We start from the raw sequence: 72,089 nt of genomic DNA, 5'->3' as shown, positions 1-72,089 counted from the left end.
TAACATATTTTTCGATATATGTTTTAAATATGTTAAAATATGACACTCTTTAACATAGTTGTAATTTAGATTTATATATGTCCATGTAATTAAGGTTTGACAAACGTTTCATTAAAATCGAAATTAAATAGAATTAATGAACAGAAAGTTACCTGTCATTGGAGTAACTAACTTTTCAGTGAATTGAATGGGAAACGTGACTTATTCAGCAAATAACTCAAACTATAATGAACTCGAAAATATCGATTTTTAAATTAGCTATCGATTGCTAACAAATGTTATAGAATTAGAATTTGGCACAGTTTATTACGAAGGGAAATATTCTGAATATATTTTGCGCGTACCTAGAAATAATAATTGGAGCATTTTTTTCTTATCTATCAACAAATGGCTTAGTTTAACTAACAAAATGCATTGTTGGCGAAATTCATCCGATACATTTTTAAGTAAGTTATTCATTAAGCTATGGTTATTCATTAAGTTATTCATTAAGCTATGGTTTGCTCCACACTAACTGCGAGTTTTTATTCAGCATTGTTTCTTGGGGTTTTTTTAAAGTCAATACTTTTCCACAAAACACTCAAAGATAAATTTGTTAATAAAATATATAATTATTATAATTTAAATAAACACATTTTCAATATATTTATTGTAACAAAATAAATAATTATTTTTATTTGAAAAATAATTAACTGTACTTAGCAATAAATTCAAATTTTGGAATAAGAATTTTGGACCCGATAAACAGAAATAAAAGACAAGTAATTTACTCAGAAACGATGTAAAACTATAAATTTTTTGTTATAATATTTGTTATATTTGATATTATTAATATTTAATATTTTGATATTAGATTTCAAACCCTATTTTGTGCCCAATGTGTGTATGTGCTCTCGGGGAACTTCCCTTTATTAGTTTGTCATGTTATAAAATTCTCTACTTGATTTATTTCCTGACGTTTGTTTTAGCATTTAGAGGTGAATATGAAAATCTACGATATTGAAAATTTATGCTGCAAAATCAATGGCTAATTGATAAAAAAAAGAAGTAGTATTTTTTTGCGAAATTAAAATCAGTTGAATAAAAAAATATTTCATAAGAAAAAACTTTTTCAAAACATTGTATTTTAAACATTGAGAAATAATCGTAGACTTACATTCTCTATTAAATAAAACGTCACTTTTAATTCTTTTCACTCTTTTAAAAAGTAAACATTTTAAAAATAGTAGCTTCTTAAATCTGGAATTGTGTAAGATGTTAATGCTAGTGTTAATTATTGCTTGACCTCTACAATCATAATTTATATAGTCAAATAAAATGTACAGACAGTAATTATTTTGACCACTTACCGATTAATTGGAGTGCTTAAATTATAACTGGAGCTTCATGTATGATGATAATTCAATCATTTTGCATACGATGCAGCAAAATTTATCTCGAATTGAAATTTTGACCATTTTTAAAAATAAAGACATCTAATCAAACCCCACTGTAAATAATTTCGGATCAGATCAAGCACTCGTACTGCTATTGCTTTTCTCAAACTTCCACACCACAACCAACAAGAGAGTAAGAGACGGATATATAACTTTCATACGCATACACGCTGGCCGTTTAATCGTCCGCCTGTATTCAGCTCATGCTCACTCTCCACCAGCTGTGTTAATTGTGCCTAAATAAGGAGACTCCGCAATTTTTCGTAAGCTTTCGTACACTCTCGTACGTAAAATTTAAGCAACATGCTTGAGTTTCTTTCATATGCTACGTATCTTAACGTTATGTTGGCGTGATGTACGCTACAAAAACATAGCTACAAACAAGCTGTTTATAGCTGTTAAATGTTGTTTCTGTTTAAACCTACTTTCGAACGAAAAGCAGGGCCATAGAATGTGAATTTGAAGAATTGTATAGATGAAATTTAAAAACCAACTTGATAATTTTACAACCCTTGGTTCATTTAATAAAAAAAAATTTTTGGTTTTTCTTTAATATTATGGCTTTCTAACTGCACTAGTTCCATAAGGAACTAGATATATTTTCGCTTTTTCAAAATTATAAATTATATTTCTTTTAACTATTCAATTTAGTTAAATAATGAACAGAAGTTCACTTGTATATTTTAAATATTAATAATAATAATATTTGTTATTAATATTTTAATAATACTGCATTCTTTATCGTTATTCATTAAAATCTATAATCTACAAAATTTTTTTGCTCACAGATTGTTTTACGTACAGCAAAGAAACTTGAATAGTATGACACAGCTTTAAAGAAATAATCTGCATGCATTGTAAATGTTTGTTTCGATTTTGTGGTCAAATTTGAACGTTACGTTAGTGCTTTTAACTTACGGATATTTGCAAAATCTCTTATTTTCACTTACGTAAGTTTGATATTTTTTCACGTGCGCATGCGCATTTCCCCAGAACTGACGCATGGGCACTAGAAGTGTGCATATACAGAATAACTTTAAATCTTACGTACGGGAGTGTACGAGAGCTAACGTAAATTTTCGAAATCCCCTTAATCTTCGAAATAGTACACTTACAGACTGAAACTCAAATATGTAATTCGGATAAAGTAACTTAAATAAAACAGGAGTTAAAAATAATGTAGAATGATAAAGTTAATTTGATATAGAATGCTTCATAACTATGAATTTAAAAATAAAAATATTAATTTCTTTTTTTCTTCTTTTGATGAAAAGAATTCAAAGTTATCGGAGATTGAAAAAAAATATAGAATTTCTTCCAGAAACTTGTTTCAGATTTGCAATTAACGAACGATCAACTCTACTGTTTCTAAGCTGAATTTAATGATCTCTTAGCTTAGAACTGACCAATATATTGGACTTGATATCAATAGTTTTCTGTAATATTAGTAAAAAATAGGGCCACAAAGCTTCGTTTAATGAGAGAGGCTATTTTTGGCTTGGCAAAAAGCTGTGGTTGGCTAACATTAAAAAAGAGCAACTTTAATGACTATGCAGAGGAAAATCAATTTGAATGACTGATTCAATATTAATGTATTTCTTTCTACTAGTGGCTCTTGATATTGAGTAAAGGATTAATGAACTGAATTATGGAGTGTGTTATTAAATTCGTATAACAAGTTATTAATTTCTTATGTCGCTATATTAGAGATTTAATCCGATAACTGCCTCATTTGTTGAAGTAAATAATTATTTAAATTTATCAACTGTATTACATTTGTAACAAAATATATTCAGTTATTTTATGGTTTTTATAACGTCATCCTTGCATTTAAATTTATTATTAAAATATGCAGAGCAACGTGCTAAACAGACAATCCAGATTTTCTTAAAACAAGTAAATAATCTTTAGCTTAGATAAAAAAGATCTTATACAAAGTTGATTACATGTACAATATAACATTATAGATTCATCTAATGTTTTTTTAATGCCTGTTGTTTGCTAAACTGAAACAACACGAAATTCCAAATAAGTAAAAGCACTTTTTAATTTCATTTAAAATTAGAATTCAAAGCAATATAAGGATTTTTTAACAAATACTATTCTAAGAAAGAGCGAGCAAATACATTTAATTTCTACGCACTGTACGAACAACAAACAACTCATAAAAAACTGATTGTTTCTGAATATCACTTGTATTGTAAAGGAATATTCCCTGCCCTTATCTTTGGTAAAAAATCAAAACTATTTTTATCAGTAACAGGGTATTTAAAGTTGGTGAAATTCAGTTTATATAGCAGAGGGAAAGCAATCTCATATTCAAATTTATTCTAAATCTTAGCAAATTGGGATTTTTGGTGAATGTTCAATTGTTTGCGATAAATAAACTTAGTTCTACGCTAAACGGCACAAAATATTTTTGATCCGCTTAAATAGTTCTAGAGAAAAGTCAAAATACCAACAACAAAAAATTACACGCTTAAAAACCCCCCAAATATTTGACCAGTTTCCTGACTAAACTATTGGGAATATATTTTCTAGATTCCAGCTTCTCCTTTCCCCATAATTTGAGGGTCAAGAATATAACCCTGTTTGTTCGTGAAAAAATTTTAGTTGTTTCGTAGAAAATATATTTTTGCATCTGATTTTGTAACTTAAATTACATTGAAGAAAAACATTTTGTTGCATTTACACAAATTCTTGATCTTTCCTAATTTGGTTGTGGAGATTTCAGATCTGAAATTATTGTTGCTCCTGAAGCTACAGATTTTATAATAACATTTTCAGTCTATTTTTTTTATCGAAATGTACGAGTTTAAAAACGTTATATTCAAGAGGGTATCTCGTAAATGTTGTTACAAACTTCATGTGGAGTTAAGACCATCATTAGGATTAAAATTGCATAAGAACCCATGTTCAAAAACAACATCATACGATGACAGGGGCGCTTTCTTCTTATGACCTGTTCAGAGTAGCTCCCCCAGCAATGTATGACAACATCACCGGACATGGACTCCTGATGATGCTCCCTAACTCTCCTAGAAGTTAGTCGTTCAACATTTAAGCGACGCCCTATTGTATATAATGTTTTCAAACTTGCATATTTCGACAAAAATAGACTAAATGTCAATTAAAAAACTGTAGTTAGAAGAGATTGGAAAAATATCACATTTGAAATCAGCAGTGCGAAATTATCTAAAATCTGTTTTTAAAAAAATCTCATACAACAGAAGGAAAAAAATTGTTCCCCAGTGTTGTCGAGGGCTCAAATTATTCACCATATTCAAGGAAGTTCCTTAAATTATTAAGATTACATCGCAGTACATGACAATCCATTCATAAGAGCAAAAGTTGTGACTGTGTTTGATTTTGTTTCATGTTTTCCGCTCTTCATTTTTACCGAAAACTTTAAATCGCTATATAAAAAAATGGATGGGTAATGTTTGCAACACTTGTTATCGATAGGTTTGTTTGTTTTCTTTTTACCGTTTTTTGTCATACGCTTTTACTAGAACTTACTTCAGTCACGACTTTTATTTCCAGGAACATTTTGAACAGCAATTTAGAATATAAAATATTATAAGTTTATCGCCGTATATATTTGAAATTCTACAGCAAACGAGTCAAAATTTGTTTCTTTATGTTTTCAATTACTCATTCCTAAACTATATGAACGACCTCCATTTGCAACATCTGCATTGTCCTCTTTGTTATATTTCTCTTTAACGTCTTCTTCCTCTCTCTCTCCCTCGCTCCTTCCTTTTTTTTTTTCAAGAATTAATTTTTGAAGGAAAAACAATTTTATTCACGCTTAGAAGGCAGTTCACAAAATATTGAATTTCTAAACTTGCAATTTGCTTATCAAAATCTGAGTTTTTGAAATATTTTAGATTAAAAAAATGCAAGGTTCTAATTTTGAAATAAAATTCTTTGAATCTCTTTTTATACAGTACCATCAAATAAAATAATTTCAAAAATATGTACTCAAATGGTTTGAATGCTTCTTATTTCTAAACTTATAAACATAGCTTCTAAAATTTAATATGCTCTGCAATAACTGGAAAAAATAAATAATACAATCATTGAAAATTAAAAGAAAACATGGCAACTCGTACACAGAAATTATAATAGTATGAAATAATAAACAGCTAAAATAAAAGACTGAACTAACAAAATAAATACAATATTAATCATACCATATTTATTAGTATGAATTATCGCATAGTTGTGATTAAGTTATTACGTGAAAATTTCAAAAATTGCAAATTCTGCAATAATTACGCAACATTTATTGCACAGTAAAATGCAAAAAAACACTTATACTTTGCTTTAACTTTTAAAGATATATAACATAAAATACTTTTTCTCTGAAATGCTCACTTCTTACTCCTATCAAAAATTGCTTCGAAATTATTTTGTTTCTCAGCAAAAAACAGGTCGTTACATAAAAACTTATATTTGTTCAATCAAAATATGCAAATATATTTTTAATTGAATACTGAATACTTAATTAAAAGTTGATAAAATGTATTAAAAACTCAAAGTAACGTCTGCCGTTTCACAGTAAAATGTAACATCGTTATATATATGTAGAGTATCTACCACTACAAAATTACAATTACAATTCACTAGTATATAAGACATGTTAATTCTATTCTATTATGAGGTACCTTTTCATAGATGAAGGTTGACATTGTCGATAGCTGTTATCCCCACATTGGTGACCCCGGCGAGACGTGAACACGCCTACCTTGGCAGAAACACCCACTTCGATGAATGGTCCACATTGAACGGTTGACTTGCTACTTGTGACTGCGACATTATCCACCTCCGCGCACTGTTGCTACTCAGTCTCGTCTCGATCACGCACAATGTCGACTTGCATACACTCGACTGCTAAAGGCAACACAGGAGTGATTACGACCGTGAACTTAATACAGTTCTCACATTCAGCACGCAAAAAGTACGGTTATCTTAATACAGCTCTCCCAGCTTCGCACAGAAACAGCAATGACTCAACTAGTGGTATCCATTTATCGAATTCTATCACAGTTATAATTCTGGTGGGGGAGTACTGTAGAGTATCTACCACTACAAAATTACAATTCACTAGTATATAAGACATGTTAACTCGATTCTATGATGAGGTACCTTATAGTACCTTATACATATATATATATATATATATATATATATTATATATATATATATATATATATATATATATATATATATATATATATATATATATATATATATATATATATATATATATATAAAATATAATATTATTTGCATTATTTGCATTATTTGCATTCCATTATATATATAAAATATAATGGAATGCAAATAATACATACACCAAATTAAAGCATCTAAAAACAATTTTTGAAATCTTTCTAATTGGACACTGTTTCACATGCCCCAGGAAATTAATTATGGAAATCAGACTTAGTAAAATATAAAATTTTCATCCTTTAAAGGACTAAAGAGGTGCACTAGAAAAATTGTGTTCTGAAAAAAAGTAAATGACGAAATAATTATAAAATTATACAGTTTTTACGCTAGTTATATTAAATCAGGGCCAATGTTCTTGCTTGCCCCCAAGATTTCCAAAGATATATTCTAACTTCCTTGCCGGCCAGGTGGCCGAGTGGCTAGTGTGTCTGATTGCGGAGCCGATGGTCGCGGGTTCGAATCCTGCTCAGGGCATGGATCTTTCCTTCTTTCTCTGTGTGTTCTATGTCCTCTGTGTGTGATTGTGTGAATGCGACCCGCCCTATAAACGGGTTTGCGGTTGTGTGACGTAGGCGACGCTGCTCCTCCGCCGTGACTTCGCCACAGGTGCCCACTGGGTAACGAGATGAGAGTAGCAGATCTGGCATTTCAGTGGCCAATGGGACAACCCCCAAGTGCCGGCCATTAAAAAAAAAGTATTCATACTCCCAGTTTTCGTCCCATTATTTAAAATATGTAAGAGAAATTTTTACAAATATTAATTTAAATATAAATAATTTCATATTAAAATTTTTAAAACATAATAGTGGGTATAACTTTACAAATAATTTTACAATATTTACAAATAAAAGCTGAAATGGCTGAAAAAGTTTTGAATTATACCACTTATTCCTGTTATTTACATTTTCTTAAGATTCCATCACTTAAAACATAAATTTTTATACTCACATTTTGCATTTAAAAGATTGAATTATTATTAAAATTTAAAAATCACGTATATTATCTGAAAATTAAAAGAAATAAATCAGAAAAAAAGTTATGGCCAACAAAAATCAAATCTCGAGAGCGGATTATTTATATTGCGACTTGTGTGCATAATGCTTAAAGTAAACCTAAATTTTCAGAAGCTATTTTCTCAGAGTAGGTTTGAACCCAGCATGATATAATTAATAAATATACAGAATAAAAACATGCAACAACACAATATTAAATCCTCTAAACATTGAATATCACATAATTTAAACATTGTCCTTAAGTTATGATATGCTCTTACAATTACTAAATTTATACAAACAGTACCATGATATTTGTGCTTTAAAAAGGTTAACATTTTTATATTCAAATTAATTTAACAGTTTTAACACGTTTTAAGCATCTATTACATATAGTTCCTTAAAAACATATTTATATTCGTTTATATATCAACGTGATGACAAATCAATGTCTTTCCAATGCTTAATTGCATCATATAGTTTAAATATATCTTCCTTGGATATGATGCATTTTTATTTTCTTATTTTTCACAAGCATAATGGCCATTTGCAGGTCTTAGCTGCGTCGACCATGCACTTCAGAAAAAAAGTTCTGCCTTACAAAAATCAAATCTCAAGAGCGAATTATTTATATAGCGACTTTAGTGCATAATTCAAAAACTAGACCTAAATTTTCAAAGGCTTTTTTTTTTACAATTAATGTAAACTAAGCTAGATATAATTAATAAATATACGGAATAAAAACACACAGCAGCACAACACAATATTGCAACCTCTAAACATTGCTACGGATAAGCTACTGAAAGACGCTTACAGTAAATGAATAAAAGAGTACGGAAAATTACTTAGGAATAAACAGTTATCCGAATTATATGCACTAATTTATACAGTAAAACAATTTTTCTTTGTGTCATTATTAAGTACTAGAAATACAAATTGTATCAATATTAATTACGAATACAATTGATACACCAAAATTTCGTGATGACTCAAAGTTGTCTTTTCACGGCAGCACTTGCCTGTAAGTGGGCTAAAGGAATTGAAGGCGAAAAATTAGGTTTTTAATTTACGGATAAGCTACTGAAAGACGATGACTGTAAATAAATGAAAGTTTACAAAAAATTAATTATGAATAAACAGTTATATACACTAATTTAGAGAGTAAAACTATTTTTATTTGTATCATTATTACGTACGATAAATACTAATAGTATCATTATTAATTACGAGAAATATAGTGATGGGCCTGAATTCTTGGCAAACTCAAAGTTGTTTTCTTCCTTCAGGTTAAAGGAATTGGAGGAGAAAATCAGGTTTTCAATTTACTGATAAGCTACTGAAAGACAATGACTGTAAATAAATGAAAGATTACAAAAAATTAATTATGAATAAACAGTTATATACACTAATTTATAGAGTAAAGCAATTTTTATTTGTATCATTATTACGCACGATAAATACTAATAGTATCACTATTAATTACGAGAAATATAGTGATGGGCCTGAATTCCGGCCAAGCTCAAAGTTGTTTTCTTCCGGCAGGTTAAAGAAATTGGAGGAGAAAAATCAGGGTTTAAATTTACTGATAAGCTACTGAAAGACAATGACTGCAAATAAACGAAAGATTACAAAAAATTAATTATGAATAAACAGTTATATATACTAATTTATAGAGTAAAACAATTTTTATTTGTATCATTATTATCTACGATAAATACTAATAGCATCATTATTAATTACGAGAAATATAGCGATGTCCCTGAATTCCGGCCAAACTCAAAGCTGCTTTCTTCCGGCAGGTTAAAGGAATTGGAGGAGAAAAATCAGGTTTTCAATTTACTGATAAGCTACTGAAAGACAATGACTGCAAATAAATGAAAGATTTCAAAAAATTAATTATGAATAAACAGTTATATATACTAATTTACAGAGTAAAACAATTTTTATTTGTATTATTATTATGTTCGATAAATATTAATAGTATCATTATTAATTACGAGAAATATAGGGATGAGCCTGAATTTCGGCCAAACTCAGAGTTGTTTTCTTCCGGCAGGTTAAAGGAATTGGAGGCGAAAAATTAGGTTTTCAATCTTCTTGTAACGTCAAGCGCCTAATGTCAGGCCTCCTGTAAATATGGGGTAATAGAAGAGTCTTTCCGCTGTCTGGAAAAACTTTTACTATTTTAATTAAGAAGTTCTCTGTTCGGAAATAAAAATTGAGAATACTTTAATTTATTCTTCCCAAAACAAAATTAAAAACGTAGAATTCAATCTATTTTTTTCACCACCTGAGTGAAAAGGCAGTGGAGAAAACAATTTCGGAAATACATCAGATGGAAGAATTCAGTAAAAAAAAAAAAAAGAAAGCTTTTAATATAAAAGGAAAGGCTTCACCTCAGGTTTCTTTCGATTGCTTGCAACAACAACAAAAAAGCGAAAAAATGAGTTTATTATTTCGAGATATATAACTCTTTATAACTTTAGGGACGACCTTAAAAATTCACTATAGGTTAATAAGATAAAATGCATATCTTTTACTCATGTATGCGAGTCAGTTAAATTTATAGCTTTTATTTTGTTTATAAAATAATTCTAAAAATTCCATCAGAAAATTTTGCATCATAAAAATGTACAATTTGTTATGCTGAAATTTACAAAACATATTTCATACATTTAAAAACAAAATTGCTATCTTATTTAATACTTTTTCAATAAATAAAAACCATTAATCTTTTTATATCACAACCTTGAATTTAAGTGCAGAATAAATTCTATTCTTAAAGATTCTCTTTACATCTGCCTAATACATTAGTACAGAATTCGAAAACAGTTATATGGCTGCTGATGTTTTGGATTCATTAAAACTCGTTATTATTTCTCATGCTTTCTTTTCCGCCAACGCGTTTGATTGCGTAAGGCTAAGTAAAAGAGCCTTGGCAATAAATTTAATCAATTAATAGCCAATACAGGAATTCCCTAACTTTCCTTGGCGAAAACTATGATAACGTACACATGACACTCACATTTTTGTTTACTGGGTACATGGAGTTCTCTTTGCAGCTACTCTCTCCACGCCATTTTCTTGATTTATTAATTTATATATATGCAGAAATGAATCTTTTTTCTTACTTTAGAGTTCCGTGTGACTCCAGTTTTCGAAAATAAAATATTTTTATTTTTTTATAGAATTTAATTCTTTATTAAGGAAGTTCCTATTGTTTAATATCTACATTACTCTTGCTTACATCACACTGGAATAATATACGAACATTTGGAAATACATCAATATAATTCTTCTTCAACAAATGGTATAAATTAACCAACATCTTCAACAAATAGTAACATCTTCTTCAATCAGCAAACTTTTCCTTGGTACAATTTATTTACATTTTAAACGTATCCCAGAAGTTCTAATATTGAGGATAATTAGAAGGCAATAATTGAATAAATAAAATTTAAATATCGTATAATTAATATGCAAAATTAAATTAGTATTTTTCCTTAAAATAGTTATGACAACCGACTTAAATGTAAAAAAATAGAAATTTACTTTCCGATAGAAAGAGCTTTGCTTAATTATAAATGCAAATTTATCTTTAAAATATAAAATATCCATGTTCTAAAGAAATTTTTTAACACAATCATTTTTTTATTAACTTAAATATTAATTTTTTTTTAACTAATCATTACAAAAAAAGTAATTTTTATAATACTGATGTCATTATTTTTAATTAGAATAATTAGCAATATGTTTCAAAAGTGCGAAAAGTTTCTTAATAAGACGTTTAGCTATTAATTGTAAATTAAAATGCTAGATCCATCTACATAACAAAAATTTTCAAATACTTTACTCCTTTATATCTAGTTATCGTAGTTAGAATTTAATATTTTAGAAATTTAAAGTGGACTTAGAGATTTAGAAAGATGTTGTTAAGTTACGTGATGAAATGCGATCTAACGTTTATTCAAATGTTTGTTTTAAAGGCTCTTTCTGTGTATCGGTTTTAAAAATGTCACCCTCAACTGTCTTTCAGTTGAACGGTGTATTTTATTTCTCTACTAAAGGTAATCATTCCAGAGAACGAGGTTACTACACAAAATTCGATAACCAGTTCAACTACGACATGTTCTCTTTAATATGCGGTCTACTATTAATTTTGCTACCTTTTATAACGTAACATACATTAAATGCTAAAAAGAAAAAGAAAATCATGCGCAGAATTCAAAAATACATATGGGTTTTCATTTTTTTAAGTACAAATCTAATAGTTTGTGAAAGATTCCTCTTAGAAATATATTAGACAAGTCTCATTTTCAAAAAAACAAAAAGGAAAAAAAAAGTTTCCAAATTTTAACGAACCTGAATTTTACAAGACAGTTATTTTTAAAATAATGGATGCTTTGCAGAATGTATGGGCCTTAGCTTGGCTCGTAGGGCGCTGGGTCCATGTTCAAGAGGTTGAGAGTTCAATCTCCCCTGGTTAAAGACTTCCCGTTTATAGAATGGTGACTGGTGCAAGCGAAATCTGTCGGAGTCACAAAGTCCTCCAAGTTCCCAAAACAAATCAATACCTCTGGGAATACTGGATCGGAGATTTATCATGCTCTGGTTCAGATCAAACTTAAGATCTGCGGATATATGGATGGTATGTGAATGTTTCCTCCCTTTAAACGTATGAATGTAGTCTCCGGATCATCCTCAGGGATGTTTCCCATACCGTCGCTAATAGCCCATTGTTGAGCTCTAGTACAACGTAAGTAAATAATACCATGTACCAAAATGTATTAAAAAAAGTATTTAAAAAGGGTACACTCTAAAAGATAAAAGAAAAACAGTAACAACTAAGCTAAAATTAATTCTTATGCTCGAAAATTGAAGAAAAAATGAATATTAAAGCATTAATACCAAATAATAAAAATGCAACGCACTGAAATTATATTGAATTTTTCGAAAAGGATTTGTGGTAAGATTTATGGCATCAAACCTTTAATCAAATAGATTTCAAAAAGATACTTCAGAAAAATTCAGAGTCTTAGATGGAAGTAAGTTGTAAAATTACTTATTTAGCAAGAGTAATTAACAAATAAATACGTTCATCGATTTTGTGAGAGAAAAGCACTTGAATATCATAAAATTCAAATTGCTTTCTCATGCGATCTAGGTTGAAATTGCGATTAAAAGAAGTAATAGTAGTACTTTACCTACGTCAAAATAGATATGCGCAATGGGTTATTGGCAAAAATATGAACAAGACACCCCTGAGGATGATTTGAAGACATGCCATCATAATTTTGATCCTCTGCAGAAGGATGGCTCCTCCGCTTTGGTAGCCCAACAACTTCCGTTATCAAGGAGTATACGGTAGAACTGTTTGACTTGTACCGATACCACCCACCCTCGGTTCCTTCTCAAACTGGTGTTTAACTTGCGGATCTACTAGGAATCGTCTTGCGATTAAAGGAATTGGAGAAATAGCAAGTTTGGTCGTATTATAATCCGATTATTGCTGCATACATGTATGCAGACTTGTGTGTTCAATACAAAGTACTGCTTATAAGTCCTTTTCAAGCTGAAGAAAAGATAGCACAGTTTAGAGAAGGACAGAACAAAAATACATTAAGGGTTGTAGAGTAATTTGAACCCGCTACTTTTAAGTTACAGTGCTATGTCGAAACGATGATAACACTCGGTCAGGAAGGCACTTGATTACTCACAAAGATTGCTCTTTTGGACGGATAAGATGTGATCCTTTCTCATCCATCAAACAAGCTTAACTAGTAACGTGGTTTGATCCATTACAGATTGCCTATTACGTAATCATCAGTAAAATTTGATATGTAGATTTTTGCTATTTATACAAAGTGGAGCATAATGCTTTCGAAAAATGTTTTTAAATGATGATCATATTATTAGGAAATTATTGGTGCTTGAAATTATTATTTGTTGAAGAAGAATTTGATTGATGTGTTTCCAATTGTGCACATATTATTCCAGTGTGATGCAAGCAAGAGTAATATAGATATTAAACAATAGGAACTTCTTTAGCACCGAATGAAATTCCATGAAAAAGTATTTTATTTTAGTGATAATGTGTTAGTCAGATGCCGAGGAAATCTCTAAAAATATTTCTTTTCTCAGACTTACGAAATAAAATGCTTTGGTGGAAAAGAAAGCGTGAGAAATGATAACGAATTTTAATGAATCCGAAACCTTAGCAACTATATAGCGGTATTCGAATTTTACGATAATGTGTAAGTCAGATGCCGAGTAAATCTCTAAAAATATTTTTTATTCCGCACTCAATTCCAGGTGGTAGTATGAAAAGATTACAGATTATATTAATAATTTTATTTATTGAAAAAGGATTAAATAAAAAAAAATTTTGTGTTTAAATGTTTGAAATATGTTATGCCTATATCAGTATGATACATATAATTGAATTATTTTTAGCAACAAGCACTTCGTTATTGCCCATTAAAATAGTTCTAGCAAATAACACATTAAGTGATATAATGTACTGCTTAAAAAATATTTCAAAAAGGAGTAAATTTAAATTCGTATTTTTCCTGTTACTTGCGATGAAATAGTAGCATTATTTCAGTTTCCTTTTTATATACGTATTTGGATTCAAATGTCTAGAGTTTAGTTGGAAGTTGAACAGCAAAAAATCTCCAAAAAAAGGGCAATACCTATTTCAAATGCACATATTCCACAATCGTTGGTCGTCTAGACGCTGTTTGTAATAAAAAAAAAGAAATAACAACTAAGGGAATTCAATCTGTGAAACAATTGTATGTACAGTAAGAATATTTCCCTGATAGGCTGGAAAATATTTATATCTTTTTTACAATTGCGCTGGCGGCTAGAATGGAGATTTTTATATATATTTTCTTTATTTATGAAAATAAACTCACCCTTTCCGTATACATCTTTCAAAACTTATAAAATTTTGTTTAATACCATGCCATGGATTCCGTTACTTTCTAGAAAATATCAATGAATTATATCGTATTTCATTGTTATTTAATGCTTGCTTGGATATTATTACCTGGTTTATGTGAATATTTTACGGAATCATATTTCTGACAAGCTATATAAAGTTCGCGAAATAAAAAAGATATCCCCTTACATAACCTTCATTCTGATAATCGAAATTTCACAAACTAAATGTTAAACTTGATGGTTCAAAAGGTGCTCTAAAATATACCAATTAGTTAGTCCTAACTATGAATTAAGTTACAGAATCTGCGACAATAACGTAATTTCTCTGATTTGCCTGAACAATTTCAGAAATATGGTAAAATGCACCCAAAAAAATCAAATTGACATTAAAGAACCTAAACTTCCGAATGGTCTCCTGACTGAACGATCAAAACCATATTTTACAGATTACGATTACCCTACCCTCTCACCCTATTTTGAAAGTCCGAAATTCAAATGTATCGAAAATAAAGGTATATTTTTTTCAGAGAAGGTGAGTTTTTGAGACTGAACGATTGTGTGTTTTTGAGACACTGCTACTTAATTAACAACTAGCACTAATAAATTAGCAAAATGGAAATCACTTTTTTTGAATCATTGAGATCGGCGATGTCGATCATTACAACAAATGGGAGATATTCTTTTTAGTTTTGCGCATTATAGAGATATGAATAAAGCATAAGTAGAAATCTCAACTAGTGTTTAACAAGAGAAATGTATTAGTCGTATTAATTGATGCTCTTTTTCTTAACGAAGAATGAATTTAAAAGTATTTGACGTATTCAAAAAATTTTTTAAAAATTTAGAAAATAAAATTATTTTTTCGTTTTTCGCTATGGAAGGTGTCGGAAGTGTTGCGCATTTAATGTTACCTAGTGAGCCCCATGTGACCAACGTCACGGAGGCGAGCAACATGACCCATGCCACACATACCCGTTCATAAAGTGGGCAGCATTCACACATCACACACAACAGAGTACAACACACAGAGAGAAACATACCTGCCCTGCGCAGGATTCGAACCCGCAACCCTTGGCTTCGTTGTCAGGTGCGCTAACCACTCTCCACCTGGCTGGAAGAATAAAAAGTATCAAAGTTCTTTTGGTTTAAATGTCAATTAATTTAAAATTTTAAAAAAATTTGCTGTAATAGCATTAGCAAAATCAAACACAATTTTTATTTAAAACTTATGCAGCTTAAGGTTTTTTTATAAATAAACCTATTTTAATGCATTAACATTTAGTACAGATGTATTTTATGTATCTATACTTGAATTATATTTAGCATAAACGTATTTTCGGTATAGATGCATCATTACGAAATGTTTTTGTAAGTATGAATAAGCCTATTTGTATGTATTTATATTTATTAGAAAAGTACCTCGGGTCTAGAAAAGTCACAAAAAATTTAATAAATACGATCTATTTTCATGCAATAAAATTTGTTTCAAATGCATTATAGGTATAAATAATTGTTTATTGTATAAATGTAGATAAAATTAAATTTGATGAATTCACATTCAATTCAAATATCTTTCACTTGTATATAGATCTTTCTTAAAATTTGTATAGGTATGGATAAATCTATTTTTGTACATCCCCATTTAGTACAAATATATATCAAGTATGGATCGAATTTTAAAAAAATTGTATCAGTATAACTAGATCTATTTTTTTTTCAAGTTTAATAAAAATTTACTTTTGTAATAGATATATCTTTGAAAGTTCTTTTTTCGTAATATGGAAAATGACTTCTGTGTGGCATGCGTAGGACATTAAAAAAAATCTAAACAAAAAATTTGTGACAACACAAATTTCAGAATTTATTAAGTATTCCCATGACATTTAAAAAAAATCTAAACAAAAAATTTATGATAACACAAATTTCAGAATTTATTAAGTATCCCCATTCCCCTGATTAATTTTTGATACTCTTACTAAAAAAATATCATTGAATCATTGTTTTTTTATCATCGAAGTGTACATAACATACTTAACCAACATGAAACTTAGATAGAAATCTTGGTGTTACACAATTATTTAATATTTATATTTACTAATCCTTTAATGGAACTAAATCTAATTGAATATAAAAACAGAATTCGAAGGCTTTATTTAAATTTTTCATACAGAAAATCCTTTGAAAACAAGGTAGAAATATTTGCCAAAATAAGATGAGGTAGAGAAAAAAAAATTCCTTTTGTTCAAAAAATAATGAAAAGAATTAAAATATATTATAAGCGCCATTTCTTTTCAAGAGGGTTTATTTGGTCATGAAATCGAGTTATTTATTTTTATGCTTCATAAACATAAGAATGGCAGGTTAAATCCAATTTTAAGTAGCACTTAATCTTAGCAAAAAAAATACCCCTCCTTAACTAAATTATGATGAGTAAAAAAACACTTTTATCTGAAGCGGCACTGATTAGCAATAAATTAAATTATAAAAAAATGTATTGCGAGAATTTACGAAAGACTCATTTAATGAATGAGGTTTTAATTAACTTGTAAAAAGACCTTTTCCATAAAGCTTATTCTCATCAGTTTAATAAGCTTTTACGTTCCTTATTATTTAATGCATATAAAATATTTTATGTAAAAAACTTATAAGAAACCTTTTACACAAGTAAAACAAATTTGATAAATAATTTGGTTAATAGTATTTTTACTAGCACTTTATATAGCTATAAACTTATAACATCCTCTCAGTGTTCAAAAAATAATTTTTTAAAATATCCTTCAAATTAAATACAGATAGATAATTTTTTCTTCTTGAAGAAAAAATCTGCATCTAATATTTTAAACAAAAACAAATTTATTTTCAAGTTCCACCATAAAAGCAATTTATTTTTTCTTAAAATACCTAGTTCTTCGACATTAGTTGTGATTATTCTTCATTTCTGTCAAAATTACTCAACAATACGAAGAAAAATACGGAAACTAGTATTTGGTACCTAAAAAAGATGTAGTTTGACAGCAAATTTTGCTATTTTGTTTGTTATTACCTATGCTTGAACGTGATTTGTTTTTGATCCGTAACAAAGCAATTAAGTTTGGTTTCGAGTTGTAGAGCTTTAAATGTTATTTTCAATACTTTGACATGATCTCGTTTGATACGTAGCTTAAGCAATCAAGTTTGGCAGCTATAAATATTAAGTTGAATGCTATTCCCTTTGCTTGCGCGTGATTTGTTTTTGATCACTAACAAAGCAATCAAGCTTGACTATGGTTTGCATTGCTTTAAATGTTTTTATCTACACTACGACACGAGATCTCATTTGATCCGTAGCCCAAACAATCAAGTTTAGCAGCTAGCTATAGTACCATTTTCAAAAAGTATTATTTTCAAGAAGTATTTTCTATGATTAAACATGATTTGTTTGATCCGTAGTCAATCAATTAAGTCTCGTCTGTTTACTGCTTTTGTTCTGAAGATTTTCTCGTATGTGTAATAAATGCATACATATTAAGATATTACAAATATATAAAATTATTATTTTTTAAGCTACCCATTATTTCATAAGTTAACGCGTACAGTTATATTTCATGAAGATTTTTTATTTATTTATTTGCTTTTTTTTCTGGTTAAGTTTACTTTTGCAGGAAATGTTTCTTCTTGTTCACAGAGGTATAAATCGAAAAAGTATTATTAAATTATACCTTTAGATAATTTCAAACTTAAAACCAAATTTATTCTGTTAAAGCTAAGTAAAATTAGTTTCAAATGAAAGCTGAAAAAAACTTAATAAATTAAAAAAATGAATATTTAACAAATTTATTCTGTTAAAACTAAATAAAATTACTTTCAAATGAAAGCTGAAAAAACTTAATAAATTAAAATAATGAATATTTAACATAATAAATGCAAAAGATCATTTTAAAAGTAAAGTTTGTAATTTCAGTTTATTTTGAAACGTATTTTTGAGCATCAGATACATTACAGTTTGTAGAATATGAGCAAATAGAGTTAACATATCAATTTTCGTAAAAGTAATAACAAGATAGTTTTTATCCTTTCTTTGTAGATGAAATTTATGTATTCCTAGCTTTAATGGATAATAACAATTTAATTCGATGCATAAGTTGATGGCAAAAAAGTAAGGTATTTACTTCTTAACAATGTTCTAATTAACAACATGCTAAATTAATTAACTAGCTTCTATTAACTTAAAAATCAAGAGAATATTTTTGCGATCCCAACCTTACCAAATATATCATAGTATCAAATCTTCTTTTACTTTGAATAATTTTGACAAGTGACAATTCTGATGAAAAAATATATTCTCTTCTATGCAGGTAAGAAAACTTCTTTAAGATACTCTAATAATTCTCGGATTTACTCAATAAATCTCAGGAGTTTTTATTAATTAACCAAAGTAATAAATTAAAGCTAAAGTTTCAATATCTTAGTTGTCAAATGCTTATACAACATAAATCTGTGACATTGTCTATTTTAGTCAGTTTAATTAGTTTGCATATCATTAATTACAGCAACATTACAAAACATAGTCCAGTGCATCAAGTCCTTCAAAATATGTTGAGTGTCAGCAAATAAAATTGATGCATAGACTTTGTCTCAAAATTATTTACACAAAGTCCATATATATTTAATTTAAACGAAATTATATAAAAAGTTGTTTCAAGGAATTAACATAAAGTCGATACATTAACTTTAACTTATAAAAAATTGTTTTCCATTTATCATTTACGTAAAAGATTTATTGATTCCTAGCTTTAATGGGGTAATAGCAGCTAAGTTTAATACATAACTTAAAGCTAAAATCTTGAGAAATACACTCCCTTATGCTATTGTACTTAAATCTATGCTAAACTAATTATCTTACTTTTATTTGCGTTAAAATTATAAGACTGTTCTTGGTCGTAACCATCTTAACAATGTTATAGTATCAAATCTTCTTTTGCAGATATATTTTCGACAAGTAAGTTTCCCTATACGAAAATATATTGTCTTCAACTATATTGGAAAATTATCAGAAAACATGTTCTGAACAATGCATGTTCTAATAAGTTATTTAACTCTCGCCCTTATTCAATCGATCTTGTAAGTTTCAAGACACTTATTACCCAACCAAAGTAATTAAGTTCAGCGAAAGTTTCAAACCTAGTTGTTGAGTACTCGGACAAAATAAATCTGTGACATTTTCTAACTTAGCAGACAAAATTAAATTTTGAATTACACATCCTTAATTATAGTATTATTAAAAAGCAATATTTACATCTCTTTGATAATGTAATTAATTTATTGTTTAAACAAGTTGATTTTGCCAGTATTTGTTTCATCATTGTGTAGAATTTTGCACTTAATTTTTACTAATAAGAAAAAATTTTGAAACCATATAATATCAATGAGATTCATGTTATAAACATCAAATAAACTACTTTATTAGAACAGAACTGCAAATTCAATTTTTTTTTTATTAAACCGATTTAAAAATGTCATAGTTCTGACTAATTACGACTTCGCGGTTAATTATTTTAAAATATAAAGTTTGCTATGGATTTATTTTTGTAAAATGTCAAGCTGTCGAATTTTGAAGAGGTTTTTTAGAGACTTCAACCTATTGTTGAAAAGAATTTTTCTCATAAACACAACCAATGAAAGTATTAAACACATCCCAGATTTAAAATCAAAATTGGATTGTGTATTAAAATAATCCCATAATTTAAATCATACAATCACTATCACAAATGCAAATTAATTATTCTTTTAAGAAAAAAATTCTCAAGATGAATGTAAGACTGAAATATCTAAATAACAAAAGTGAATAGATGTAAATAGTTTTATTAGTATTTATTAAGCCTTAATATTTTCAAAAATTTGATTTTTTTTTGTTATTGTCTTGAACGTTACTCGCAAATGCCAAATTGTAAAATGGAGATCGCAAAATACAACGAAATTACTCAATTAATTAACTTATATGAGTAATAGATAAATATTTCAACGTAAACCAGTAAAATTTTTAATTTAATAGTCTGTCAGATTTAATCGATAACAAAATAAAATTCTAACATTTAGAAGGAAACAAAAATTTAATATGGTTAATATAACAGTCTGTTACTGTGGTATTGTCTACCATATATGAAATATTTGGGTGATTCTCACCAAACATGACAATTCGGATCAAAAAATTTCTTCAAATTTAAAGTCTTCAAAATAATCTAAGAATTTTTTTGCATACCTCGTTAGCTGCACTTATTAATATCTTATAGACAGCAGTGTAGTTTATTGACATTTGCTCGAGAAAAAAAAAATAGAAATTCACCAAATCTTGAATGCTAGGAAATGACCTTAGAAGTTTAAAATAAAGTCATTTTAAGTTAATAGTAAGTAACTCAACTTGAGCCTTTATGTTAGATGGACCATAAATTGCTTAAATTAATTCTTTTTATCCACTGTAGAAAGAAACAAAAAAATATTTGTTGCTGATATGCACAGAATAAAATTGTGTATAATAATCAATCATTAAATAAATAAATAACTTTGATTACATCCAAACATATTACAATCATACATAAACTTAATATTAGGTTAATATTTGCTTTCCCTCTCTACAGTATTAGCAGTTAAAAAGAATTTCTGGTAACACTTCAATGTCCTGGCATTCATAAGCCAGGAAAATGACAGTCAGGATAATGACAAATTCGCCATTTTATAGCATATAACTTTACTTTAATTTAATATTTCAGCCGAAGAGGTTTATATTCTGCAGAAAACAACAGTATTTCTTAAAATAACTCAGATAAATCTATGTAGTTTATGTTATTAATGATTTCAAGAAGCCAGGAAAATGACAGCATAAAAACCTACTCACCTTAAAAAAAAATTGAAATAGATTTTGAGCCAGAAAATTGGAATCACCCAAATATTTCATATATGGTAGATATTCCAATAAAAATTGGCCAGAATTTTTATTGGAATATCTACCATATATGAAATATTTGGGTGATTCTCACCAAACATGACAATTCGGATCAAAAAATTTCTTCAAATTTAAAGTCTTCAAAATAATCTAAGAATTTTTTTGCATACCTCGTTAGCTGCACTTATTAATATCTTATAGACAGCAGTGTAGTTTATTGACATTTGCTCGAGAAAAAAAAAATAGAAATTCACCAAATCTTGAATGCTAGGAAATGACCTTAGAAGTTTAAAATAAAGTCATTTTAAGTTAATAGTAAGTAACTCAACTTGAGCCTTTATGTTAGATGGACCATAAATTGCTTAAATTAATTCTTTTTATCCACTGTAGAAAGAAACAAAAAAATATTTGTTGCTGATATGCACAGAATAAAATTGTGTATAATAATCAATCATTAAATAAATAAATAACTTTGATTACATCCAAACATATTACAATCATACATAAACTTAATATTAGGTTAATATTTGCTTTCCCTCTCTACAGTATTAGCAGTTAAAAAGAATTTCTGGTAACACTTCAATGTCCTGGCATTCATAAGCCAGGAAAATGACAGTCAGGATAATGACAAATTCGCCATTTTATAGCATATAACTTTACTTTAATTTAATATTTCAGCCGAAGAGGTTTATATTCTGCAGAAAACAACAGTATTTCTTAAAATAACTCAGATAAATCTATGTAGTTTATGTTATTAATGATTTCAAGAAGCCAGGAAAATGACAGCATAAAAACCTACTCACCTTAAAAAAAAATTGAAATAGATTTTGAGCCAGAAAATTGGTGTTTTATTCATGCAACAAGACATGTTCAGATAGGAGGGTATCTAATCAATCTATTAACATAAGATATTGATTCCTGGCGCTATCTATTTTGGTTATAAATCACTAAATAAAAGTAGCCAGGAAAATGACAGATTTTCATGGGACAAACAAATTATTGACAGAAAAAATTATTTTAAACGAAGTTTTAGTAAACAATACCCTCTGCGTATATTCTAGAAATGCTTACATAGGATAAGATAAAAAAATTAGATTTTGAAAAACGTATGGGAAGTTTTGAAGCTAGTTATTATTGGAAATATTGTTTGGGGCATGCCAGGAAAAGGACATTTTGATATTCAATTAAATTTTTTAAGTATACAAAACAGTCAATGCTAGTGCAAAGTCATTTTAAAAAGCTAACAGCAATGCTATTTATTAATTTTTTTTTAAAAAAGTTCTTTTAGTATTATAGTATTAGATCTTGGAGCAAGGGACAGTTTTGTGAGAATCACCCATTTATTTTATAACATAAAAATATTTTGCTATATTTATCCTAAGCGAATTAAAATACATGCATTAAGCAGTCTGCAATCAATGTCATTTATTTAATTATGTTACTTTGTTAAAATAATAATTTTTAACAAAGAAAAAAGGCTGTAATTTAATTACGACTTCTTCAATGCAATTTATGTAATCAATTATAATCTATTAGCTTTGTGTTTGAACTAAACTTTTTTTTTCAATTTGTTACTTCCTCAATATTGGGTTAAAATATTTCAAGCAATTGGTTATTATTTAAATAATTGCCTCTAAGAATATTTTTTTGTTTTTATTTAAATCATTAATATTTATGTAGATTATGCAATTTTTATTAGGTAAGTTAACAATATTCTTTTTTTATTCCACGTTTTTATTCCTGGCATGTCCATGTCTGTTAGCGGTCATCTTTTGATGTTGCCCTCATATTGTTACCAACTCAAGCCTAAAATTCTTTTCTCGTAGGAGTTGCTGTATTATCTTTTGTGTGTGATGATCCTCTCATCACTCGTTTGAGACTAACTATAATTTAGGTGTCACCATCTCTGCAAACTATTTAGCATCGACAGATCCACCTGTGACCTTCTGGTAACGCCTTCCTTTGTCGGTAAAAAACCGAAGCTTCTAGAATATTCCCTTTTGACTCGTGTTACAAATTCGGGAAATCCATTTTTTCTTTTTTTGGCCTTAATTTTACCCTCTTCTTGCCAAATTTGGCTAATTTAACTTCAGTCTGAAACACTGATTGGGAGCACAGTCATTCCCGAGCCAACCATTTTATCTTTTCCGCCTATGTAAGTCAAGATTAAAAAGGGATGTTCCGTATGCTGCACTTCTTTGTAATTTTTTCTCTCACGTTTTGTGTTGATAGTGCCTGGCAGCAAAGGCCAATTATGTAACCAATTATGCTTTGTTGCTCTCGCTTGTTACAATTTAAATTATACGCTATAGTTATCAATAAAAATCACATAAACAAACGGACGTGAGTACCATAATTGGAATTTCAAGCAACGAAAATTGTGAAAAATACTTAATTACTTTTAATTTAATATATTTAGGGATTTCTTTTAATTAATACTTATTTCATTTAATTTAGTGTTTAATTTCGTCACGATGTCCAACTTTATAATTTTTCTATTAAGAATAAATTTCTATTTTAAATTGAAATTTTATAAAAAAGGAATATATTTTTTATAGCAGAAATTTCACATTTTACTTTCATGACGGTTGTTACAATAATACAGTTTTTGAAACTCGTATTTGCATGAACAAATACAGTGTCCTAATTTATTTGAAACAGCATATTGTTCAAAAAAAATTTTTAAATTGCGGTTACATTAAAAGTAGGGGTTTAAATTATTCTATCATTTCTTTTTTTTACAAAGCAATTGCTAAAAATCAAGAATACCTTAGTTCTTTCAAGCAAACGGTGATTTACTTCATCCTCTTAAACACTTCCAAGTAAATTCGACGGGAATTATAGATTTAAGCTCGTGATCTCTTAACAACCATAATAAACTTGTCACCTATAAACTATCTATTCAAACTATTGAATGAACACTTAAAAAAAATTTCTGAAGCAATAGCCTTCTTTGAAAAATCTAAATATAATTGATTTCTTCCAGATCTCAGAGCAAAATCAATAGCACAGTATCAAACGTCATTCATAGAAGATGAAAGGAAAGATATCTGAAAAAGATAACTATTTGAAACAGAACTTCTAATTTTGGGGGATTATAGGATTCATCAGAAACTATTATTTTCTCCTTCAGACATAAAGGACCATCCTTCAGCGATGGCGTAATTTCCTTCCACATAAAAGGCCTTAGGAAAAGATTTATCATAGAATCAATTTATCTAAAGGTGAATAAGTTCTATTACAATAAGTCACGTAGATTGTTTCTTATTCGAAACAAAAAAATAATAAAATTTTTGATTATTTGTTCTGTTTATAAAGACTCCATTTATTTAGTATTACTATTCAGAAAGTTGTTCGGATAAAACATGAAACGAAAACTTGATTTTTATCTTTAAATCTCAAAGGAAATGAAAGTAAAATATTCGAAACAATTAAGAGTAATAAATTTTCACAACACTTCGAAAAAGTAATAAAATATTCATTTAATAATAAATCAATAAAATTTTATCCGTAAAGCGTTCTGTAAAATTAATTGAAGCAAGGAATTCCGACAACAGCCCGTGGTAGGCCAGGGAGGTTAAGACTTCACAATTTCATAACCAACAGCATGATGTTGTGGCAATGTGATTGGCATTGATGTGATTGGCCACCTTTGATTACCAGGCAAACTAGTACTCATCGATTTCAAACTGATGGACTTCAAGGCGCAACTGGGAATCGAACCTCAGTCCTGAACATTGACAATTCAGTGCCTTAACCATCGTGGAACCTTCAGTAAAAAGAGTTTTTAGGATGTTAATTTTAAACAACATTAGAGTATCATTTGTAGCTCTTCTTTTTTTTTTTGCGAAAAAGTTTGAGAACTAGTACAAATTTTGTAATTTTTAATGTTATTCATCATTTGATTGTACATAATTCATCACTTGATTGCCTTCAAACATTTAAAGCAAAATATGAATATAGTTCGTTCACCAGGAGTTGACACTTGGCTCCACCTTCTCGGACACAGAGTTCACTTCAACGCGGGAGTAAGAGGAACATCTCCGAGCATGAAAATGAGACAACCCTTGATGCTCGCCAAATGCAAACAGTGAATTCGTTTTGAGTCACTTACTTCTCTTTATCATCTGCTATTACACATTTCGTTACTCTAGCCAATTAAATATATTTTAAATTTAAAAACTGCTGTTTTCCCATCAAAATGTCTCAAAAATTACAAATGATTCTCTCAAAAGATAGAAATATCATAAAATTTATGAAATATTTAATGTTAAAAAAATGCACACAAAGATTGAAAAATATATATTTTTGTCTTACTATCGCCAAATAGAAACCTTGTTCAGGATTGTTCACATCCTTCTTCCAAAAATAGCGAAAGAGTTTCGTTGAATACCACGCAATGAAGGCGGAGATAAATGCCAACTCCTGGTAAACGAACTGTAGACACTTTCTTAGGATTGATGCTATTAAAAAATACTAATGTCTAGCATTTAACCTACAGTAATTAGAACTTCAAAACATACATAATTTGATATGTTAGTATATGAAAATTAATGTAGTGGTTGTTGTCATCATCTATCACAGTTTGATAAGAGATCTGGTTCCTGATTTTATATCACATTTCCCGATTGTATCTCAGTGGTTCGAAATCCATTCTAATGTCCTTTTCAATAGGTTTCAGAATCGAAAAAGTCTACGCATTGTAAAGAAGCGCTGTGTGAGTACCGACTGGCCATTACCACTGTCTGCTCTCCAATCTAAGTGAACACATGAGCGAGTATTATTTTCGTTTAATCCCAGACCAATTCATAAGTGTAGCTCAAATGACGTTAACAATCCAACCAAGTCAAGCAGAAAAATACTATAATTCTGTATTACACCACCCTCCTTACACCAGGTAGTGTAAAAGAACATTCTTGGTGCCATACTAAACTAGAAACTATCCTTAGCTCTTGGTGAAGTAATACCGAAAGCCCTGGATTGCACAGATAAACTAGCGTCACTCTTTTCCTTTCGACCTTTGAGCTGCTTTCGATATTGATTGGCTGTCGTCGATCACATGGGTAAACCGCCATTTTGTTGACAAGTGTGAACGGCCAAGTATCATTGCGCTCAATCGGTCCCTTTTCTTTTTACTTTTTTTGTTTCATACTTTTAAATTTATAATGAGTGGCGGATTAGCACATTTGGGTGTTCAAATTAGTCAAATTTAAGCTTTAAATTATATCATTTACCTGTTGGAGATCGCAATTAAAAACGATGGAAAGTATGGCTACATAGAATCGGTAAAGCTAAATAGAATCCAACCAAAAACCGCAGTTTGTGTCAAGTAAGTTTGAAATGAATTTATCTCCTCTTTTGTTTCAAATTTTAATGTTATTTTTTTTCTATTAGAGGTTTAACATATTCAAGCATTAAATATATTCACTGAAAAGAAATGAAAATAAATTAGAAATATTGTTTTTAACTTAAATAATTTTTTCGCTAGAAAGCTTTTAAAAGTAGATTTTTATTGCATTCAAATATTTGAGTGTTTTGTTACCAGAATTAAAAGAAAACTAGTGTAACACATTAAATATTTTTTTAAAAAATTTAAAATTCCTACGTTGTAATAACTTTTAGTTACTTTATTTTTTATTATCTTAAATATTTCATACATTATAATAAAATTTTGCGACAGTGAAAAAATATATTTGTTATATTTTATATTCAGATATAATGTACATTATATTTTTTAATTTCTGAACAAATCAGAACTTATCTGTTTTGTTATTAAATGCGACAAAGCTCCTATTTACTAATTATTGACCGTTTTAGCACATACCTAAATTTTAAAGAATCTAAAAAAAATTGATATTATTTTAATTATATCTAACTATATTTAACCTTTTGAACCTCATACATAAACCGACAGCAAGAGATTTCAAAGAGTTTAGAAAAAAGTTTTAGCATATTATGAAAGACGAAATTAGAAAGTTTCAACTTATAGATAAGGCACTATTTTCCATCAATGGAATATAAACAAATTGTATAATTTCAGAAAGAAAGAAGAGCGAAAAATAGTAAATATTTAAATTATATTTAAGAATATGAAAATATTAATCAATAAAAAGTCGCTTTCTAAAATGGAATCTCAGTATTTCTATACTGAAAGATTCTGTCACAAGAGAGTTGCAGTCACCAAGATGGCGGCATTTCGCTACTTTATCTAAGTATCCGGGCTTTAGTGAAACCCCCTTTTGGCGTAAAGTAGTTGTCATCATTTTCGACATTGAGATGTACAGTGTTCCAATTAAAACGAACCATCTGGAATAACTTTTGATCTAATAATCGGATCTTCGCGTTCTATAACTCATTTTTAATGATTCAAGGGGGTGACCTCAAATATGATAATTAATTAGCGCAGACGATATTTCAAATTACAAAATGAGACCCAAAACGTTCTTTCTCTGGTAAAAAGAAACATACCTTTTTTCAATGGATTCAGGTTTCTGATCCCCAAAATATAGGAGGTAGACGCAATCTGGGAAATATGGTCGACATAGTTTGTTCAGGAGAGCGATTCAAAGTTTGGACTTCTAAATGCTAATTTTACTTTCTGAGTATTTAGCCATATCACGAGAGCTTCTTAAGCGATTTGAAAAATTTTTGCACACAATTATAAAATTCGTTTATCAAAGATAATTACACGCGAAAAATAACTAAATATTTATTATTTTTTATTAAATAATAGTCAAAAAAATTTTTAATTGAAAGGTATACACCATTTTAAAGTATGTAATTTTACGTGGCAGAATCGGTGGAATATTTCCAGAAAAATCAAACTTTAAATATACGACCTCTTTAAAATTCGATTTTTCAAGAACTATTCGTTCAATCGATTTCGCTCAAATTTAGCATTTTTCCGTGTAAAAATACATTCCTTAAAATTATGTAAAAATTTTATGCTCCAGAATTCAAAATTTTTTGACTATTATGAAATAAAATAGCAAAAAATAGTAAATGCTCACTAAAAGTTGTTTTTGAATAGAACAATCTTTGTCAAAATGAAATTTATAAGTGCATGTAAAAATCCTTCAATTTCCTTAAAAGTTCCCGGGTTATTTTTTTCAACATACGGAAGAAGTAAAATTAACATAAAGGAGTCCATACTTCCGACTGCTCTCCTGACCGAACTATAGAGACCATCTTTACAGATTACGGCTACCCTCAATATTTTTGCAGTCAGAAATCCGATTCCGTCAAAAAAAAGGTATGTTTATTCTGAGAAAGTACGTTTTTTAGTCTTATTTCGTAACTTAAATTACCGTCTGCACTTATTAATTCGCATATTTGAGGTTACCTCCTTAAACCATTAAGATTGAACGTGAAGATCCGATCATTAGATTAAAAGTTATAAAGAGTTATCCGCTTTTTTTTCCTTTCCTTTTTTGCTGCACTGTACTGTCAACAAAGGGAGGCCAGCTATGCTTTTTATTTCATTTTCTTACATTTTGTTTCAGGCCGTATTAATTTTAATAAGCTTATGTAAGAAAAAACTATTATGAGTTTATGTAAGAGAAGTTAATATGATGCATTACTTGAACTTTATTAATTTTTTAATTATAAAATCTTAATAATGAATTAAAATTGAATAAATATTTACATATCATATATTAGACAGGATGTAATCGTTACATATTTTTAAGACCTAATTTTAAAAAGAGTATTTGCGTACATATAAAGCTAGACTAAAGAAATCGAAAAAGTGCGAAGCAATCTTAAAGAAACTATGATAGCAATTATGGGGGTTTGCTAGCGCAGTGACCAGTAGATTGTCCCCTTGAGGTTTACATTTTAAGCCAATAATTATCCAACAATTATTGGGAAAATGTTTATCAAAATGCTTTCAACCTCTTAGTTTCTAACTCATTGTTAGAATCAAAATTCATGAAGAAAAAGAGATTCGCCCGCATTCAAAATAAAATAACTTGCAAATAAAACTGAATTTTAAATAAAGCTGAATTTTCTTTTGTTAGAAAATAACATTCCTAAAAATATATTGTCTATTTCGATTTCATTGCCATGATTAAAATGAATGAAAATGTATGTTTGTGCTATAAAATATGCTAAGAATTGCAAATACTTTACCAAATACAAAGTAAGAAGTATATTTCAAGCAATCATTTTTAAGATAATCAAAAGTAGAAATAAATTTCCTACGATTTCTCTTTGAAATTCTAACTTAGCAAATAAATTGTTATCTTAAATAATATAAATAAAATATCATCTCTGGTATGCAGGACCTTTGAAAAATATTTCACTCGCATTTTTATTCTACTCTTTGAATTTGATCTTTTATTCTTAGCCTTTAAAAAAATAAATTTTAAAATTTCTTATTTAGAATAAGAGAGTCTAAATTCGAAACAGCCATTAACCGCTTAAATGCCGAATAAAGAAAGGGCAAATCAAATAACTGATACATTTACTACTAAAGAGCATCTAAAGACAATAAGAAAAAGAGAAAAATTTCTTAAGGGTGTTTTTAACGATGTTCCATTTTTGGAACATTAGGGTTTGGCAAGAGCTTTATTTTCACTAACAGTGGTTGCGATTGCTTCATAACTTCGAAATTTAAACTTCTTTAAAACATAAAATGAATAGATATTGACGAGATATTCTTGATATTCTCAAGAAATAGTTTTTAAAATACGTCAAGGGGAGCACAATTCGTGTCTTCATGACGTTTTTACTGAATTGCTTCCGGCTTTTGCAATTCTGTTGACTCATCAAATTTTACTTTCTTATTCAATTTCTAATTGGACCTTGGGAATTGGCCGTTTTTTATTTGCGCTTAACTCTAAAATATATCTTTCACATCATCTTTCCCCGTATAACTTTTAAAAACAATATTCCACAGACTTGAAATGGCATAACAGTTTCTAAGTTTTTTTCATCTACGTTTTCCGTATAAATTAAAACTCCTGTTTTATCAGGTTCTATCGGACAAGTATCTAGACCTTCCAAACCTAACTCAGAAAATGTTTCTAACAAGACCACTGTTTGTTACATCGTAATCCATCCTTTAGACACGGAGCTAAGAGATGTATAAATGCGAAAGTAAGAGTTATGTGCGAAAAGGGGTGAGTTTTCTTACATTTTTTATCTAGAGAAATAAAAGTTCTCCATTACAAAATGGTGTTCGATTTTTTTTGTAATAAAGGAAATTGTATTTAATTTTTAAGCATCTATCAATTGAATTAAATACTTTTATAATATTTAATGTCTGTCCCCATCTGTTAAGCCTAAATCAAATTCGTCTTAATTTTCTTTCTGTGTAACTAATTGTTATTTAAGAATTAGTGTATATATACTTCCTAAATTAACGTTGCCTACTTGATATGGTATCGTAAAAATAATCTTACTTTGATTATAAATTTTAGTTTTCCTGAATATCGAAAATATCAGAAGCTAATTTGCATCAAATTGTGTAATAGATCTTCCTTGGTGTTTGTTATATTACTGTTGTTGAATCTTTTAAAACAGACTTAATAAATTATAACGTACATTGCGAATATGGCTATAGTTCTTTAAAGCTGACACTTGTCCAAATAAAAGTTTCATGAATGTTTGAGAAAAAAAAGATTTATTTTACCCTTATTATTTTAATTATATTAATGTTACCTTAATCCTACGTTCCCGAAGGATTAATTGCATATTCAATAGATCGATGCTAGATCTGTCATTGTGGTTGAAAAATGAAAAAGGTCCGTTTAATTTCGAAGATTTACTTTCTGGGATTTACTTTCTATTTGGGATCTGTGGCAGAATAATCGCCAAGTATTGGCAACTTTCGGGCAGCGGTAAGCGAGAAACTAAAAAAAAAATCATAGAAAGGGAACTCGAATGGTACAACTCGTAGCCACCCCCAGGCAAACATCTACATGTTTTTTTTTATAAAATTGCAAGTTTAAAATCGTTTTAGCACCTTGACGATTGTAGTTGGCTCAACAGATCGCGATACGGAAATATTCCTTGCTTCTCGATGTTATCGTCAGGCTTGGAGAGGAGTTGGTGGCCAAGGATTTGCTTCAAGCATCTATTGAGAAAACTCTTCTTGCAAAAAGAATTGGCATGATCCCTTTTTATTGTCAATTTAGGTGATGAGTCAAGGCATCTAGTCGTTAATATAAGCTCTACACGTGCTCCTATTACGAAGAAAGAAGATTGTCAAGAGGAAAAGTCACGTGCCGTCTCCCAGACTGTGTGTCTAAATTTTTAAAAACATTTTCTAATTTGGAAAGGTTTAATGCTATTAAATTAAATTTAAATTTATATTTCTTTTTACTTTCAGTTTACTTAAAGAATCTACCAAAAATTTTCAGATAAATAGAGACAAACAGAGGAAAGACAGAGACTAAAAAATCGAAACATTATTAGCAGCACAATAACCTTCACAGGTAAACAATATTCGTCAAGTGACAATGAGAGCACGTGGGGGAGAGACGATCCTTTAACGGTTACAGTTAGAAAAAAAGAAGTTCATACTAAAAAACATCAATCGATCAATTTAGAGGTTGAAATGCACCGTGGTTCGAAGAACAAAAACTAAAATAACTGAACTAGTTTGTACTACTGATTTAATAACTTGATAACTGAACTTATACCAAGAACTATCCTTGGTTCAAGAGTTATTTGGGATATTTAACTCCACCACTTTGGTGTAAAGTAGTTATCACAATTTTTGGTGTTCAGGGGCACTAAAATTTTTTACAGAGTTAAAAATAATTATTCAGCCAGGGAAATGAAACTTTGAGTATCTTCTTTGTCAGATGATATATAAGTAATCATGAATATTCTTCTCATCAAAGGTATGAAACTCCAGCTGTAGCATTCAAACAAATAATAGTCGTGAAGACTGAAAACAAAAAAAACTACAAAAGAAATCTTTCAAATATATTTATAATCACAAAAACTCAAATAGAGAAGAAAATCCATTCCAATTTTTCAAAAGTACATGAAATTAGATCTCACATTTCTCTTTACTTCAGGTAAAATTTGATTCGGAAGTAGAAAAAAGGGAACTAAAGTCTGAAATTGTTTATAAAGCAAGATATATTTATAAAGCAAGATATACAAGAAACTCTCTCTGAAAAAATTGCTGTTCAATTTTATTTTTTAGATTTATTAGCAATTTTTTATTCTTCTTCTAACAAAAAGTCAGAATATCTAAAAGAATCATTTTTCTACGAAACTTGTGTTAGAATACTAACACTGTATTGGTACTTAAACTTAGTTTAATTTCTTATGAGGCTTTTTATTAATGCGTTGCAAGCTAATCCACTATGTTTGATTCAAATTGCGAAGGTATATTTTTGCTCGTGAGTGCCGAATGTAATTATTTATAGTTGTGTAATACTTCACAGCAGAAAAATAAAATATCAAAGAATAATCTTAATTGATATTTTTTGAAAAGTAAAACTTATTTTCGAGCTCGTAGTTAAGGAATATGCAAAATCTCAATCAATTTTTTTCCAAATAATTATTCAGTTGATTTGGTGATAACACATTTGAAATTAAATTTAAAAAAAGGTTGTCTTTTTAGAAAAAAATTTACAAATAATGAAAAAAGTCAATAAATAAAAAAATTAGTAATCCTTTTAAATTTTTTATACAGCTACACTTAACTATTTTTCAGGAGTTCATTGTGTTTGCACCAAGCATGCTTGGGAACTAAGGCATGCTTGGGATGGTCAGCCGCATTCGGCTGACCATCTGACCGGAACATCTGCTCCAGCACCCCAGAGCCCGAGGTCAAGAAAACACCTACTAGAAGGTCACTAGGTACTACTCTAGGTGGTTATGAATGGGCACAGTAGGCCTTGGCTCTCTATGGGCTGTAGTGCCACTGAGTTTAGAGTTTCATTGTGTTTGCTAAGAAAAATATAATTTATATTTATATAAAACTAGCGTAACCCAGAGGAAGGGATAAATTTGCCCCTTTTCGGTGGCAATGATGATGAAAACATGCATCGAAAAACGGAATTTTAAATTACTCATAAAATGAAAACCTGTATGTTACATCACTGTCAAATAATAGTTTATCAACAAAAATTTATTACAAAAAAAATCAATGAGGAAACGTAAATTGAATACTTAATCCAATATGGCAATGGAAGATATTTTTTTTCAAATCTTAAAAATATTTAATAATGGAATCCCAATGAAAAGTTACAAAAAAGGAAGACTATAAAGAGCCTTTAATGAAATTTATACTGCTACAATTCTTCTTTTTCATACTATTTAAATTTTGACAGGAGAAATGCAGAAAAAATATCATACGTAAAATAATTTTTAGTTATAAATCTTTTAAAGTAATCATGGTTGTGGCATATATTTTAAATTTTTTTTGGATTATATCGAAAAAACAGATATATTGGAGATTGTCAAACAGTAATATTATAACTTTTTCACAATAATGGTTACACTGTCAGAAATTTCTCGGAAAAAATGGTTAAGTAACAATTTATTGAATGGTTATTTTACCATATTTGATCGAAACGGTAAAATAACAATAAATAAAATGGTAATCAAACTGATAATTGTGAGAAAAACTGTTTATTAACTGCTTTCAGCTAATACGGTTAAACAACCAGAATTTCATCGCATTAACTAGAACCACCTAATGAAGCTACTTAGTTCTTTGCAATTGCGTGCATATCATAGCCGGGTAGGCTCGTCTGTCAATCTCGTGACCGGCAGAACTGGAGTTCGAGTCCTAGTGTTGACACCACAATATTTCCCCCATTCCCTTCAACATATAAAGAGTTCCCAGTGTCCGGCACTCTCCAATGCCCATTACCTTACGAAAAGCGGCGCTCCTATGTCTAGTTAAATAATTAACTTTTTTTTACGTTTCTGAAAAGTGCTAGTGGTTAATGGTTGAAAAACCGTCTAGTTTTGTATTCATGGTTTTATAACCATACTTTTTGAAAATGGTTTCAAAACCATAAAGGGAAAAAAATGTTCTTTACCGTAAACTTCACGGTTAATCAGATGGACAGACAGCTGTCAGTTATTTTACCATAATTTTAGAATGAAAATTTTAACAATGTATAATCGTAATTCTTTTCAGAAAAAAGAACATACGTATCTATAAGTTGGAGTCATATTTCCAAAATAGCCCTAAAATATTAAAATAGTTGTTATAAAGTAACTGAAAAGAATTCTTTTTTTCAAAAAACACTTATATAACCAGTGTTTAAAAATTCCCTTAACTTTAAGTACGCATTCCTGAAATGCATAGAAAAAACTTATAAAATAGCACTAATTAGTAGTGCTTTATACAAAATAATTAAAAATGATTCATTTAGACGTAACTTATATGATTTAAATAAATTTTCGAAGTCGAATTCTTAATTTGAGGATTTCAAAAATCTCATTAATTTAAACTTATAAACCCCTTTAAATTTTAATAATCAAACTTACATTATTTCCTTAACTTTAAGAAATTTTCAGTTAATTTTTTTCTATTAAAAAGCATTTTACTTCTAGATAAATGAGCGATAAAAGCAGATGAAAGTCATAAACAATTCATTTTTCAACTTCACTCTGATTAATATAGTCTCAAAATAAAAATTTATAAGCTATGTTTTAGTTTATGCTCAAATTCGTGAACAAACTGTGAAAGTTTCCGAATCTTCTTACAATTTAATATTTTTCTAAGCAATTACAGCAATGGAATTTTTAAATATTTCAACCCGATGTCAGTTGTAATTATGAAAGATTAAATTTACTTACGATGCTGCTTCAAAGTGATAATTACTCTCTACAAATGTCGATTTTCCGCAAACTATTCTATTTCAAAACAATCGAAATTTCCTTAATTATCATTAATTGCCTTCTTTTCTCAATAATTAAAGCAGGGAACGACTCTAAATTTTTGAAATGAAGCTCATCAATCAAATATGTAGGATAAATTAACTTCATTGTCATGTTTCTAACATTATCTTGTAAAATAAAAGTGAGTAACGACTAAGTTAACGTCGAAATTTATAATGTTTTAAAGAACTTTTAAACTACTTATTTTAATCTAAGTTTTTGAAGCGCATGAATTTTCCTAGCTTATAAATTCAACTGAAACTACTTAGTTTAATCCAAGTTACTAAAACTATGTACACTGTTAGAAAAAGCTCGGGAAAAATGGTTAAAAGACAATTTATTTAATTATTATTTTACCATATACAGGCAAAACAGTCAAATAACCATAAATAAAATGGTAATCAAACTGTTAACCGTAAGAAAAATCGTTCATTAACCGCTTTCCTTTAATACGGTTAAACATCCAAAATGTTATGGCAACAACTAGTCCTCCTAATAAAACCACTTATTTCGATGCAACTGCGTACATATTATAACCGAGAAGGATAATTTGTCAGTCACATTATCAAATGAAGAAGGGTTCAAGTCCCAGTGTTGACACCACAATATTTCCTCCATTCCACTCTCAATTTGTGATACGATATATTCATTATCAAAATACGACACATTCATTAAAACACCATAAGCTTTTTAGCACAAAAAGACTAGTATTTCCCATCTCTTACAATAGGTGGAACAGCCAGATAAACTGATTAAACCTCATTCCATGGTTCAATTAAAACAGAACTCAACCACAACCGAACTCTAATGTCCAGTTAAATTTCATTTTTCGGTTTTGAAACCGTGCCAGTTGTAAATAGTTAAAAAACCGCATAGTTTTTTCATTGTTTTACAACCTATTCTAGATATAAACGGTTTTAAAACAGTAAGAGTAAAAAATGTTCTTCACCGTAAAATTTACGGTTAGTTAGATGGGCAGACTTCTGATATTTATTTTGCCATAATTTTGAAATGAAAATTCCAACAGTGTAAATTCATGTAGATATTCTATATTAAAATAGCATTTATTCTTTTTGGTCTTTAGTAACATTGAAATTTATTTTAAAAAATTACACTCTTGAGAATCAGTGAAGTTATTTTTACGATGCAATTTCAAGTAAAAACCTTTAGTTTACTATGTTTAACACACACTAATTCTTAATAAAATTAGCGTGCAAATCAATTATAAGCATAGTACTTTACGAATATTAAAAAAAAACTGGCTTAACAGAACAGAAACGGATATAAATTAAGTATTAAAATACTAATTAATACAATTAGCAGATATTTAAAAATTAAAATAGAGCTACATTTATTACACAGTTAAAAACATACAGGCATTTCGTAATTGCAAGCTTTTTTTTTCTGTAGACGTGTAGCAGCGTGCAAAACAATAATAAAATAATAAACTCACGCCATTCCGTATTCAATTGTAAACAACCTTCTGACGATACTCAAAGCGAGCCGAAAATTGATGTTTTGGGAAGAGAAAAAAATTCAAGCATGGATGGTGTGAATTCTTCACATTATTGGTATTTTAATTTAACTACACTCTTTTTAAAATGTATGTGAATGCTCGATTTGATGTTAACTACAAAATAAGTGTTTCACCACACACTTTTCTGGGTTGTTCTACTTGATGACTTGATGTTTTCAAATTTTAGTCGTGCCAATCCTTCGCCAGGTAAATTCTTCCCATCACCCGCAATGAGAATGGTTCTGGGTAAAGCGTTAATAAGATCTACGTCTGATGCTACAGAGCATCAAGTACGTTTTTTTTTTTTTGTCATTTTAGATGGCAGCTGTTATTTCTTTCATATTCTTATGTTATATCGTCCATTTCATCCATTATCAATGGAAATCTTGTGAAAAAAGAAATAGTTAGAAATCGAACCACTAAGATTGAGTCCTAGAACGTGAAGATCCATTCATTAGATATAAAGTTATTCAGGGTGGGTTTTTTTTCTATTTTTCACCCTGTACTTTATTTCTTGGAGGATATAGAAAAGCATTAATCACAAAAATTCCAAATATTTCATAATTTCCTTTCTTAAATTGAATATTCACTGTCGAGAAAAACATACAGTTTGAAAGTTAAAAGAACAAATTCGTAAAAAGTGATTTAGAATAACAAACTATATCATGTAAACATGAATTAACATATCTTAATAACTTCTCATATTTAACTAAACCAATTTTTTATTCAAAACTATTTTGAGCATTGGTGTAAATTATTCTCTCCAGAAGAGTATGTCTTATAAAAGTACATTAACTACATTAACTGTAGTCGCTGCATTTAGGAAAAATGTATTTCAGTTAACTACAACTGTAACAAAGTAGTTATAGTTGTAATTAATTACAAAGAAAATGTAGTTTTTTAAACCACCGATTTATTATTTAAAATACTGTTCAGTTTTAATTATTTACGTTTCTATAAAAGCGCTTCTAAAGGGGCAAATTAAAGAAAAAAAATTACAGGGTTTCAGATAGTTTTTAAACCATTAACTTAACGACATCATGTAACGTTCATTTTGTTTGAGCTTGCTTGACATAAGGATTCAAAAACAAATAATTATTGAAAAATGTTCAGTACCTAATTTTAGTTTTTGGTTAAAAAGAGCGCTGAGAGCTAAAATATATCGCTGATGTTGTCTTATAAATAATTCAAAAGTAAAAGCGTTTGCGGTTTAGGCAGTAATATTGCCTGATTCTAATCTTATGCAAAAATTTCATTTTTCAAACGCTCCTCCGAAAGGAACTAATTGTAATATTTTGAAATTTTAGTATTAAAAACCTTTCTTTGAACATTGTGTCTAAATTTCAAGACGATAGCACAACCAGTTCTGAAGTTGTAAGTGAGACAGATAAACAAACTCTTATAGATTTAAAGAAGTTGTATTTCTATAAAAGAAAAATGTTTTGCATTTTTTATCGAAACATTCTTTTTTATCTACAAAAAAATGCGTCTTTCTGAATTGTATAACAAATTAAATAACCCAAAATCGTTTTTTTATTTATTACTTATAAAAGAAAACGATTTCTGTATGAATAATTATTTTAGAGGAATTAAATAATTAAAACGCACATTTTAGAATATCAAATCTTGTATATTAATAACTTTTTAATTTGTAAAAATTTGGAAAACTAATTTTAATTTATTGTCTTTTAAAATATTCGAAAAGTCAGTGCTTTTATTGTAGTTTAAACTTATAGAGTATACTCTTATGCAAAAAATGTATCAAGAAATACAACATTCCTAACTTCTTACTTATTAGCTTAACCAAGACAAAGCTCACAAAACTAAAGAAATTATTTTTAAATAATTTAAGAAGTTATGTAGAAATTTTTATTTAAAGATTAGAGCATTACTCATTATTGATTACTCCTTTTCAAAAAAACATTATTCATAACATTCCCTGCATGAAATATTAATAAGCGATATTGATCACATACAATGTAAAGAGTCATATTTTATTTTGGACAAAAAATTTGTCAACTTCTTTTCTGAAACATTGTATATAATTCTGTCAAATTTATTTATTTACCCCTGTTTTACAAAAGAAATCATTTTTGTATTAGAATATTCCATTTCATACTTTTTTCAATTTGCATTCTTTGCCAATTCTGTGATTATTTGAAAGCAAATAAATTGTCACTGTGTAAAAATTGCCTTTTCAACTTGTCATTTTATTGTCGTGTTTCATGATTAATTAGCATCATTCCTTTTCCCATTTTTCATTACTGAAGATATTTTTTATGTTGATATTTCTTTCAACATTTACATTTTTTATTTGAATAATCATTATAGTTTAAAGCACTAAAATACTTTTATAAAATGCAATCAAATGGTACCTTTAGTACTAATTTTTTAATGCTTATTTTATAACTGTCATTGAACAGGCGACCCAATTTTGAATTTACGACTACCGATTTTCAACTCCACATCCTTGTAATTATGAACCCAACCCAGAAGACATGGGAACTCCTGGAATTGGGAAAAATTTTCCTTTGTGGATGAACTAACCCCCGTTTGTGTTGCATGGAAAAGTATACCACGAAAAATTCTCACGGTTAGCCAGAGGGGGACTCTAACCCGCGATCCGTCAACCACTCAGGATATTTTTCGTCAGCACAGTGGTCGGGGGGAACCGTGAGCAGAATTCGTATCGATCGGGCATCGCTGGGATTCGAACCCGGGTTTACTTATTGAAAAGTAAGCGCTCTATCCCCTGAGCCACAATTCAGTACTCAAATACTGTTTCACCTAATTAAGTCGAAAGAGATATAGAAAATAATCTCCGCTACACAGCATCAACTTTTTAAACTGAAATAAAGTTTTCGCACATTCAAGAAAAAAATATTAAATTTCAGGTAATGCAGAACACACTAACTTTTAAATTGCTGATTAGATTTAAATATAACTTTGATGGAAGAAAATTAAATAAGGCACTTATATAATAAATGTAATAGTAATTATAATTATATGGAATATAAAAATTAACCTGAATATTAATACACCTTTAAAATTTCTAGTAGAAAATGGTTAAATGACAATTTATTTAATTGTTATTTTACCATATTCAAGCAGAACAGTCAGACAACCATAAATAAGATGGTATTCAAACTACACTGGTTATCATAAATTAAGGAAAAATCACAAAAATAGCGATAACTCTTTCAAAAGTAAGCCAAACCGTGCAAAATTTGCATATGTTGTCCACTAAGAGTAGCTGAGTAAAATTGCAATATGCAAATTAGTGGCGCTGCACTCGGCTTACGTCATCTGCCTGGAGCATAAAAGTCCAAGTTTGAGAGAAAGCACACAAATTTTACTGTGATTGCGACATTGAAAATCTGAGATAGCCAATTCGTAATAATGACCTCTAGGCATCATTTGCCTGAAGAACTACGATGGAGAGCCATCGGGAGACTAGAGGCAGGGCAGAGTCAATCAGAAGTGGCCAGATGGCTAAATGTGAGTCCATCTGTGGTTCATAGACTTTGGAGGCAATTTCAAACCACAGATTCGGCATCTAGGAGGTTCAGTCAAGGACGGCCAACTGTTACGACCAGTGCCGATGACCGATATTTGACATTAAGTGCACGCAGGAATAGAACCGCTACTCCGACACATCTTAGATCCTCTCTTGCTGCAGCCACCGGAAGGTTGGTGTCAACGTCAACTGTGCGCAGAAGGCTCCACGAAGGTGGTCTGTATGCGAGACGACCAGCCATTTGCGTGCCGCTCACATCACGCCATAGGAGAGACCGTTTGCAGTGGGCCCGACAACATGTCCACTGGACGTCAGATCAATGGAGGCCTGTTCTCTTTACGGATGAGTCCAGGTTTAGTCTAGAAAGTGACAGTAGACGTTATTTGATATGGAGAGAACCTGGGACCCGTTATCATCCATCAAACATCCGTGAAAGAGATGCATACGGAAGAGGCAGTGTCTGTGTTTGGGGAGGCATATCCTTAGGAGGGCGCACATACCTCCATGTCTTTCCAAGGGGAACCGTGAATGCTCAGGTTTATCGAGACAACATCCTTGATGCTTATGTGCGCCCATATGCCGGGGCAATTGGTGATTGCTTCCTGTTACAGGACGATAATGCAAGACCACACAGAGCTCGCATTGTTGATGATTATCTTCAACAGGAAACAATTACTCGCATGGAGTGGCCAGCTCGATCCCCGGACTTGAATCCTATCGAGCACGTTTGGGATGCTCTAGGGAGGCGTGTATCTGCCATCAATCCGCCCCCTCAGACCCTTGCCACGCTTGCAACTGCTTTACAAGAGCAATGGCTCTCACTTCCTATTGAACTGATAGACCGCATAATTGAAAGCATCACACATCGCTGTTTGTGCTGTATTGCTTCTAGAGGCAATCATATTCCATATTAAAGGTACTTTTTCTATTGCAAACCGATACTTCCAATTTGTTTATTTTATACATGTGCTAATTTCTATACTACTATTAATGTCTGATAATTTCTTTTTATGTTGTTTAATACCTTACTATGTGTTGTATATTGTGGGTAAGTTTCATAAAATTCCATGTGTAATTTCTTGAGTTATCGCGATTTTTGCGAATTTTCCTTAATTTATGATAACCAGTGTATTTACAGTGAGAAATAGCTTTATTAATTGCTTTCACCTAATACGGTTGCACAACCAGAATTTTATCTCACTAACTTGGCCCACCTAATGAAGCCACTTAGTTTATTGCATCTGGGTACATATTATAGCCTAGAAAACTAATATGTCAATCTTCTGAACGGCAGAACGGGGTTTGAGTCCCGGCGTTGAAACCGCAATATTTCCTCCTTTCCTTCAGCACGTGACGAGTTCCCAGTGTCCTACACTCCCAATTAATGATCTTGTACTATAGAAACATGATATTTAATCATAGAAGCAGTCAATCATAGATGGAAGCATCATGAAGCTGCTAAACACAAGAAGTATAATATTTCTCCTCTCTTACGATAGATGAAATAGCCATATATACTAATAAAATCACATTCCACGGTTCATTTGATAAAACACAATTCAACCATAACATAACTCCAATGCTTAGTTATTTATTTTTGTTTTGAAACCGTGTTAGCTGTAAATGGTTAAAAAACATATACTTTTGTATTTATGGTTTTAACCATACTTGGTGTAAATGGTTTCAAAACTGTAAAAGAAAAAATGTTCTTTGCCGTAAACTTTACTGTTAATTGGATGGATAGAGTACTGCCGGTTTTTTTACGATTATTTTAGAATGAAAATTCTAACAGTGGGCAGTAAAAGAAAGATCGATACTTGAAAAATGCTTTTACAAATGGATTGAAAGAAATGTCATATTCTAAGATCAACATTTTATTAACTAGAACAATTCTATGCACATATCATTTTAAACGCACATAGGACTACTTAATAGATTTTTGTAATATTTTCACTCAGTTGTACTAATTAAGACGTCAAAAAAAATTTTTATCAAATTAGTCATATCACTCATTTTTATAAAATTAAAAAATAACATAACATTTATATCATTTATTTATACGGTATTACTAAAACTGGCTCATTTATCACACAAATATTTTTTTTCTATTTTATTTGCTGTTGCAATTTTAATTTTAATTAATCGGTTTAAAAGGAGCTACGACAAAGTTACTTTTGATATAGCTTTTTCTTTTGAAATATGTATTTTAAATAAATACTTTTAATTTTGATAAATTTCACAAATTATAAGAAACGAATACTACAGAATTTACTTTTAATCCTTCTTAATTGGATAACTCTTCTCTATTTATAATTACAATTTACCGGAAGAATCTGTAGTTCTCCGAATTTATTTAAAGTTTTTACGGCATCAAATTGTAATAATATAAAAATAATTTAATCATTCAACTAATCAGCATGTAAAAAGAGTAAACAGTTATATTTAAACTGATATTCCACAGCATTTATTATCAATAAAACGATAAAATGTTTCTACAGTTTCAATTTTGTTAACATAAATAATTCATCATGGTAGAAAATGAAAAAAAAAACATTTTCTTTTAAAGAATGTGTTCCATTAAAATAATTTTAAGCTCTACAATACATTATACGAAAAGATACAGATAAATTTGAAACATACAAAAAAATTTATTAATTGTTTTCTTTTTTTCTAAGAGTGTTTTAGTGCTCACCAGGAATTGAAATGAGTTTTAATTTCATGAGAATGAGCTCTAATAATGTTTATTGCTCTAATAATTTTTATTACTTATAAATCGTTTAATTTAGGGTAAAAAAAAGATTGTGATCTTCGTTGTAATGTTGAGGAACATAAGACTAAAGAAAAATAATGATATTTCACACAATTTCATTTCTAACAATAAATGATTGCCAATTTAGGTTTGTTTTTCTACCGTTAAATACGTAAAGACCAGCTTTATTTCTTAAATAAAATATTGAAACTGCTAAGTGTTTTTCTTTTTTACAGTTACTATAACAGAAGTTCTTTTTTTTATAAAAATAGCATTTAGTTTTAAATTGCCACGATCCACATTTAGATTGATAATGAAAGTATGTTATTTCGTGAAATATTTTTTTAACAACAGCTCTTCCAAAACAATTAATTGCTTTGTTGTTCATAATTCTGAATTTGAACACGTAAATGACATTTTATTTTTCTAAATTGTGTTAAGGCTAATGACAATAATGAGCATTAAAATAAAAAATAAAAATACGCGGATTAAAAGAAATAAAACTGCAATGGCATTCTAAAATGAGCTCATTCTCAGCATTGATACAGATTAATTTAATTTATAAAAAGGGTTTTATTGCTTTGTTCTTCGCATAAATGCATAAACTATTAATTTCCTGAATAAAAATATTCTCATGTTCAAAAAAATCACAAATCATGCGATTTCGTCGCTTTTAGCGAACTAAGAACTCTCAATTATTTGTTAGAACTGCTTCTTCTTTTGTGTATCATACATAGTAAGAAGTGAATTCTAGGAACTCTCTAAAATATTTGTTTAAGTAATTTTAAAACCAATTGCATTGCTTGACGGAATGTAATAGGGGTTAGTGTTGTCGACTGTATAAGTATTAATGTTTTAATATTAATGTCTGATAACTAGTATTAATACCTAGCATTAATGTTCAGTATTAAGCCTACCTAGTATTAATGTTTGATACCTAATAATGATTGCATGCTCATTAACACAACCCTTTTTAATTCTTTTTGCTCTTCTTAATTAATTAATTCATGTATTGCGTAAGGCTTTATGCTTTTGCAAAATACAATTCCTCAAACATATGAACTCTCAGTTTCAAGAAATATTTTTCGAAACATTTCCCTGAAAAAAATTTCGTCAATACTGAAACAAATTTGTGAATTTTGAGCATCTTTGTCACACATGCACGAAGTAAATAGTTCTCTGTAATTATTAACACACAAGATAGCTAAGCTCTCTGTTCGCTCCCTCTCACCAACCCCGCTCATTGCTTCGCAATAATCGCTATTTCGTGGGATAAAGCAGTTTCTATGAAGTTGAATTAATTCACTTAAAGTATATCTTCTTATATATACTCCGTTCATCCACACTGTTATAGAATTTACACTCTAAACGTACGGTAAAGTAACTGGCAGTAGTATTATGAAGAAAGTTGTAATATTAAGTGTGCCAATTAAGTGGTGATGAGATGATGGTAATCTCAGGGATGGTTGGAAGTTGGTATAGTGGACTAGTTGAAGATACTGAGAAATTGAAGATTAATGCTGAAATCAGGAGATGATGAAAATAATACTTGAACCGGATCAGAATTAATAAAAAGCTTTTATTTCATATATTTGCAGAGCTCGAGATACCAAATTTAAATATTATCCATAAAAATTTCAGTTGAATCAATTTTGCATAATAATATTAATAAGGACAGGCCATGAGAGACAAATACCCCCACGACCTGCCTAATCAAAGGCCAAATTAAAAAGCACATGTAATTTGTTCCCAACGGACTCAGAAGCATGGGTTGGAGATCCAAAATTGGCGAATTATCAAAATATAACATAGCCAAAACAAAGCCAACCAGCATATCAATATTGGGTTTAAAAGAATATCTTGGCGATCACGAATCACCAACAAATTTATGAGAATTATTACAACCATGGAACTGAAACATATTTTCGGTTAGAAAATTTAGAATTAAAAAGCTATTAATAGATTTTTGTTTTCGTAGAGGCGACAGTGAATTAATAAGTCTGCATTAGTAATGAAATAAAAAGTATCCGTTACATTGATCTATAAGAGAAGAATAAATATTTTATTTTATATGCGTTTTGAAAGATTAAGTCTTTGATTTATTTTGAAAGTAATTCTATTAATAAATATCAGCTTAAGTAATCAAAGATATTTTAAAAGATGGGAAATAAATATGTAATGCCAATTGTGGCATCACAAGTATATTGATTCAATTAACCTTAAAGTTTACGGAAAAGAAATTCTTTTACCTTTATGGTCTTGAAACCGTTTACAATTAGTACAGTTAAAAAATCATAAATACAAAAATATACGGGTTTTGAGCCATTTAGAACTCGCTGGCATGGTTGTGATTTAATTAGTTAATCCTGTTGCTTCACTTATCATACGAGATGGGAAATATTAGTCTTTTTTATGTTAAGCAGCTTTATGGTGCTGCCATCTATGCATGAATGAAAGTATTGTATTCAAATAGTTCAGGATCACAAACTGGAAGTTCAGGATGTTGGAAACTCTTCCTGTGCGAAAGGAATGGAGGAAATATTGCGGTGTCTGCTGGGACTCGAACCTTCGTTCTGTCGGTCATCAGGTTGACAGATTAGCCTTCTCGGCTATAATATGTACCCAGCTGCAAAGAACTAAGTGGCATCATTGGGTGGACTTAGTTGGTGCGATTAAAGTCTAGTTATTTAGCTTTATAATGTGAAAGCAGTTAATAAATGATTTTTTTCATCAGTTAATAGTCTGAATACCATCTTTTTATGGATATTTGAATGTTTTGTTTAAATATGGTAAAATAACAATTAAATAAATTCTGAATTAGCTATTTTTCCGACAAATTTCTAACAACGCATTTCCCACTTCCAAGCATTCCCCTGATGTTTCTATTAAGATCTATTAGTGAACATAAATAATTTTGCTTAGCAATCCATTAAGATAACATTTAAAATTAAATGTATATTATAATGACAAACTTGATGAGTTCATGATCGTAATTTAATATTATACTTAAATATTAAATTAATAAAATTAGTTGCAACAATTAATAAAATTTGTGCATATCTCACATTGCACATGAAGTTCTAAATTCATTAATTTCTAAATCATTTAACAAATTACTTTAACTGTAATTTATAACAGTATATTAATGTTATGTGTACCAAAAAATAATATTTTTAAAATGGTTTTAATACGTTTAAATTTAGACACTAATTTTAATAAGTTTATCTTAAAATGTTACGGAATAATGTAATATGTATTATCATAGAATAACGTTATAATAGAGAAAGAACTCTTTTAGTTTTAGAGTCCTAATAAGCAAAATAAAAAAAGTAATAACAGCAAAGTAGAATAAGAAAAATAAATACTACAAGTAAATACTTTTAAATTAGGGATACAAAAATATTTTTTTCGGAATACAATACCTTTATGAATATTATTAATTTTAGCTTAATGACAACCAAAAAAATATGGAAATTAATCTGGGAAAACTGTATCCTACCATACGATTTTCCGTTCATTAAAAATCCACCAATGGCAATAGAAAACTATGTTAGACCATTGTGTTTTTATTTTATACTTATAAATGCGTTTTTATTTATAAATATATATTTATTTTATTACATACAGCAAATGATTTGATATATTATTATCATTTTATGCAATTGTTTTGCCTAGGTCTATTATGTTAAAAGTTGTATTTTAGATATTTAATTTGTGTCTTCTTTAAACAGAAGCTAATAGAACATGCACTGAGACAAACATAAAAATGCAAATATTTCATAAGTTTAACAAGCTGACAAGTAGAAAGAAAGAAAAATAAAAGAAGAGAACCCTTTACAGCGAATATAAAAAGAAGGATAATTAACCCAAGAGTAAATAAAAAGTTCTATAACTTTATAATAATGACAGCTAGTCCTATATAGATCTTTTTAGTTTAGAGAGAATCGTATTACGTGGTTTTCTTGTCAGTAAAAAAATTCAAATTTTTTATCATTTATCATTCAAAATTTTAATTTCAATTTTTATTGATTTATTTCAATTTTTATTGTATTTTTATTTTAATTTTTTTTAAATTTTTATGATTTAAAATTTTAATTTCCTCATCTATCATAACAGTTAGTATCTTTCTGAAACTAAATTATTAAAATAATCAGAACAAATAATAAAAATTCTCTAAAATATTAAATTATATTAAAACCAACCAATGAAAAATTCAAAAAATAAGATGCAAAATAAAAGTTAATGTAACAGCTTTTAAAAATGAATAAAACTAGCTTCACGATTACAAAGAAAACTAAGTTTTAGCCCAATTTAAGGAATGGAAAAATGCATTTAAGTTTGTGTAAACTGCAAATTGAAATTTTATACCAACGAAACTGCTGAAGACACGAACGCTTTGCATTTAAAAAGACACATAAAACAATCTTTTCTAAAAAAAAATAATTAAATGACAGTTGGAATAAGAATGAGGAATCATTTTAGTACTTTTCCGTTTTCAATTCTGAATTCCAGCATAAAATGTTTAAATGAGGATTTTTTTTTAAGTAAATTCTTTTTTATTCTTCGCAATTCACCTTTTAAGAATAGTGTAATAAGAATAAAACTGCTTAAATATTAGTAATAAGTGGATGAGAGAAGAAATACTATACTACTGTAAACTTCTCAGATTTTTTTACATTTTTTTGGATTATTCAATTTACATAGATAGAAGGGAATGAAAATTATAAAGTCAATAATAAAATGTTAGTAAAAAATAAGCAGTTATTTCATTTCAGGAACTAAAGTTTTAACTTTAATGAATTTAATAATTAATTAAAATTAATATTTTTTATTGTTATAATATTTTTAATTTTATTACATTATATTTTTTATTATATTTTTAGAAATAAAATGTGTATAGAAATATTTGCTTATTGCTTTTGGAATAAGTTTTTATTTTGATGAACTTTATTTATTTGATAAAATATTTTTTACAATTTTTTACATTTTATTATTATCTACTTATTAGACATTTTTATTCTGTTTTTAGTCATAAAAGGCCTATAAAAAATTGTTGTTTTTATGTTTTAGTGAAGTTTTGGTTTTGATGAGTTCAATCATTAATTTACTCTTATATTTTTTTATTTCTTTATTATATATTTTTTGCTAATTATTCTTATTACATATTTTCTATTATATTTTTTGTCGCAAAATGTGCTTACAAAATTGTTGTTTTTTTAAATTATCTTGATTGTGATGTTTAAAATATTGGATTAAATCTTGATTTTGATGCATTTAATATTTCATTAATTGTAATATTTTTTATTATAATAATATTTTTACTAATAATATTTTTCATTATTATAATTTTTTAATGTTATAATATTTGCTATTTTTATAATATTTCTTATTATTATAATATTTTTTATTAATAAAAAAATATTTTTACACTTTTTTATTATATTTTTAGAGATAAATTTTGTGTGAGCAGTTGTTTTCCTTTATGCTTGAGTTTAGATATGAATTTATGAATTTCATAATTTAGCGGTAATATTTTTTATTACTTTTATAGTTTTTATTTTATAGTTGCATATTTTTATTATATATTTTCATTATATATTTTTATTATATACTTTTATTGCGTATTTTTAGTATATATTTTAATTATAAATCTTTATTATAATTTTAGACATAAAATATGCATAAAAACGGTTATTTTTTACTTTTTGAATAAGTTTTGATGAATTTAGAAAATTTGTCAATTTAAATATTTTTTGTCATTAATTATTTATTATAATTTTTTGTATATAGATATTATGTATACAAAAAATAAGCTATTTTTTACTAAACTCAAGCATAAACAGCATATTTTTAATTAACAATCACATATATTATTCATGTTTCGAAAACCTTAATTTTTATGAAGTTGAAAATGATATCTAAACTAACACTAAACAATAGAAACAAATTTCAGTGAGTACATATTTTAATGTGGTTGTTGCCATGACAATACTTTTCATTTTGTAAGTAACAAAAGCTATACTTATGGTTACCTTTCAAATTTATCACTTTTGCTTGTAATTTCTTTACTTCTTTGGGGGAGAAAGTACGAGTACTTGTAACGAAAAAGTCAAGAGAAATCGGAAAAAAAAGAATTTTAGAAATTATATATTTTTTATAATTTTATAAACTCAATATTGCGTTTTAGTAATTTCTTTTTCATTAAGCATTTTTGAGGACTGCATTTCATAAAACGGAAGCATCGAAAAAAGATGTTTCTTTATGACCTGACTTATTAGTGACTTATTCTTCTAGTAATAAATAAATGATCTTTACTTTTAGAACAACCAAAATCTATTTTCTATTAAAACTGTTGAGTCTTAAAATGTGAATAATTGGAATTGTTCATATCAAAAGGATTTGAAAAAAAAGTTTCAGAATGTGAAAAAATGTGCTTTGAAATATTTCTAAAAATAGTATCTATATACTATTTTCGAAAAAAAAATAAGAAATGGGACATGAGCGTGGGTGTTTTTTTTTTTTTTTTTTTTTTTTTATACTTCTTTTTATAGAAAATAGTTTTTTTAATTTTAAGTTTCATATTTGACGCATCTTTGCTGTGATTTTTAGTCTTTGATATAGTTCGACTTTTGTTACGACCCAAAGTACTCTTCCTTGTATTTTCCTCAGAAAATAAGAGTTCTATATTTTCCATTTCATACTTGACCATCGGAAAAATGTTTATTGCTCATATTAGTTTAGTGTTACTTTCATTAGATAATGATAGACAGTGGTGAATAATGATAGATAGAGATAGACAGTGGTGGTTCTTTTGCTATTCGAAGAAAAAATTATTTTGCTCTTACGCATCAAAGATTTTTCAAATAACACTAGGAATTTAATATTATTAAACCAAAAGAATTCGGCAGAAAATTTAAGTTTCTTGAATTTAAATTTTATAAAATAAGACATCGTATCAGAAATTCAACATCACATTGAATAAGTGTCATGAATAATAATTTTAATTCTTTTTTTCTCCTTCAAAATGTCTGAAGAATTATCTATTTATTTCCTTTGACTTTGTATAAAAATATCAATTTATTTTCTTTTTCGTATTATGCTTTACAATTAACTTTTAAACCATTGCTCTTATTTTCAAGGAATGTTGCCAAGAAAGCGATAATTTCCAAGTCATAAAGTAATTTGAGGCAGCAAATTGAAAGTTATTTCAATTTTTCATAATTAGAAATGAACTTATCTACTTTCAAAAAAAGTTTCTCAATAACTGTTTTAACTAAAATTGATAACTTAACAAATAGTGCTTCATTGAAGTAAAAAATCACGCTTCATTGAATGTATGCTTATAAATATAAAAAGAGGATTGACATAAAATTACTATAAACTCTTTCTTTCATACTTTATACGACATTCTTCAACATGTGTTAAAAAGATTTTTTTTATCCTAAATATATTCAAATCCAAATTATCACAAACTATTCTTCTATTTATTACTAATTAACAACCAATTTAACTAATTAACTAAATCTTTTCTAAATCTTTAGATCTTAAATTAAGTACGTGACGCAATGTTGGAAAAATATCTGCAAAAAATGAAGTATGTAATATAATTTTTTAATACAATTGTGGAAACTATCAACAAACTATTCAACTATTTATTTCGAAAAAAAACGGAATTTTTTTTAATGTTGAGCATATTTGAGAACTGAACTTATTGATTCATACACAAATCCAGCTTTGAATTCTTTTAAAAAAAGTCAATGCTACTTGGAGGTGAAATAAATTTGGACAAAACCATCAAAAAATAAAAATCTCTCAAATTAAAGTGTTTTAATTTACCGATCCAACGCATCTAAATTATCAAGACAAGTTTGTCTAAAGTGGCTTTTAAGAGCACACTTTAAAATACTTAATGCGTTATTGTCAAAAAAGATAGTATAAAAATTAATTTTAACGTAACTCTTTAATTAGCGGATACTTTGAAGTTTAACACGGGGCTCTTGAGAGTAAGATAATGGAAAATAATTTTTTTTCTAAAAGAATCATGAGACTCAAAATTTTTATTTTATGAAGGAAAGACATAATTCTTAAAAGCTCATCATTTCATAAGCAAACTAAAAATCAAATTTTATTCTTTTAATGGAAAAACTGGAAGCCTTAACTAATTATTTACGACTGAAGTGCTTATGAATTTTTGGTTATAAAACTAAATTTAAAAAGCTTTGTTTTACAAGAGTTGGCGTTTCGTTATTTAAGTTTGTAATCAATTTTTAATTAATCACATGAGAGTTTTCTTATGCGTTTTGAAATTTATACACTTTTATCATAAAATAATACATGTACAGTTAGCAATACATATATATATATATATATATATATATATATATATATATATATATATATATATATATATATATATATATATATATATATATATATATATATATATATATATATATATATATATATATATATATATATATATGTATATGTATGTATATGTATATGTATATATATACGTATATATATATATGTATATATATATATATAATATATATATATATATATATATATATATATGTATATGTATGTATATGTATGTATATGTATATATATACGTATATATATATATGTATATATATATATATAATATATATATATATATATATATATACATCACTCTTGAAAACTTTTGTTCTGAGTATTGTATTTTTTCGTATTAAGTGCAAATCTGAAACACTCAAAGATTGATCTCTAATATACTAATTAATTGAAACTTAATATTAATTAAGTTACGAAATCAGACAAAAACATTCTTTCTCTGGATAAACATACTATTTTGATTTGAATTTGCTGATATTGGATTTGAATTTTTGACTGTTAAAACTTTTCTTTTTAACTATGTTTTAATCTTAAACTTAAAACTTAAACTCCTTTAACTAAGGTTTTAATTTTTAATAATTAATTTTTAAAACAAATCGAAAATTTTCGGAAACATTTCTTAAGTAAGTTTACATAAAAATAATTCTGTAGGAAAAATTATTTTTAATAATTAAGTTTTACTTTCTGTAATATCATTTAATAATGAACCACTAAACTTTGAATTACAAAATATTCAAATTTCTACCTGATATTAAAATTTTTATAATAAAAATGGCAAAGTAAAAAAATTTGAGTCATGTTGTTTAAATATTTTCTGAGCTATAATATTTCAATGTATTTATAACTCAGAAATTTTTATTTTAAATATTTTTATTTTGCAATAACAAATTTTGTATTTTGTCATTCAAAATTATGTAAAAGATTTCACGTATAACAATTCATTTAGAATAATCTCTCTCTATAATTATTAAATAAAGGGAAAACAAAGTATTATTAAAAAATATTTTTTCTTCAGAATTTTTTTTAGATAAATAGGTTTCAAAATTGTGTCTAATAACTTCCCGTTTCCCAGCGTCATTTCGTACCTTGACTTTCTAAGAGCAACAAAATGGTTTCTTTTATTTTAAGAACTAGCAGCTTTTGGAAAATATTTTTCGACTGAAAGAATGATAAAATTTTAGTAAGTCAACATTTTTTAATGGTTGAAAGCAAAATGAAAAGAAAAACTGCATAAACTATCAAATTAAAATTATAATAATCCATTGCAATGAGAAAAAAAAATTATGGAAGAAATACTTCAAATCTTCAAATAAAATGGACTTTGGGAAGAACGTGATAAGAAAAAAAAATGCGTTTTTGCCTAACTATTTCAATTTACGTATTTAAATATTTAAATCAAGTAAAAAAATTATTATTATCAAACACTGTATTATTAATATTGTTGTCGTAAAATACAACTTGAGATTCCTTACTTTAATCAATTTTCAGGCCGGGATAGCCTGGTCGGTAGGGCACTGGACCCATGTCCGAGTCTTCGTGGGTTCGAGCCCCGCCGACCGAAGACTCCCCGTTTAGTAAAGTGACTGATGCACGTTAAATCTGTCGAGTCTCAAAAATCCTCCTTGTTCCCATAACAAATCAATACCTCTGGGGGTACTGGATTGGAGATCCAATCGTTCTCTGACTCAGGTCGAAATTACGATCCTTGGATGAATGAATGGATTATGAATGGGTCCGCCCTATGAAGGGGTGCGACGTATGATGTGGCAAAAGTCGTATTTTTGGCCATAGATGGCGCTACTGAAAAACAAGAAACGCACGCTCTGCCTTAAATTTGCTCGGTTTCACCAAGCAGGCTTGCCCGTGTGGCAAGTAGCATTAGAAACAACAACAACAACAAGCAATTTTCACACCTTCATTTCGCAGCTCGATAAATGTAGCACTTTTTGTTCAAATTAGAGTACTTTTTTCTGTTAAATCAAAATATGTAATGAAGCAATAAAGAAAAGATATGGATTCCTCTTTAAGATTTTGAAGTATCCCTACTCTACTTGATAGGCACTGAAAATATTTTGTTTAATACAATTCAAGCGTATGTTTTTAAATATTTGATTCGATATGGTAATTCTCGAGTCCTTTCTATACATTTTAAGACCATGTGTATAAATTCAAAAATAATATTACAATGCAAAAATAATAATTTAATAAAGAAAAGCAGAGAATAAAAAACTGAAAGTACCTGTAAAAATGTCGAAAATTATTCACAGGAGAATCCGTACTTTTAAGTAAGCATAACTCTACAAATTACGTATCAACTTAAGAGTCACTTAAGATATCACATTTGAATAAAATTCAAACCACTTAAACGTGATTGGAAAAAATGCAACCGAGCTTTTAACATGATGAATTCTAACTCCAACCGAAGCTATAATAGACGAAGACTCTACTCACCATATTATATGGGAGACTATTTATTATTTATAAAATAAATAACAATGCATTGAAAGAAAGTTTCTTTAGGAAATGCACAGATTAAAAATAGAAACTAATAATATTAGCCTATGGTTATTTTTCACACAATCTGTTTCACAAATTTTTCAATTTTTTAAAATATGGTATGTAAATCTTTTTAAGAACAGTGCCCTTATCTTTGGGCCATACAATTAAAGCAGCTTATGTCAAATTAACCAATTCTTTTTTCCAATTCGAAAAAAGATATTATTTTCTAATGTGCATTTGTTTTAGACTTTTAAAGAAATGTTAAAAAAAGTATTAATTGGAAAAATATCTTTCACTTTTAAATTTCAAGCAGTTTAAATAAATTTAATCAAACATGAGGATTTCCGAATCCAAACACATTTTACTAAATAAACTTTAAAACCTATTACAGTTAGTTTTTTATTAAGGAATCTAATTCTGAAATGTAAGTATTAAAATGATAAAATGTAAGTATTAAAATGTAAGTATGATAATGATTAAAAAAGGAGCAATTTATTTATCTTTTGCTTTTATAAATCAAGCAGCAGCTTAAACGAACTAAACCAAAAATTAGAAGTAAGAATTGAAAAACCATATTACAGTCTGTATTTTGTATTATGATTTCAATAGAATAGATAGTATTTTTTTTTTCAATACAGCTCATACATTTTAATATTGCTCATAAAAGTCAAGCCCCTTAACGTAATTCATCAGACTTAACTATTCCAAAAGTTGTATCTGTTTTGTATTATATTCGCGATCGCAACGCTCGAGTACGCCGTCTAGCGGGAGCCTGTAAATATCGGACATTAATTTATCACGTTTTCATTTAGTTCCATCAAAGTCATTGACTGAATCAGACGCCATTTTTTAGCAGCAAATAAGAAACAAAATTTCCCTAAGGAAAAGGCCGAAGAACTTGAAAAAAATCTCCAGAATATTAGTAAATCTTTCAGGAACAGAACACGCCAAACATTTGAAGAAAAATTCCTCAATAATTTTTAATTTCTATTATCAACAAACTTGCAACTGATGACTTCCGATTTCGGATACTGTTACAGATGTGTGTATTAAGGTAAAATGCATTTCTTCTGTCTTCAATTCATTACGAATTAAAGTGAAGTCAACATTGCTTTCGTCATTCCAGTGAATAAATATGAATTCAGAACATACAGAATTGTAATAGTTATAGCATATTCTTCTTCGTTATAGAATAGTATATATTTCTGTATCCATATAATTCGGAAAACAACAATAAAAAATTATCCAAGTTACTTGAAATAGTGCCATTTGTGCTGATTCTTAATTAATTTAAATCGTTTTCTTGGTAAGTTTTTTTTAATTTTGAAAGAATAAGTTCAACTAGAATTCAGCTATTCTGTTTTTAGCTACATATTCAAATTCATATCAATTATAAAATTTTGCTGTGTAGTATGTTATCTAAAAGTAATGAAGGTATTAACTATGTATCTATTATTTGAGAATAAAGTTTTCAAACAAGGAACTTATCATTTTGGAATTCTCCGGGAATCATAAATCAGGTAAGTGCAATGATTTTTACAATAAAAAATTTGCTTGTAAATATTGTTTTTTTCATTTGATGATGGTTCTCTACAGAATGGTTTTTTACGTCTGATTAAGAACTATAAGAATAATAAAAAAAGAAACAATATGAAAGTTTTTATTTCAATGTTAATAATTCTTAAAATCGTTTTTTTTTTATCCTAAGAATTCTTTATTTTCCGTTTTTTAGTTTATAATTTTTTGATAAAAATTGTTCTCAAAATACTTTTGAAAAATTAAATGGTATAACATTATGTGTTTATGTATACTTCTTGTATATTCCAATGTTTGAAATAATATGATTCAGAAAAGTATGGAATAAAAATTCGGTACTTACGATGTATTAACGCCACCGCCGCTACAGATTTGGCGGTTTTTAAGTGCCGCCAATCTACACTTAAAATTTTTGCGACAGTTCATAAAATAAAACACTTTATTTAAAATCAAAATAGTCAATTGGATTTCGGTGGAAAATGAGCCGATATAGAGTTTAGCATAGATTCAAAACAATCATATCGCCATATGAACTCTGATGAATAAGATTCCAAATGAAATAAATTTTCCAAAACGTACGTTTGCCAAGATAAAGTTTTATGTTATGGGAATTGGTACATTTTCGTTTTTTCAGTAAAATATTTCCCTCCTGAAAAAAAATAAAATTGCATCTTGTTTTGTTTTTGGCAAATCCCAAAGACGAATATTCGTAGCACTAAAAATGGCGACAAAAAAGAATTGTTTTTTTTTTTTGTTTTTGTTTCGTCAGCATTCTTTATTTTACGTTTCTTAGTTTCTAAATAATGATTTTTATTGAAACTTGATAAAAATTGTTGTCAAAAAACGTTGTTTACAAAATTAAATTTCATAAAATTATGAGGCTTATGTATACTTTTTGTTCATTTTAATTTTTGAACTAATATGATTCTTAAAACTATAGAATGTAAAGTTTAAATGGGCCTTTCATGTTATATCATTAAATTTAGTAATACTATTTCTCGGGCATTAGGTTTTAACTCTTATAAGAATATACATATTTTTTTCTGTTAATGTACAAATATTTTTCCGATGTGTTTTGGATATTCCTTCTCTAATAAAAAGAGATACCATTTTGTTTTCGGTTGTACAAGAAAGAAGATCAAGCATTTTTCTTTTTTAAATTTAATAAGCCACATTAAAGAAGGAACGTTGCAATGCTACACGCTACATTAACGACGTCTCCAGAATAACTGAATGACGGTTCATATGGAAATCGCAGGTAAGCGTCTCATACAACAACGCCCCCTATAGTTCGTTTCGATCGCGAATTCTTTAAAAAAAATTAGAGTTTCAACATCAAAAAAAAAATCCTGTTCGAAAACGTGCCAATATAATTTTCATAAAAACTTAAGTTCTAAGAAAACCTCCAAGACGATCCCACGTCAAAGGGATAGTCAAAAATTATAATTTCATCCAGATCGTAGATATGAGATGGATGATAAATAGATATGAGATTGTAGACTATCGTAAATATGAATTAAATTATTGAAGTTATACTTCTTATCCGACTTCCAACAAGGTTGCGTTAAACGTTTAACGCTAGATATTCATTGGCCAAGAAATCACGTGGTAGGATCCAGTTTTCCCTCATTCATTTCCATATTTTTCTGGTTCTCACTAGCATAAAAATAATAAAAGTCATAAAAGTATTCGCGATCGCAACGCTCGAGTACGCCGTCTAGCGGGAGCCTGTAAATATCGGACATTAATTTATCACGTTTTCATTTAGTTCCATCAAAGTCATTGACTGAATCAGACGCCATTTTTTAGCAGCAAATAAGAAACAAAATTTCCCTAAGGAAAAGGTCGAAGAACTTGAAAAAAATCTCCAGAATATTAGTAAATCTTTCAGGAACAGAACACGCCAAACATTTGAAGAAAATATCCTCAATAATTTTTAATTTCTATTATCAACAAACTTGCAACTGATGACTTCCGATTTCGGATACTGTTACAGATGTGTGTATTAAGGTAAAATGCATTTCTTCTGTCTTCAATTCATTACGAATTAAAGTGAAGTCAACATTGCTTTCGTCATTCCAGTGAATAAATATGAATTCAGAACATACAGAATTGTAATAGTTATAGCATATTCTTCTTCGTTATAGAATAGTATATATTTCTGTATCCATATAATTCGGAAAACAACAATAAAAAATTATCCAAGTTACTTGAAATAGTGCCATTTGTGCTGATTCTTAATTTATTTAAATCGTTTTCTTGGTAAGTTTTTTTTAATTTTGAAAGAATAAGTTCAACTAGAATTCAGCTATTCTGTTTTTAGCTACATATTCAAATTCATATCAATTATAAAATTTTGCTGTGTAGTATGTTATCTAAAAGTAATGAAGGTATTAACTATGTATCTATTATTTGAGAATAAAGTTTTCAAACAAGGAACTTATCATTTTGGAATTCTCCGGGAATCATAAATCAGGTAAGTGCAATGATTTTTACAATAAAAAATTTGCTTGTAAATATTGTTTTTTTCATTTGATGATGGTTCTCTACAGAATGGTTTTTTACGTCTGATTAAGAACTATAAGAATAATAAAAAAAGAAACAATATGAAAGTTTTTATTTCAATGTTAATAATTCTTAAAATCGTTTTTTTTTTATCCTAAGAATTCTTTATTTTCCGTTTTTTAGTTTATAATTTTTTGATAAAAATTGTTCTCAAAATACTTTTGAAAAATTAAATGGTATAACATTATGTGTTTATGTATACTTCTTGTATATTCCAATGTTTGAAATAATATGATTCAGAAAAGTATGGAATAAAAATTCGGTACTTACATATTAACGCCACCGCCGCTACAGATTTGGCGGTTTTTAAGTGCCGCCAATCTACACTTAAAATTTTTGCAACAATTCATAAAATAAAACACTTTATTTAAAATCAAAATAGTTATCGGATTTCGGTGGAAAATGAGCCGATATAGAGGTTAGCATAGATTCAAAACAATCATATCGCCATATGAACTCTGATAAATAAGATTCCAAATGAAATAACATTTCCAAAACGCACGTTTACCAAGATAAAGTTTTATGTTGTGGGAATTGGTACATTTTCGTTTTTTCAGTAAAATATTTCCCTCCTGAAAAAAATAAAATTGCATCTTGTTTTGTTTTTGGCAAATCCCAAAGACGAATATTCGTAGCACTAAAAATGGCGACAAAAAAGAATTGTTTTTTTTTTTTTTTTTTTTTTTTTTTTTTTGTTTCGTCAGCATTCTTTATTTTACGTTTCTTAGTTTCTAAATAATGATTTTTATTGAAACTTGAAATTTTTTGATAAAAATTGTTGTCAAAAAACGTTGTTTACAAAATTAAATTTCATAAAATTATGTATACTTTTTGTTCATTTTAATTTTTGAACTAATATGATTCTTAAAACTATAGAATGTAAAGTTTAAATGGGCCTTTCATGTTATATCATTAAATTTAGTAATACTATTTCTCGGGCATTAGGTATACATATTTATACTCTTATAAGAATATACATATTTTTTTCTGTTAATGTACAAATATTTTTCCGATGTGTTTTGGATGTTCCTTCTCTAATAAAAAGAGATACCATTTTGTTTTCGGTTGTACAAGAAAGAAGATCAAGCATTTTTCTTTTTTAAATTTAATAAGCCACATTAAAGAAGGAACGTTGCAATGCTACACGCTACATTAACGACGTCTCCAGAGTAACTGAATGACGGTTCATATAGAAATCGCAGGTAAGCGTCTCATACAACAACGCCCCCTATAGTTCGTTGCGATCGCGAATTGTTTTTCTATAAATATTTTTTAGTTTGTTTTGATACACATATAATTTAATGGGGTATTTTTTTTATTTTTAAATTTAGTGGATAACAATTGTAAAAAATGAGTGAAAACAATCCCACGGACAATGCGACGGATTTAAGGTTATGTCAAGGTACAGTTCTTGTGAATATCAATTGATTGTTAGGTTTTCTCTTTTGAAATTACATTATGACGCATTCACATGCATTATTAATACAAATAAATTTTCCAGGACGAGACGATGAGGCAACCACAAGCACTTCCACTGGTTCAAGAGGTCCACGATGAAAAAATGCACAATATTACCGTGATTACAGACCACGGAAGCGAGCGGAGCAGGAAAAAGAGTCGTTGCATAGAACTAGTGATCCTTCTACGACTGCTGATTCTTCTACAATTTACGTCGCAGGTTGCGAAGTTTAACTTCTTCCGCGCGGAGGGACTCTACGCACTATTTTTTTTTATTTATATCCATTTGGTAATAAGATATGCCAGTACATATTTACAATTTTTTTTTTTACAATGCATAATTTCATTTCATGTTTCACGAGAGGGAGAAAACAATAGAAATGCTCTCTAACATATATTGACACTTATCAAATCGGCATAGAAGTGACAGGACACTTTTATTTAATGGAACGAATGGCGGCAGAAATACTTTCATTGCTTTTATAACTCATTTTTCGCTAACAAATTTATAATTAATTCAGTTATAACTAATTATATAATAACAATTATTACATAATTTATGTTAAAATCGACTATTATAATTATCTCTTATAATCAATAATTGTAATTAATTAAGAATAACATATGAAAATATTTTTTCAAAAATAAAAAAGGTTGAGTCTTTAGTTTCTCTTTGTAAGAAAAATAACTAAGTTGATACATTTTGTGATGTGACTGCATCACACTTGAATCATTTTCTAGTTTAAATGGTTTAATTCAGTTTTGTTATTTATCGTTCGCGTGGAGAATTTAGTTCAGATATATTTCCGGACTAAAAAAGGACAAAAACAGAAAAATACATTTATTTTCCTAAATAAACTAACTCTATATTTATAACATTTCAAGCATACTCTAAGTTTTCCAATATCTGAAAATATTTTTACAAATTCTTCAAACATATTTTTCAAAGCCCTAGCAAGAATCTCAAAACCAGTCGTTCATGGCATATATTTAAAAAGGGATTTAAAATGTTGCGTTTCATGAAACTATTTCCGTTAAAAAAAAGTTTAAGATTGAGATCTATATAAGAAGAACTGAAGCATTGCTAGACAGCACGTGTCTCGAATCAAATTTAAAGAAACGTCTTCGATTTTAAGTTTTTTTTTCTGATGTTAAACTTTCAAACTCCAAACATTCAGTGACAAAAAAATGAAATTTAAAGCTAAGAATCTTCTATTTTTACTCTGCATTTACTCGCCTATACAGTCGCCTCACGTTTGGCACACTGGTGAAAATGTTGCAATTCGTGCATTCTCTTTAAATTGTTTTGCTTTTTATAGTCAATCAAATGTTGTGTATTTACCGAAGGGTGATAAAAATGTGATAAACTGCTTATTTTCGGACAAGTCTATTTTGAGTTCCCTGAAATGCTCGGTTATTTGAGTGATAAAAAAATTTTATGGACATTTTCAAAAATATATCACATATATTGGATTTATTGAAACTAAATATAAAAGTTTTAAAACAAAATATATGGGTTGTAAACGAAGTATTTTTCTAACTGCAATTTTTTTGTATTCATAGTGTTATTAAATAAAACTGCTTGCCAGCAAGTAATCCTTTGACATTTTAAACCAGATAATCTTTGATAACTGTTTTTTCACAAGATCGAAAACAACTATTAAAATCGCAGTTGTGGAGTCGGAAAACTTTTACAGAACTACTCGAATGAATTTGCTCGACTACGACTGAGTTAGGACGAGAATGCGAACAAAATATTACTCAACATTATGGTAATTGTTTAAATTTTAATTTGCTTCAAATTTCATGGGCTTTTGAGCCCAAGAAATTTGAGTTCTCTTCAGATTATTCTGAGAAGGTTCTTTGTTTTTGAGTTCCGATTTAACTTTTTCGTAACTTCTTTTCTTAACAAATAGCTTCAATCATTTGTTATTGCGATTTGCCATTTTCTTAGGTCTATGTCCTATTAATGAAACCTTCAATTAAATAATCTTTTTGCATCCTTATTAAGCTCCTACTTAGAAGCTGTTTTGAAATGTCACATACTTTTATGCCGTTTTGTGGCATATAAAAACAATCCTCCATCTTTAAAGTCACTAATACCTTTCTTGATGAGGAAAATAAGCAAACATAATCAGTTTTAAATACTCAAAACATTTTAAGATTGACAAATAGAGTTGTTTGCTTGGAGATGAACTTTTTGGAAAGATAATACTGCATGCTTTCTGTAATTAAAATTTTCAAAAAAAGTGAAAAATAACAATAGGTAGTTGGAAATAAATTCTTAAGCGACTGTGTTTACTTTTGCTTTGCTGTTTGCAGTATTGAACTGTTTATAATGTAAGCTATTGCATTTCACATTTGTTTAAACGCTAGATTTTGAAGTTCAGTATTTTGTCCTAAATAACAATGTTTAAGTTTAAACTCATTAAATATCAATGAAAGATTTTTTTTTTAAAAAGGTAAAATGAAAAAAAAACTGTTTTGATGTTTAGCAACTTTATATACTCTTTGGTGAGGTAAGAAAAAGAACACTGAAGATGGAAGTTTCAATATCTTCTTCTCCCTCTTTTTTTCCTACTTTCTTCTTTAATTTTTCGTTTTCCCGCACACTTCTTAATCTATTTTGTGTTTTTCCTTTCTTTTCATCTTTCCTCTTTCTTTTTTTTTTCTACTTTCAACTTCTTTTTCTCTTGCTTTTCTCATTTCCTCTACTAATAAAGAAAAGGATAAGTAAATTGGCTGACTCTCTCAAAATAACAAATACAAGCTGCAAATGAAAAACTAAATACGTTATGCTTATAAAAAAAATAATTAAATAATATCCATTTAAATTGAAATTTCATTTTTCCAGTAAATATTTTCTCCTTTATTTAAGCATAATCTATATTTATTTTTAAGCAGTATTATGTTTAAACAATTACAATTGCCTTTAAAATGTTATGCGTTCAATTTTTTAGCTGACTTCTTTCAAAGCTCAAGATAATTGAATGCAGTTTAAAGAAAAAAAAGTTAGAATTCTAGAGTTTCTTGGCAAAAAAAACTCTTTATTCAGTGGCAAATTTTAACATTTCCTTCTTGAGTATCATACTACTTGTATATAATTTTCAATGGAAAAATTGTATTTTGATAAAAATAAAAATACTTAATAAAAAATTCAAAAGCTACGATGATTAAATTTTTTTAAATCGACATTTTCCTTATTATCAGAGAAGTATTATTATTTACGCATTATTTTAACAATTTTATTCTAAATTAAGTATCAAAATTTTCTTTTGCAAAAAAAAAAAATTTTTCACCAAAAGAAATAAGCAAAAAGCAATTTTTTCTTGCTGCAAAATATGTATAAAAGAATATTCTTGATTTCATTTTACTAAATCTACTTAAATCATTTACAGTTATTTTAGATATATGTTTTTTTTTTTTCAGAAATAACACAATCAAATACTCAAATGCTGAAAATTGGCTTTTTTTAAAAAAAATACTCAATGTTTTTAAAAGTAAAAATTTTAACAAATGTAATGTGCAATGCGAAAAATAAAAAACGGAACAGAACCCTGAAAAACTTAAAAAACCTGAAAAACTTTTGGTCTAATGTTTGGACTTTCACGTTTTGGGACTCAATCTTAAAGGTTCAAAGGGTGACCTAAAATATGCTAATTAGTTAGTGTAGGCGGTATTATAATCTTACAAAATCATACCTAAATTATTAACGTTCTTTCTCTGAATAAACATACCTTTTTTTCAACGGATTCAAATTACTGAAACCCAAGATATAGGGGTAGCCAAAACCGGAGAAATATGGCCCCCATAGTTCGTTCAGGAGAGCGGTCTAAAGTCTATACCCCTTAATGTTAATTTTATTTTTTGTATATTTCACCATATCTCAAGAATTTTTTAAGCGGATGGAAAAATTTTGCACAAAATTATGAAATAGGTCTATTTCTAGAAAATTCCATGCAAAATATAACTTTTAGTAAATATTTATTGTTGTTTTAATTATTTTATTAAATAATAGTCAAAAAATGTTTGAATTATAAAATATAAATTTTTGCACTGTTTTAATGTAGGTAATTTTAAAAAGTAAAATACAAATTTCGTGCGTAATCGGTCAAGTAGTTCCTGAGGAATCGAATTTTTAAAAATATGGCATTGTATATTCTGTATTTATCTATATATTATTATTATTATTATTATTTATTATTTCTAGTTTACTGCTACCTCCTATATTTTGGGGGTCAAAAATCAGAATCTGTCGAAAAAAAGATACGTTTATTCAGAGAAAGTACGTTTTTCTGTTTGATATCGTAACTTAATATATGATCGACTCTAATTAATTAGCATATTTAAGATCATCCCCTCAAATCATTAAGATTGAGTACAAGAACGAAAAGATCTGATTATTGGATCAAATGTAATGTAGGGAGGTTCGTTTTTTTCTTCTTTTTTTTAAAAAAATTTTATTTTGCTTACTGTACGTCACTCAATGTAACTTTAAAACTAATTTTTTTAATAAATTTTAAAGCTTAAAAATAATCTATGATTCATGATTTCTGCTTGAAAGATAAAATTACTGTTTTTCTCTACTATTACAATTATGCGAAAGTTATTATTGCTTTTTAAAATTTCAATTGCGGCATGATAATCAATAAATTTATTCATAAATCCAGATGAGATTATGTGTCGTAAGTATCAATTACAGTTATATAGACGAGAAATAAATCCTGATCAAATTGGTTCAACATTAAGCTATTTAAAGTATAAATCCAGATGAAATATACATTTAGTACAATTTTATCTCTTAAAAATTAAGATTTTAAATTTTTTTTTCTGTACGCACGTCTTAAGAAAGCGATTGTCTGTGTAAGAATATAACAGGATTTCTTAATTACAATGAAAAATTATTAAAATCAGAAATTAGATTTAAGTAGTCTTTGGGACAATTTTACCACAGCCTATCATTTGATGGTCCGGTTGATTTTGTTTCAACAATAACTGCTGAACATTAAGCTTAACGCTACTCAAGTTGATCCTCTATTAATCAATTTGAAACATAAATTAGGACATAAATCCAGATGAAATATATGTCGAAAATAGCAATTAAAGTTATATACATAGTAAATAAATCCTGATCAAATTGGTTCAATATTGAGCTGTTATATCGTTACCTTAATCAATAAATGAAGGTATAAATACATATAAAATATACGTCATAATTAAAAATCAAAATTATACAAATAGTAAATAAATCCTGATCAAATTGGCTCAACATTGAGCTATTATGTCATTACTTGTAGCAAAAATGCTGTGCTAACTTGCTGCAACCCAAGAAAGAGGTACAATTAAATCATGTTTTCTTTCAATTTCAATCATCGTGTCTTAGAATCAAGTTGAAAAAAATCGATAATATGGTCCGATTTAACACCATCGTATTATGATTCGAGCGTATTCAAACGATATTATAGTTCAACAAGCTTCAATCTTTTTAACAGTGTATATGTCATAAGGAACACTAATCGATCATAAACCAAAATCTACTCGGAAAAAAAAGTTTCACAAAAATTTCCATAAAAAAAACATTTCTGGTAAAAAAAAAACATAATTTTTGCCATAAAAATTTAAAATTTGCCCAACTTAAACCTTTCATTTGGTAATTTGTCCGTTCATATGAAAACAGTTCATCTGAAATTCCGGTTTTCAAAGTTTTAGTTCTTATGATCACATATTTAGCAAAAAATACAGAACTAAAAAGTAAATATAAATGCTTTTAACGCCTTGCCTTAAGGTATCATGACAAAATTATTAAAGTTTACTAAATTTATCAAATTCTATCACAAATTATAATACTATATTTTATTCTTAATCTTACCTACTTTATCATCAAAACGCTGCTCTTTAGTGTTTTCATCGAGCCAGAAACACGATTAATTTTACTCTATTTTAGTTAGTTAGTATTCTATTTAATATCATAGGCTTAGATTATAAAAATAAATAAACTTTTAGGTTTGAATAAAAAAAATCTTAAGCGTCCTAACAGCAGAAAACAATATTAAAAAGATATGATTAGCGTGCAATTTACTCGAAAATACCTATATAGCGTTTATTACTTTTTCGTACAACCAAAGATATATGGATCGTTTATCAATAACCATACCATGTTATTTTCTTTCCAATTGAAATGTTCATTAAAATAGCAAAAGCAGATTTCGATTAATATCTTTGTATTTTCTCTTGTGTCATGTAGAGACGCTTAAGCAGGTGTTGTTTTTCAACCGAACAAAGTGTGTTTCACCACCTTTAGGCAGTTTCGTTGAATATAATAGGGAGAAAAACAATTAGCAATAAAAATATGCTATTTATTCATTTGTTCATATGTTATTATTTCTATTTTAAATATGAAGAAAACCTAGGAATATTTGATACAAAATCAGGTATTGAATTTGTATAAAATCCTTCCTAAGAACTCCAATTTGAAATCAGATTTAAATATTTTAAAATAGTGCACGTAAACAAAAGTTTAATTTGCCTTTCATGAAAGCTATCAAATAAGCGAAACAGTAATGTTACAGCATTTCAGCACTGAGAAAGGACTGGGGTCATAACTAACAGAACATGGTAATATTTACCCTGTTTCTGGTTCTATGGAAACATCAAAAAGCTCGATGAATGTTACCAAAGAACTTTAGTAAGGATTAGGGTAAATTAAACAATAAAATAAGGTTTTATATGTGATAAAATTTGATAAATATGAAAAAATTTGGTATCCTTACCATGATACCTTAGAGCACGACATAAAAACGATTTACTCGATAAAATTTACTTCTAAGTTGTATAATTTTTACTAAATGTGTGGTAATGACAACTATAACTTTGAAAAACAGCATTTTCGGTGAACTGTTATCATATGAAAGGAAAAAATTTCCAAATAAATAATTTAATTACTACATATTTTATTACCAGAATTATTTTTTTTTACCAGAAATGTATTTACCATATTGTACGGAAATTTTATCTAATGTTTTTTCTCCGTGAAGCTTCCAGACAGTACTAAAAGAAAAGAAAATCCTCCAAAGATCAATATTCATTCTACTAAAAAATAGTTAAGCAAATTATTTACATTACATGAAAGCTCGCAAGTAAACAAAACAGTACATTTAGAGTATTTATAGTATTGTTTCTGGTTCTATGGGAAAGCCAAAAAACTAGGTAATTTTTACCAAAGCGCTTTGGTGAATTTTACAATAAAACATGTTTCTATAATAAATGATAAAATTCAATAAATATAGTAATTTTGTCATGATACTTTAAAGTAAGGCGTTAAAAGCATTTTTTCAATTAAATTTACCTTTTAGTTTTGTATTTTTTATTAAATGTGTGATATTAAGAACTATAATTTTTAAGCCAGAATATTTCCGGTAAACCTTTACCATATGAACAGAAAAATTAATAAATGAATGATTTAAATACCGTAGGTAGTTTTTAAATACGGTTATTTTCCTAACCAGGAAGTCATTACAATGCAGGACTGTAATTTTACCAGATTTTTTTCGGGCAACCTCCAGACAATTTTCTTTAGTATAAAAAGAAAAAAAAATCATCGAAAGTTTAATATTCATTCAATTGAAAATGCTTAAGCAAATTATTTACATTTCATGAAAGCTAGCGAATAAACGAAACTCGACTTTTTGCGGCATTTCCTAAAATGAAAGTCAAATATGTTTCAAAAATATGCATCAGAGATATCTCTTTTTTTCTCTTCCTTGTAACTCATTCCTATTCATTGCCCCGATTTTATTGAAAAGGTTTCATACATAGATCTAGACTCACGGGATTTTCCGGGAAAACCTGTAAAATGAAGAAGAAAATCCAATCCAATTTATATATCAGACAATTTTACTACTCAATATTCTAGAATATTCTCCATTCTGAAGCAGTCAGGAAAAATAAAGATGGAAATTTTTCAAAACGACTCTTTCGCAATTCGGAGAGAAACTTCGAAACGGGTTGGTGACAAATATTTAAATAGGCCTTAAAAGTTTTCTCTTAGAAATAGCTTCTACCAATAACAATATCAAAGATTGAGCTATATATATCCCTATGCGACTGTAGATGATATAAATATCACGTGCTTCGAATCTAAGAAATATCTTAACTTCAGAGATTTTTTTTAACCTTTTTAATTTTCAAACTCGGCTGACAAAATGGATAAAAACTTAAATACCGTGCTTTATTCAGCCTGGTTCACTTAAATTGCAATTCAATTTTGAACTCCTAGACCATTTTAAGAAATTGCGACACTCATTGCTAATGCTGGAAATTCTTCGTTTTCTTAAATAAATAAATAAAATAAAGCAAAATAAATAAACATTAGTGTAAGAAATACCGGACAATAGACAAATCTATATAAAGCAATAACCCTTTACTCTTAAAAACCATCAGTGTGGGAAATACCGGGAAAATATATACGAGGCAATCTGATTAATGAGCATGCTTATCCTGTTCATCAAAAAACGTGATTGTTATCAATATTAACATAAATTGAACGGGTAAATAATCCAGGTTAATAGCCATTACGATGACCTATCATTCACTGTTCTCGGGTTTTTACAAAGTTAAGAATTATTGCCCGGTATTCTCCGCATTTAATTTTCAAATGTTAAGCTCCAATACCCGTTATTCCGTTCGCGTGTTTTGAATACAAACGTTTCCCCGTGCAATAAAACCTACGTGCAGACTTCATATGCAAAGATTTTTATGCGTAGAGAATGCAGCACTTTCTTGGGTCAAACCCTATATAGCTGGTGAACTGGAAGGTTCTCAGCTTAACTAAGATATATTTGCCTTATCAAAGTGTCATCTGAAATCGCTTACTGAACAAAAAATTACAAAAACTTATACCTAATCAAACCCTATATAGCTGGTGAGCTGAAAGGTTCTCGGCTTAACTAAGATGTATTTGCCTTACCAAACTGTCATCTGAAATCGCTTACTGAGCAAAAAATTACAAAAACTTATACCTAATCAAACCCTCTATAATTGGTGAGCTGGAAGGTTCTCGGCTTAACTGAGATGTATTTGCCTTACCAAACTGTCATCTGAAATCGCTTACTGAGAAAAAAGTTACAAAAACTTATACCTAATCAAACCTTATATAGCTGGTGAGCTGGAAGGTTCTCGGTTCAACTAAGATGCATTTGCCTTATCAAACTGTCATCTGAAATCGCGTACTGAGCAAAAAGTTACAAAAACTTATACCTAAGCAAACCTTATATAGCTGGTGAGCTGAAAGGTTCTCGGCTTAACTAAGATGTATTTGCCTTACCAAACTGTCATCTGAAATCGCTTACTGAGAAAAAAGTTACAAAAACTTATACCTAATCAAACCTTATATAGCTGGTGAGCTGGAAGGTTCTCGGTTCAACTAAGATGCATTTGCCTTATCAAACTGTCATCTGAAATCGCGTACTGAGCAAAAAGTTACAAAAACTTATACCTAATCAAACCTTATATAGCTGGTGAGCTGGAAGGTTCTCGGTTTAACTAAGATGTATTTGCCTTGCCAAACTGTCATCTGAAATCATTTACTGAGCAAAAAAATACAAAAACTTATACCTAATTTTAAATAATTACTCCTAATCATTTGACAAAGTTCCCCATATTGAGAAATCAGAAACTTTTTTTCGAATAATTGCTTTTTTAATCAATAACAATGGAATGAAGAAATTGTTCGTCTGTGTCTTTCTCTTATACCTCCAGATACATTTGTACAACAGTCCTAAAATTCGGACAATCGGAGAAAAGGTCACTTTAAGTTCCTTATCCCAAAAATCGTTCAAAAATTTCAATCGGATCGTTCTGGAGAGACGTTTGAAAGTAGAATTTTCTCACTGGTTTAAAACTAGCCATTGAAAAAGATTAAGTTGCGAAAAACTGTTTTATAAAATATTTTAAATACAATATCAATGTTTCATGCTAGGTTATAGCTCTCATTAAAAAAAAAGAACTCATAGCAGGTTCTTCAAAATTAAATTATTTTTTATTCGTCATATCAGATAAATTTAATAATCAACTTGAACATGGTAGCATAGGCGAATTGTTTCAGCGAATTAGTATTTCTGAAGTTATTGGAAGCAACGTATGTATTTCATTTGAAGTTATTCTTTAAAAAAGATGCTTAACAATAACTTAAAATCAACGATATTTGAATTATAAAAAATAAGTTATGCTACAAAAAGCCAAACTAATGGTTGAAAAGTGCTAATTCCGCTCGGGGAAAACGTAATAAGTGACCATTGTATTGTTAACGCCAATGATGATTGAATAATTTCGTTAAAGGTACTAATCGAAATAAAATAAAAACTAAGGTGTGTATAAAAATCAAAATTAATTGAGAAATTATAAGAGAAGGGTAAAAAAATCTCCATATTATAATTGACGCCAATGTAGTTTAATTCTGGTAATCTTTACAAACTAAAGTTAAGCATAAACTGTATATTAAAAAGTATGCTTAATTAAGAAAAGGTTCTAATCAGTTTAGGGGAAACGTATCATATCACCATACTACTATTGATACTAATGATAATTAATTTTGATTAATAGGTACCAATTTAAATTTTTAAAAAATACACTCTATAACAAAAAAATCGACGCACCAAGAAGGAGTTGTCCGATTGAAACGAAAATTGGTCGATAAGAAGACAATGTACAGAATAGTAAATGATTAAAATTTCTGAACAATTGAATAATTTATTGCAGAGTTACAGCTCAATAAGGTTTCAATAAGGTGTTGACCCGCCTCTATCCTGGATACAAGCTGCCACACTGCGTGGCATAGACCGATAAAGCTCCCGGGTGGTCTCTTGCGGTATTTCCCGTCAAATTCGACACAATTGTCGAACGAGGTCATTCCGTGCCAGATGCAATCTCCTTCTCATAATATCCCAGACATGCTCGATGGGAGAGAGATCTGGTGAACTGGCAGGCCAAGGAAGAGTTTGACAAGCTTGCAGACAGTTCATAGCATCACGTGCCGTATGTGGTCTAGCATTGTTCTGCTGAAAAACCAGCCCAGGGCGCTGCAAAAGGAACGATAGGAAAACAGGTCTTAAGATGTCGTCGACGCACCGCTGTGCAGTAAGTGTACCTCTGATGACTACCAAAGGGGTCCGGATGTCAAAGGAAATGGCACCCCAGACCATAATGCCTTGTTGAGGGCCGATGTGGCGTGCAATAGTGAAGGCAGGATCTCCCCTCTGTCCTGCGCGTCTCCAAACGCGTCTTCGATGATCGTCAGGACACAGTTGGAAGCGGGATTTGTCGCTAAAGACTATACGTCCCCAGTCGGCATCATTCCAGCCTGATCGAGCCAAGACATTCATGCATACAAAATTCGATTTTTTTTGTTATAGAGTGTAACTATGATGAAAAAAGTAATATTAATGGAGAAACCATTCTAGTTCGTTTTGAAGATACGTATAATATAAGCAATGCTACTATTGACGACAATGATGCTTAATAAATTTTGATAATAAGCAGTATTTTAGTAATTGATGCAATTGATATAGGTACAAAATATGCTAATATAAGTACAATGTTTGTGTTAGTATATGTCTTTCAGTTTCATGCATGATTCGCATTGTTGTTCAGTACTGTTTTATTGATCATTTCTTTTTTTCCATCATCAAAAAGAGCACGTATTAAGTAAGTAACTAATATTCTTTCAATTTGTCCCTTTAAAATGAAAAAAAAACTTAAAACTATGCTATCACCTGCTGAAGATTAAGCTCATATAATTTATATTTGGAAAAATACATTTTATAAGTACAGTTTCAAAATATTTTGGTGATCATAATTGAAAGTGCAATTAGTGATAACCTACACTTTACGAAAAGGTGACATTTCTATTCCAAATTCAGTTTCTTATTTTATTTTATAACCGTCGTTGAACAATCGACCTAATTTTAGGTTTACGACTAATAGTGTTCAATTGCGTATCCTTGCAATTTTGAAAACAATCCAGAAGACAATAGAACTCCGGATCAAGTATTGGGGGAGATTTGCTTTCGTGGAGGCCTTTTTCGATGGAACTAACCCCCATTTGCGTTTCGTGGAAAGGAAAATCACGAAAACCTCCCATGGTTAACCTGACAACATGGAGACTCTAACCCATGATTCGTCTACTAATGAGGATATTTTACGCCAGCACTGTAGTCGGTGCGAGACGGATGCGAAATTCGTTTCGACCAGCCATCCCTGGGATTCGAGCCTGGTTCACCTAATCGAAAGGCGGAAGCTCTATCTTTAGAGCCGCCATGGCTCTTATTTAGTTTCTTTTTTTTTATTTTATAACCGTCGTTGAATAGCCGGCCCAATTTCATGGGTTTACGACTACTTACGTTCAACTCCGTAGCCTTGTAATTTTGAACCAATCCAGAAGACAAGGAAACTCCTGGATCAGTACCCCCAGAGGTTTTGATTTGT

The sequence above is a fragment of the Parasteatoda tepidariorum genome, chromosome 1 (assembly GCF_982258835.1).
Source record: "Parasteatoda tepidariorum strain Cologne lab strain chromosome 1, Ptep-v5.0, whole genome shotgun sequence".
NCBI lineage: Eukaryota > Metazoa > Arthropoda > Arachnida > Araneae > Theridiidae > Parasteatoda > Parasteatoda tepidariorum.
Note: the sequence above shows the minus strand (reverse complement) of the source record.